The 72,089-nt window shown below is 36.1% G+C and overlaps 1 protein-coding gene across 1 annotated transcript; it reads right to left on the bottom strand.

Moving 5' to 3' along the window:
- Nucleotides 1-30,712: 30,712 nt before the first annotated feature.
- Nucleotides 30,713-58,044, bottom strand: GABRB2 (gamma-aminobutyric acid (GABA) A receptor, beta 2). The gene is made up of 6 exons (XM_009696363.1): nt 57,843-58,044; nt 54,419-54,556; nt 53,037-53,189; nt 51,691-51,935; nt 35,301-35,351; nt 30,713-31,682 (listed from the first exon to the last, which is right to left on the bottom strand). Exons 1-6 carry the CDS (start codon nt 58,042-58,044, stop codon nt 31,335-31,337), a joined length of 1,137 nt encoding a protein of 378 aa, XP_009694665.1. The 3' UTR covers nt 30,713-31,334.
- Between the last annotated feature and the right edge of the window lie 14,045 nt (nt 58,045-72,089).

The raw sequence follows: 72,089 nt of genomic DNA, 5'->3' as shown, positions 1-72,089 counted from the left end.
GAGTAATAGATGCAGTAATCCCAAGTGCTTGTTCTGGAGGATCCTGTATGTTCATTATTGTGAGAGACACTAAGTAACATAAGTATGAAATATAATGTACAGTTCAGAGTCAGCATAGAAGGTGAAATGTAGGCAAATGTTCTAGAAAATATATTAAAAGGAAACCTGTCGCAGCTCAACCCCAGCCAGCAACTAAGCACCATGCAGCCACTCACTCACTGCCCCCAACACCCGGTGGGATGGGAGAGAGAAGTGAAAAAAAAGTAAAACTCATGAATTGAGATAAAGACAGTTTAATAGGACAGAAAGGAAGAAAACAGTAATAATGATGATAATGATAATAAAGTTACAATAATAATAATAAAAGAATTAGAACATACAAAACAAGTGAAGCACAATGCAATTGCTCACCACTCACTGACAGATGCCCAGTTAGTTCCTGAGGAGTGATCTGCCCCTCCTGACCAGTTCCTCCCAGTTTATATACTGGACATGACATCCTATGATATGGAATATCCCTTTAGCCAGTTTGGGCCAGCTGTCCTGGCTGTGTCCCCTCCCAACTTCTTTTGCCCCTCCAGCCTTCTTGTTGGCTGGGCATGAGCAACTGAAAAATCCTTGACTTAGTATAAACACTACTTAGTAACAACTGAAAACATCAGTGTGTTATCAATGTTATTCTCATACTAAATCCAAAGCAAAACGCTATACCAGCTACTAGGAAGAAAATTAATTCTATCCCAGCCAAAACCAGAACAAAACAAAAGTTAACTAATGTGCCCATTGGTCCTTAGATACATTATGAACTAGATAGAAGATCACTTAGTAGAAAATTACCAGTAAAAATACTGATGGAAAATGCCAAATTGCTGTCTAAAGTTAAGCTTATAATTTAAACTTCATCAATAATCTTTCTGAGAAATTATGCACTAAAGCAGTTGCTGTTGCCAGAAGGTGTCTGTATTACTTCTTGGATCCTCAAGATAAAAGCTCCATTCATAAATTACCATTTGAACAATTCTTGAATGAATGTACTTTGAAGTGGATTAATTTGTCATGAAGAAAACACATGGAATTAACAAGTTAATACCATTTAAAGAACATGACTTAGCACTGCTTGAATACAGAGCCATCCCTCATGTACACAGAAGGACATTTTTACATTATAGATTACATTTTGTGTGTAACAGAATCAAAAGAAGATCAGGAAGTGAAAGAAGGAAAACAGCTGTGATTCTAACTGCTCCTTGGATTTAGAAATGACATTATTTTAATTTTAAGCTGTAACTTTCTATAAAAGAACACTTGAGCCAAAACACATAGTGGAACAAAGGTTTTTCTGGGAAAGTGTGTCAAAATCATCTTGAACAACCAAGCGGTTCTAGCTGTTAAAAGGAACTGGGGGTGTGGCAGAGGAACCTTTCTTTTCTTGGAGAAAAGAACAGAACACACACAAAAAAAAGGAAAATTGGTCCTGTACAATTTAGGTTAAACTTTTCAGATTCTCAAGCCATGAATTCTACAATGTCATTTGTCTTATGTAATTTTTTAACAGATTTAGTGTAATTTTTGCTATTATTTTGGTAAAACTACCTAAAATGCATTTTCATTATATAGTTGTGTCTCTTCAATGAGATAAGCTGGGAATTTATCCCCCCAAAAATTACTAAAAAAGGATGACTAAAGTTAGCAAACTTAAATAGTAATTTGAAAGGAATCTTGATTGTATTCACATTAATAAGTAATTTGGAACAATAGTAACAGACCAGTAGAACAAAACAATTGGTGCTGAAGCCTCAACTTTTACGCTACACATGGTCTGAGAGTTTTATTTTAGACAAGATTCAGGCCTTCAGGACCAGATGTCTCCACCAATATGTCGTTCAAAATGCTCTAAATCCACGTTATTGTTCTGAAATAAAAGTTGATTTAGACACATCTTGCAAGTGTTATCACCACCACTTACCCCACCCCCTCAAAAAAAGGTGTGTGGAGAATGATGAAATATTTGTGCTTGGAAACCAAACACATACCTGTGCAAATGTTTGTCTTGTGACCTCCACTATGGTCCTGTTAACTCAGGCACCAACATCATGGCAGAAAGCGTGTGGTAATGCCTGAAGAAACATTTGCAGAAAACTTTTCATGACCATAATTTGTTGCAGGTTAACCTTTGTTGTAGACACACAGTATGTGCAAAGTAAATGTGAACAGATACAACAGTAAAAAATGACAGGCTGTTCATAGGTAGTCCAAGAGCAGAAGGTTGTCACTAGTTGTTTATCATAGTTGGCTTTTAGAAACACTTTGACAATATCTTAGTGTGCCTAGGACAAAAGGAGCTAAAATTAGCAAAACAGTTTTTTTCAGAATTGTACTATTCTCCATGAGTATCAAGGATACTATGCACCCTGCAGATCTGAGTAAAGGATTTGTACAGACCTATGAAAGAGCAACACTCTTCAGTTTCCTGACTTTACATACAATAAGAGGAAAATAAGTAAACAAAAAGTATTTGCATGTTATCAAAATGCCATAATGATGTGCTTCCCAAAAGATTCTAGAGGCAAATTTTGGACAAGTCTTTACAGAAAACATGATGAGTTGTTAGGTGCCCAGAAATTCAGATTTGAAAGCTGGTAAGTCTGGTTACTATTATAAAATATATGCAGGAATAGTCATATTCCAAATTTTCTTCTGTTATTTGTTCCCACTTCTACAGTTTAAATGGACTGCTCATTAAGTGAAGATGAAGATGTCAATGGAAAATGGAGACATTTTCTCCCAGTATAGTTTTAAAACTATATTAGAAGAGCTATCCCCCCTACATCTTCACCTTATATAAATTGTGTTAGCCTACTGACTGCAGTGCAAATACAGTTTACAGGAGCTGTCTCTCTGTACCTCAAGAGGATTCAAACATACCAGCAAGATCAGAAATCATAGCTGTAAATGGTCAGATTTTTTTTTTTTTTTTTTTCATCTGAGATCATAAATTGAAGACTCTGGTAACTGACTGTACTGAAATCTTATTCGAGTAGAAACAACAACTTCGTATTTTCTCTAAGAAAACATAACATTTGTCATTGCATTAAAAAAAAAAAACAAAACCACCAAAACAAAACACAACACCTTCTTAGCATTTTTTCTTTCTGGTCTCAGTGACAAATTCTGTGTTTAAGTCCTGAAATCTCTGAATGTGTTCCTAAGACTTATGCAATTAAAGAATATAAATGTCATAGATTATGTATCTTTATTATTCCACCATAGCTTCAACAAGCAAGCTTTTTAACGTGTAAAGACATTATCAGTAGTCTCCTTTCAGTACCTATTAATTTCAAAGCAAAATAGACTTAATGGGCTGGATGAAAGGTAGTGTTTCTAACTAGGGAGGAGGAAGTCATTGAAAAGTGGGTTGGGGGAATTTAGGCTTTTCTGAAATAATGGCATTCAGCAAACAATGTTACTGTTTAAATCCAATATGAAACAAAAGAAGCAGATGGAAGTAATAATTCAGGTCAGCATGCTTATAGAATTTGTATGGCATTTTGGCAAATGTGCAGTTTGATACGGTGTCAACTATTCTGGCTGCCTGTACAGGCTGAGCAAATCATAAAACCAAGGCCCATCTCCAGTAATGAACCATATCCATGGTCACAAAAATCCTTATCAGTAGTCAACTACCTCTCTAACTATCAGGAAAAACATTGAAACACATCTAAGGCATTTGCTGAAAAGCAAAACTAGACTTATTACATTACTACAGAAGAAATACCATGGAATTTTAAAATACAAGAAAATGGTTAAGGTTATGAATATGCAGAAAACCCATTAAATTATTTCCTTCTGTCCTATCCCCCAAAGACAATCTTCTGGTTAATGCCTGTCACTGCAAAAGATTTCTGGAAATGTTGTAACCCAGAATTACAAGATTTCAACTTACTGCCACTTACGGGAGGAGGCTTTCTGAGAAGGGAATATCTAAATTTCAGATATCAACAGGTATCGATTTCAGCTGGTTAAAACATTTTCAGGATGTTTACAGAGCCCTCAGAACCCTATTACAAACCTTATGCAAAAAGACCTTCTGCCTCAATGTTGTTTTCGCTGACCAAAATCTTGATGAGGACACACAAGTATTTGTAAATAGCTACACTCTTCTAGAGGTCTCACTCATATTCAAAGTTGACCCCACAAAGGAGATGCTGAAATTCATCAACCTGAAAATTACTTCAATGTACAGGTTTTAACACTTCACCAGGACCGCTGTCTGCCTCTTCCCAACTTTAAATGTAATACCTCCTTTCAGAATGACTAGATAATAACCTCCTGAGCAAAACAGAAATTACTTATGTTTCTACAGTACTGATATGAAATCTCAGGATGTTTTTCCACAGCACTTAAGTCTGATCTAAATCAGTGCTCCCATAATTCTGTCTTGCTCTGGCTGCGCATTACTGCTGCTTCCTGGATGCTAGCAATCATGATTGATGAACTGTGAGGTGCAGAAATTCAGAGGCTAAATAGGGGTGGGATATTTCTCAGCAATTTTAACTCTCATCTGATACAATGCACAGACAACACAAAGAAAAGGACTACTTGCCCAGAGGCACGAATATATGGTGGAACTTTAGTACCACTAACTTACAGTCTTGCAGAACTGCACACTTAGTGTGCAGCTGTGCTCTTTATAAGCTGAAAACCACATGTACACAATCAGCTAGAGAATCAGGTACAAAACAGTGTGTGTAGCTGCTTACAACTGCTGGTCATAGAGGGAATCAAGCAATTTGGGACGACATAGGGTTTAGGGTGAATTTACAGATTTAGATTTCACAGGTCTCAGCAATCCTATGATGTACCAGCAACATATGTGATACTTCTAAAAATATCTAGCAAGGCTACTGGACATGGTGTCTGAAGTGTTCACCTGTCTCAGATTAAGTTCAAAAAGTAACATGACAGAATCATGAGGGAAAAAGTTGAGGATGTGATGGATCAGATTCATGGCCTAGAAAATGGTTTTGACTCTCTGTATTTAATTACAGACCTCTAAATCAGCCGACTGCAGCAAAGAGCCACATGTTCCAGTTTTTGGGTATCACTGCATTCTGGTATGATGTTTTGATTGTTACAACAAAACTTAGGGAACTGCCAAGCTCGGCAGAGCACAATATATCTCAACATCTAACACTGGCAGCAGATGGAGGGAGAAGAAAAACCTACATAACATGTTAAAACACCACACAGCAGGAGCTTGAGACAGCCAGAGCATCTTTAAGTGGGTCTGCCCCCCATTTCCTTGAAATAAATATGCCCCCTACCCTGAATTCCAGTCTCTGAAGGCAGGTTTTATTAGAACACAATAAACCAGAATAATTCTTCAAATAATGGTGCCTTGTGTTCAGCTGGGTGCAACTGGGTTTGGGAGAGCCAATCTGCTCTGTTCCCTGTGTCCTCATAGGGCAGCTCCTTTCCCCTACTATTTAGTGGCTTTGAGGACTGAATGAAACCCACAGGCTCCCTTTGCTAGTCCCTGGCAATGTCCTTCCCTCACCTTGGGGTCTTGGTTGTGTATTCACCCCTTTCCTGCTGGCAGAAAACCTGCAGTCACCTCGCTTGCAGCATCTTCTCCCAGTGCAGAAAGCAGAGCGTGTTCTGTTTCTCTAAAGTAGAATGCCACCTCCACCTTCCTCCTTACTAGAATAGATGATCCATAGTATGACAGCCAGGGTATCATGCACAACATCATCTTCTCTCCTCTCTCGTATCCAGCTGAGTCCTTTGTCCATGTGCTGCATCATACCTGCTCAAGAAATTATGCACAAGCTGATCGAACACTTATACTCCTCATCATAAACAAACGTATGCAAAAGGCCTATTATCGGTCAGTCAGTAGTGAGCCTTGAAAAAAATTACCAGAAATTTGGGGGTTTTTTTGTCACTGGAGTTTTTCTTCTTTTCTTTTTTTTTTTTTTTTTAATAAACAATCATCTGGAAGGAAATCAAACAGATTAAATCATGGGCTAATGATATAAATAAACTTCCATTAAATAACAAAAGCAAAAAAGAAAATGTAAATTACTTTAAAGCAAATCTGTCAGTCTTTCACTGCAGGGTGCCACTTGAATCTGTGACATTTTACCACCATATTTGATTCTGCATTTATGTTTACATCTGTCATTCCCAGGAGACAGCAGTTTCCCTATTCTAAGCAAAACAGTAACAAAATCAATATTCTTGTAACATATCAAATGCAAAAGGTGCTAATCTTTAAGGGGAAGGGAAGAATTTGAAAAAGAAGAGGGGTTAAAATGAATTCTGCCCTTCTGCTCGGGTTTTGTCCTCCAGCCAAGCATCCATTTTTTAATACCTAGTTAAAGACTTCCCACTGCTGCTTATGCCTGCACCACCTGTTCCCATAATGCACTCAAATCAGCAGGTTTTGGCACTGTATTAGATAGTTCATAAAAATACTGGTTTAACATCAGGCATTTAGGGTGAGCAGTCTCAAACATATGACCTGAATGCTGTTTCATTTCCATGAAAAAATAAATGGTTATAACTGGGAAGGAAAGTAGGAAAAACATGGAATAAATTTGTTTGTAGGTCAAGTTGGTGGAAAAGAAGAAGGGACCTGGAAGAAATGCCTAAAGTGAATTTCTAGCATGAGTGTTACAGGGAGGGAGGAAGGGACAGTAAGGAGGAAAGAATGTAAATCATAATTTGTGGCATTAAAGGAGAGTGAATGATGTTGAATAAAGAGAAGTAAGAGGCAACTTGTCTATTGACAGATAAGAATAGGAAGAGCAGATGATAAATCTTCTCGTACAGAGTCAAATGAGTGGTGTATAAAAGAACAGAGTCAAGGGGGAAGGAAAAGGTAAAGTGATAGATGCCTAGCAGATTGAATAGGCAGGTTAGTCAGATAAATAATTCTTGAGTGTCAGTTTTAAAAGCTCTCTGAATTATAAATTTTAAATCAACCTTCACATCTGGCCTCTGACAAAACTTTGTTATCCATAGGTATATATTCACATCTGGAAGAAAATATCCTCAAAGACAGTTACAAGCCTTCTATATTTAGCTTATAAGAAACTTTTCTAGCTGCAAAGTTAAGAGCTTTTTGGTCTGTTTTCTTTAACAACCTCTCATTGCTCCAGACATTAGACTCTGTCTAACGGCTCACATCTCAGGCAGTGAGATAATATCGTCATTCCAGGAGGTAAGGAGAAAGAGGAGCTCTTCCTCTTTCTGGAAGGAAAAGTTTTTCATTCACTCCAGTTAGAGCAGTAGGCTCAGACCTCTATCACTTGACTTTTTAACAGAGAAAATACTTTATTCCGGGTCTTGGCACTCTAGTGTTCTTTGATATTCAGTCCATAGGGGTATTGCCCCACACACAACACCATACTATGAGTGAATCCCAACCTTTTAAATAAACATTACTAGATTTCAAACATTTCATCCACTAAATCTGAAAAGATTTTTTATGTACTTTCAAGGCTTGAAACTGAAGGTACAGCCTTATCGGGTCTGTGTCCACTGCCTATTTCCTGGTAAAGCGAGAGGCTTGCTTGGACAGAGGTAGCTTTCTCTGAAAAGAACATGATACTTAGCTAAGAAGTATTTAATTCTGAAACATGAAGAGGGATTGAGAGTTGGGCTAAAAAGGCAGTTCTTTGTATGAAGTAGTTCAGGAAGGTAGAAACAAATGAATGATGGAAAAGAAAAAAGCTTTTTATGAGCCATCTTGTACCTGGTGGGGCTGGTACAGATCCAGAACCAATGAAGCTCAACTATCCCCTAGCCCATTCACTCCACTGTCTCTGCTTAGAGACTTACAGTTATGGGCAAAAGGTAGGTCCATTACAGCTGGGTATGCACAGAGCTGGCTCAGATCCGTGATGCTCAACAGTTTCATTATGTACTTAATGGTTTCTTCACACACTTTAAAAGCTTTTGTAGCTCAAATGTTTCATTATCCATGGTGACCTGCAATCCAGAAGACAAGTAAGAGTTAAAAAAAATAATCTTTTAAGACAGTTTAAAAACCCCATCTTTTTATCCTAGTCAAAGCAGAAATGCAAGCTTTCAGAAAAGATGTAAGGGAACTAACACAACATGAACTTAAGTATTACAGTGATATATCTCCTACTTCAAATATATACCTTCCTTCAGGATTCTGCTCTTGTAAATACCATCACATTTTCATTTTTAGATTTCACCATGCATGTAGAGTGGATGTGAAGAGACATTGCTGAATTTAAGACAAAATATTGAAAGAAATTTAGATTTTCTTAGTCCCTAAAACTTAAGAACAAATGCTCTGTTTCTTTGTTATGCAGGGTTGAGCCTTTCGTAACAGTGCCTTTGCAGTGTCTTGCCTCTTAACAAACATCAGTACATAGAAGCAGATAGAAATTATTCATATTTTCTGTTAAGAAAACATACTAAATAGTACTGCTTTTTAAGCTGTTGAACCTGTTCTTTTCTATTTCCTTCTAGAACAAGGATTAAGTAAGTTAGTCTTCAGAGAGCTACATTTATTGTGTCATTGTCATTTCTTGATGAAAACAGAACTCTAACACTGTCTTATTTGATAAGGCGCAGCTGACACATGGTCATTTTGTTTGCCCCACCATACAGGAGTTAGGACTCCTGCCCCTGTATTTCCCTTGGTTCAGATCCCTCCTCTAATACTGAACACGTGCATATTTCCTACATCTTTTGACATCATCAAGCTGGCAACTGTCTCATCCAATTTGCTGGAGCAAACCAAGGTGCTGGCATGGCTTTCTTGAATGGTAAATAGCATCACTGAGTGTGTAACAGCTGAGAATGTTGCCTCTAGCATCTGCCCACAAGCTGCAGGACTATCTGGCACATCCACAAGCTGTCTGCAAGCAAGAAAGTAAAAAAAAAAAAACCAACCCACAACACACACACACAAAACCAAGCATCAGTTCTAACTAAAGTTAACTCTTTCTTTGACAGAGATAGAAATATCACTACATCTGCTTCAAAAAGTAAGCTTAACAATGAGAAAATCACTTATGCTACCCACTCTGCCTCCTCCAAAGCTGCAAACATGATACAGTTACAGAGGAAGAAATTCTGTCAAATTTCATGTGGTTACTGTTGCTTGGGAAACCACTTCCTTGGTAACTACAATGCATTCTCAGCATGTCTCAATATCAATTTCTCTCTGGCTTTGAGACACACAAACCTGCAGTATGGTGTGAAGAGAGAAAAAGAAAAACAAAAAAACCATAACGACAAAACCAACCTGAAGAAAAAAGAAGAGAATGAGCAAAAGATTTGTTGTTGCTATAGTTTCAAATACATCTAAATGAAAAACAAAGTAATTGAAAATATATCTGGAAGCGGTTTTTAACATTGTTTGGAGGAGAAATTGTAGACATACGTCAATAAGTATGTCTTGAATCATAAGCATGAGTTTGGAGATAGGTGTTCATGTGGCTCTGGAGTACTGGCACCGAGCCTGGTACAGAAAGTTGGCGGTAACTGGTATTTTCTCTTCTCTGTTCCAGTTTGTCAGGGCATTTGTTGCTGAATTCACACTATGTTTTAGAATTCAGCTTCAGAAAACACCTGTTAAAAATAACTCATTAGTATTTTAAAAATAATTTCTAAAGAAAATTGTTATAAAAAGAAAAGATTGTAAACCATAGACAAGCATGCACAATATATTAATGTGTGTGCAAAGGACATTTCTTTTTACACAGCTAGAAATGGTAAGGATAGCAAGGAGGAGGCAGCAGGACCTCTCTCCTGCTCCCATGTGTATTAACTAGCTTAGGCTTCTTAGTGCCTCTATAGAAATCATTTAATTCACTTCTGTTCTCACTGTAATGAACTATTCTTTATATGTGTGTCTGTATAAATATAGGGATGTGTATCCCTACATAGACACACACACTCACTTTTACTGGCCTTTTCAAGGACAGTAGCAAGTCATTTTGTTACTTTTTTGCAGACAAAATAATTAACTGGCTGAAGTTATTTTGTTCTCATAAGAGGATCATCATCCAAAACCGTTAACAGTGTCATTTTAACACTTTTAGTTCAAGCATGCCTTCCACCCACACTCCAAATGGTGGAGGATATATGTAAACCACATGTCTTCCAGGAGTTCAGTAGTTTATTGAGGCAATGGAAACACTGGTGCTAAACTGCAATGATACACTCATCTCTTTCCTGGTGCTGTTTCCTGGATTAAATACAAGGACAAATTAAGAAATCTGGAAACGGAAGACTAGACTTTGAAGTTCGTTCTCTGGGAATACAGCAGTTTGTATGATATCTGCAGTATAATATGTGACTAGAGGGGAGAGGGCAGGAGGATTACTCCTATTCTGATTACTAGAAAAGAGATGACGGAGGGACACAATAGACCTGTGTAACAGTAATGGAAAGGATAGCATCTCTTTCTGTGATGACCACCTGGGTCTGCACTAGTTTCTCATGAAGTATAGTGTCTTAATTTAGAAAAATAAATAAGAATGTCCAGAGCATTTGAGCTGGTAGTATATTGTGCTGCTATTCTGAGGTAGTTGAAATACTTCTTCAGCATATGTTTATGGTACTTTGAGAATGAAAAATGACAGTGGGAAATGCCAAGTCTTCCACATTGCTGAGATAGCACTTAAAACGTTTTGGCAGTACTCCTTTCTCTCCCTGTGAAGTTTAATTACTCTATCCGAAAGCATCAAGTAGCCATTAGGATCAACATTATTCAAATACTGATGCCATGAAAGCTCTAATCTTGAATGTGAAGTTGTAGGTCTTCTGGTGTATAATTATTTTTACCAAATTAATCTTTGAGGAAAAGCAAGAACTTACACATCCGTAAGGAAAAAAACAAAACCAAAACCAAAACCACAAAAGAAATGCGGATAACTGAGGTTTTCTGCATTTATTTTTTTTTAAAATAAGTTTGCAATGGTAAAACTGAATGTTCCAGAAATGCACATGTAATAGAGTCTTCATTCCTATCCTGTCAGCAGTACTCTAGTTTGAATTTAAATACTGCAGTTAGACTCCTTCCTTGGGTCAAATGAAAGAAAAGTGCTTGAGTATGTTATTGAATATTTCACCACTGAAGTCATGATAAAAAAAAAAAAAAACAAAAAAAAACCAAAAAAAACTAAGGTCAATATTAAACACACATGAAAATAAGCATTCAGTGTCATAGGATGTTAGACTTGCACCTTGCATGTGGCTGTTTTTCAGTAAGCATCATGTAAAATCCAAAGAGACTTTGGATTTTATTGATAGTATTTCACATTATCAATTCCTAACTTACAGAATAAAGATTCGTGTGTTGTTACAAAATCAGAGTTCTAGGTTTTGTTGTGCTATTATCCTACAGGGTCATTGTGTGAAAGCCACTATTACAGCCTACATTGTGGGTTATGACATGAGGTGACAACAGGTTTATGTCCATGTAATAATTATGCCTTGTACTGACTGGGACTGAAGCAATTGCATATGTCGACTTGCAGTGGTTTAAAATCTATGTTTAGAGAAGTATTTCATCGTAACTTCTGTATGTAGTTCCTAATGTCTTTCATTCTGGTATTTAAATGAAAATGAAAAATTTATGTCCTCCAGACTGCAAGAATTCATAGAAGATGAACCAAATCAAGATTGTATCTATGAAGTCTCTATACATTGACATTTAACTTTCCCTGTCTCCAAATATCAGTTAAATGAGAAACTGCCAATTTCATTTGGACTACATTCTGATTTTCTCACAGCACACTGAGTAACATCTTACTTCAAGAGGAGCCCATCTAGTCAGGGTGGGATGACTTACTAGAAAAGCTTTAGGCAAAAAATATTGGAAAAAACAGAAGCTTGATTTAAAAAAAATCACTTGTGTTATCTCATAGGATCAGATTTTCTCTCTGTCACTCTGCCTTTAAATAGGTAAATATTACTGCTTCTTGCATATTGTTGGCTTGATTCAAGCAAATCTGTCTAGGTTTTTAAAAGTCAGTGTTTGTATATTTAATTTCTCAGAGGACTCAGTTATGTCTATAGTCCATGGAATTGAATTGAGATCATTATTCTTGCCTTCCAAACATTCATTTGCAGGCATATCAGGTTTTCTGTGACTTTTAAAAAAAATATATTTGCCATAAATCTTGGGGAGGAGTTCTTTCAACATGGAATGAATAATAAACTACCATTTATCTTTTAACATGCTGCAAATCAATGTATTAATTTATGTTACCTCAGTGTGTAAGAGACACTGCATTTCTTTGAGATGAAGTACAGTGTGATAAAACCTATTTCCAATACTGTTTCATCACAGAATTTTGTCTTTCTGTTGAAATGTTCAGTACGTGTCTGTAAAGCATTCCAAAGCATTCACAGAAAGCTATATTGCTTTTCAACATTAGAACAGAAAAATTTTCAAAAGAAATGTTTTTAATATACGAAGATCCTCTGAAGCATTTTTGCAGAGAGATGTATAATTAAGAAGGGTTATTCAGAGCAAAATTGCACTGAAATAGTGGGAGCATCTAGTCATAGCAAGGATTTACACAGAACAAATACCATCTTTCTTGTATCTTTGGTTGAAGTCCTAATGGCTGGGATATTGGTATTCTGTGCCACTTCCCATACTTCTTTAAATATTCATCAAACTAATGAAGGGTGATTTGGAACATTGCCCACGACGTTAACGAATCAGGAAGAACAACATCTCGAACCTCAGGCTCCCAGCAGCTATTCCATTGTTGCGCTCTCTGATGTTTTCCCAAACTTAATTTGCACAGTCTTAATTTGTTTCAGTGCAGAACAAAGAACAAATGTCAAACCCTTGCAATTTTAACAGAGCTTCCATTTTTCAGGCAGCCTTCCCTACCATTTCTAAAGACTTTTCCTATGGCCCAGAGGAGTCACATTCTCATAGACAAAACCCAAACGCAGTCCCATGGAGTACAGGTTTCCTCCAAACTAGGATAAACAAGCAAGCAATTTGTCTAAACACTAGTTAAACCTTTCCCTGTAGCTGCACAGAGTTTAAGCAAAATCAGCTCCAGGCAAGCAATGATTTGCAAAGGAACACACTGGACCATTTGGGTCAAACCAAGACCCTGTGTTTCCAAACATCCTTCTGAACCCCAGCCAAGGAGCCACAGGTGGCACCTTTAAGGCATTAACAAAGATAACAGGGGAAGTCCAGAGAACACCACTGGGCAGTGGGAGCAACTATTACAGTGGTAAAGCAGTGATCTTCCAAGGAAATGTCCACAAAGTTTTCATAGGACTTTTACTATCTTCAGCCCATGACCTCACCTCTTTTAGCACTTGCCACACCACAGCTTCTTCTCTCAAGTCTCTCGAATAAAACCAATTTTGGTGTTGTCCCTACTCTGTCGCCCCTTGATTTCCCCTTGGTTTTCTTCTCACTTAGGGTGCATGTTTTGTCTCCCTCATTGGTAAGTTTAAGGCGAGGAAAGTGTAGTTGCTATCATTCTACCCCTTTCCCTTGTGTTTTTCATCTGCTCCTCTATTCACTGTCAGAAGCCCCATGATTATTAGTAAGTAAAAGTAACTAGTTTTTCTGCTGTAAATAACTGAAGTGCAGCTGAACTGGTGGCACCTATAGGAGGAAGGTTTTAAAAAAATAGTCATAATAAATGAGCTGAAAGCATTCTAAACAAAATGGGTTCTCCCTTGCTTAGTAGAAATTGTCAGCCCAGTTGACCTAGCACACCCTGGACTTAGCCATCTAGCCATTTTTGTCTTCTCTTTCCTAATTACGAGTATAGTCACATGACCATAGTCTTGAAGAGCTCCTCAGTGCGTATTTGTATCAACACAATTTCACATGAAATATTTTATCATATTTTATCAAATAATTTTCTAAAGCAAATACTTTAAAGCTAACACAAATAAGGTTGCTGCTAAATATTATGTCTGCCATTAGGTTATTTGCTTTTTGTTTTCAGCTTCCTAAATAACAACCCTATTAGAGAGCACTCCTATAACTGAAAGTGTTTATGATACTTCTATTAACACTTCTAACACAACCAAATGCTGAATGTACAGCAGAGAGCCAGTGATCTTTCCTCTTATATTTGAAAACCTCAGTGGCATCGTTAGCCAGGTTAGGTAAAGAGAGAGACGAAAAGGAGATACAATAGAGATCTGTATCATTATGAGTGCTATGGAAAAGCTTAACAACAGCATTCATTGTTTGTTGTCATAAAATGACTAGTAGACAAATTTGAACCAAAAGGAGAAACATCTTCACACAAAATAAACTATGGAGATTATTGCTAATGCATAGCATAGATTCAGAAGTTTATATAGATTCAAAAAGTACATATACTAATTTATGGAAATAGAATCCACTATGTATATTAAACACAGATATCATCTCTGATTCAATGAGTGCTTAAGCCATAACTCACTAGAAACTAGCAAATACCACTGTACAATTGCCCTCTCATATTTTCCTCCGACACCGCTCATGGCACGTACCAGAGGTAGAACACTGCTTCAGATGGTCTTATGTAGGCCAGACCTATAGCACATTCAAAAATGGAAAGCTCCAGCTGGTAACTTGGACCAATAATTTAAGGCTCTGTGTGGATTTAAACACCATCAGGGTCTAATAGTATCCATAGTGAAAGGAGCCTTTCAAGTCCAGAGCTGAATGTTTGAGCAGGCTTTTCATAATGTAGGAGATCACAATATCACAAAGAACACAGGAACCCTCATTTACTCTTAGTCCTGGAGGTGGTTAAATACTTGTAAGTCCCTCTCTCAAGTTTCTCATAGTCCTATAGCTATATAGCTGATGCTTTGGCCACCGTGATTCTACCAAACTGAACTCACTTGCAAGCACCAAAACTGGACTGGTGTATCCAACAAGAAAGTACCCCTCCACTGAGACGGCTTTGGTTAACATCACACTTGCACAGGGCAGTGATGCTGTTGATGGCACAGCAGTGCCAGTTGCAGATAGCCTCCAAACACCTCTGGTGAAGCAGTTGAGAAATTTGATTCATCTACCTGCTTTACCTCCTTCTCCCTGTTTTTTACCACTTACACCCAAGCCTCATTATCTAACTTAGTAGCCAGGGTGATCAGATAGCACAATTCTATGCTGTTTCATGGGTAACATTATTTTTCAACACATTTATTGAACGTGCATAAAAGTCCTAAGCAAACCAGGTAAAACACAATTGAGACAACAGGTTGCTACGGTACAAATAAACCTTGTCGTTTCATCCTAAAATCACAGGGTTTAGAATGAAAATTGGGAGTACAGTCTTTCCTTTACTATCCTTAAAAAGTGACAACTGTGTGATATTATATTCATGGACAAGGGACCTGAGAGGTAGTTAAGACAGCAGTTATTAAGATGTGGAACAGCAGCTGCCTGACAAAACAAGTAAAATTGATTCTCGCATGCAGTTTCTGCCAAAACAACGGCAAATCACATGGCAATGTGTTGCTTGTATGAAAAGGGCTACCTTGAATTTTAAAACCTAAAAACCCCAGAAAATGTACAGTGCTTAAGGATCTGAATCACATTTTGGTAGATAAGTGGGCTCTAGTTTCATGTAATGGAACTAAATACTTGAACAGAATTTTTCCTTAAATGTGGCTTGTTGCTTCAAGTAATATGAGTTGTTCTAGATACTTAATTTTCTTAACGTTGAGATTACATTCATTTTAGATTTCCACAAAAATAAATAAAGACATAGTCTAGTCAAAATCAAAAGTTTTCCCTTTTCATTATTCCTCCAATTACAACACAGTAATGTGATACTATGAATATAGAACATACCCATAATTTTGGGAAGTACTTGTATGAACAATTAATTTAATGATGTTGCTTGTATTGCACCCAAAGTAATCTCAGTTGCACTGAATTTTCTATACTATTATCCATGAAATGAAAATGAGAAATGAGGCAAAATGAACAATTTGACTTTGGAGCAATAGTCTATGAAGAGATCACTTTTTTTTAAAGATGACTTTTTGACCAATGTATGTTATTTAAACATAGCCACCACACGTCAAAAAAAAAAAAAAGTCATCTTTAAAAAGAGGTGCCCTTTAGCTGCTGGCTATAGTCTTGCTAATACTGCCCACTATACAGCTGGCCTCATCGCTGCAAGGGCACACTACAGACCTGCAGTCACCTGGTTGTCCCCAAGGTCTTCCAGGCCCTCTTCTGCAAAGCTGACACTTTCTAATGGTAGAAAACTACTACTCACGGCAAAAGAATCCTGCTAAACCCATTTCGTATTCTTGTCCCCTTTTACAGTATGGATATTTATGAAGGCGGTAAAGAGTCCTTTTTAGCATTCTTCTGGATTATTTTAAGTATCTCCTATGTAATCATCAAATCTAGCTAAGAAATGCTTATGTTTCTTAGTCTGACAAACATCTTGATTAAATTGTTGAACTATTTTCCTGCCCAGGAGTAGTTCAAATAAGGAAGCAAAATGGTACTACATTTCCAGTTGTCTTCACAGATCAGTAATTACAGTCTACATTAACCTTTTTCCATTCAAAAACTAACCTATGAAAGCTCTGATTCTTCATTAAAATCAGCTTTAAAAAAACTCTTTTTTATTATTTATGAACCTTCAGGTTATGCATGAACTTTCCTGATGTCCAGCTGATCATGAGGAGTTTATTAGCTCCCAGACTTTACACAGCCTGCAAGGAATGGTTCAAATTTTAAATCCTCAAAACTTTTTGCCCCAGACTCTTGACATTTTCACTGACTTCATTTGAAATGGTGATGTTATACTCAAATGAGACTCAAAGAAATGTATAATATATCTTCTCAGTGCGACACTCTAAAGGCAAAAGAAAGTTGCAAATACCTGAACATAAACAGTTTTTTTATGTAAACACAGAAAGATATGTTTAGCAAATTGCTTAAGTAAGGAAAGTATTTGTTACAGAATGCAGTTTAGTATGTATTTTAGTACCCCTTCAAGTCTTCAGATGAACAAACCTTATTTAGATCTTACATTTTGAAAATGTGTTTTAAGTTCAATCGGAATGCAACTTCTGTGCATTGCGGGTAACAGATACACCTAACTTAAGTCTATTTGAAAAATAAGGGGCCAGACACACAATGTTGTATAAAGATCAGGATAACCATTCTGAGTTTGAAATTTTAAATGAATACACTAAGACATTCAAGATTCACCTCTCACTCTTTTGAATGGTGAAAGAAAAGGAGCATTCAGTGGCAGTGAGGAGTCCTTCCCTTGTGTTCCTTAAGTAACTCCCCAGTCCTTTTCTGTTCTAGAGAGAAAGAGGATTATTTTCTTAAGGGCCTCAAAGGAAGAAGAAGGGGTAGGACCTGGGACAACTTGATATTTACTATTGCAAAGACCATCACTGTAACGTAATTGCAGCCCAATATTCAGCTAAATATAACATGTGGTACCAGGACATCTGGAGGAAGAGGGCATACTTTCACCACCCATCTCTGCCTGTACAAGAGTGGAAACTGAGTTTATGGTCCAGAAGAGTCCATTGTCACTGTACGTCAGTTCCACAGTTTTCAGGACCAATGGACGCCATGCTGTTTTCTCAGGACAAAAATTAGAATAAAAGAGAAGAGAAGAGAAGAGAAGAGAAGAGAAGAGAAGAGAAGAGAAGAGAAGAGAAGAGAAGAGAAGAGAAGAGAAGAGAAGAGAAGAGAAGAGAAGATTTCAGTTGGAAGGGACCTACAACAATTATCTAGTCCAACTGCCTACATTGTGTGGAATTACTTAGACCAGAACCAAGGAGATGTTTCTTGCCTGAAAGGAGCATAACTGCTGGTGACCATTTTTGACCATCTTAAGATGATACAGAAAAAAATCAAAACAGAAATCTTTTCAATTTTTACTTGCCTCTCTTCTTCCCTATGTTCACTTCTGAATGTCTACTCAGTGGAATATATTATCAGTTATTTAACCATGTCAGGAAACCATATCAATTACTAGCATAATAGTCTTGCCATGTATTTTTGTTTTTATACACTAAAGCTTTATGGCAGAATTCCTGTGGATGTACATCTTGTAGATAATAATTTATAGTATATGGTATCTGGAAGGCATTTTAAACCTAAAGTCTGCTCTCTTTCTCCCCTCTAAGAAGGTGAAACTTTGACATGGAATCACATGTTAATCACAGAGTTATGCTTTGTTTTTAAAATTTGGTTAAAAACAGGCTGGAATTTAACAGATTCTTATTCTCAAAATAAAAAACAACCAACAAAAAACAAAGCCCAAAATCAGCTTTTAAAACCGCCTCATAGGGCACATTTTGAAACTATACAAGTAAACTGCCATTATCTATGTATTAGGGTAACTTGTGCTTCACAGTCTCTTCTCTCTACTTGCTGTGTAAACTGCTTAGGAGCAGAAGAAACCATAAGCTCCAGGAGCCAATCTGCCACTGTTGTCTGTTTATGTAGTCTGATAGAATTTACATGGGCTGGCAGACAAAATTGCCCTTTGCATGCTTTGTCTCTAGGGGAATTTGGAAGTATGTCCAAGTTTTATAAAATGATTATAATCACGCTATACACCAAGCACAAATAACAGATTTTCCAAGGGCCTTTTCTGAGCAAGTTAGAACTGTGGACAAACACAAAACAACAGATAATACTTAAAAGAAAAAGAAAAGCAACCCATTTATGCATCAAAGTTAAAGTGGGTCATTCTGCAATGTAAAGCACATTTTTGGTGAATATAAATTTAGCAGCTCTCTGCAGCATTATGCATGACAGCAGTCTTGTGATATTTCAAGTACAGAACAGGTCTCTGGAGACACCATGTAATTTATAATGGACTAACCGTAATAAACTGTAGCAGTCAGAAAAGGAGCTGATTCCAATGAAATAAAGTATGTTGGTCTATTTGTCTTGTAGGAATGTCCTGTTGAAGATCTAACTAACCTGAGATGAGACAGAAACAATGGGGAGGTTGGTAGGCAAAGGAAAGAAAAAAAGCCAAAAAGGAAACTCTCCTTCTTTGTCTTTCAGGGAGTAAGAAATTAAAAGAAAGAAAACAAACACAAAGATCGCAGTACAAGTCTTCAGTTGACTAATATCTATCAACCCTTTCCTCCCACTGCACAGCAAATGCCTTACTGTTTTTTGTGCTGGCAATTCTTTATCATAATTGGTGCAGTAACAAAATCCAGCGATACCTGCAGGGCCATAGGCACTGCTTTCCTCAGCTTTGTTGCAAATTAATTAGGCACCAGCTGTCTACAAAGGCAGTCTTTATTTTTGACATATTTGTTACTTCATTATTTCACACAGTCCTTGCAGGTAGACTGTGGGTGTCTGTCTGCTCTGTTCATAGCTACCGAGGACCAATACCTAACCACCTGCACAGAAATATGAGAAATGATTAGCAGAATTCACAATATGCAAAAGCTATGGTAATCTTAATCTAATTCCTCAAAGCCAAGTGACCTGAGTGCAACAAACATAATGCAAAGCAATTGATTGTTTCATAGACATGCATATTTATGGGCCCTACCTGTTGTAGCAAGCAGAGTTGAGAAGGTCAAGTCTGCAGAGACATCAGCATGCAGGAACCTACTATTCTTGCTTTATCAGGTCTCAGGGCTATGCCTTCAGCATATCTCGCATTCAAATTTAAAGCTTTTAAATGAAACATCAGCTAAATCAGTTATAAATTGTATATAATGAATCAGAAATTTAACAGTACGATCATCAACGCATGCAAACTTTGAAAGTCTAAAAATACGTCGAATCATTGCTAGAGTTTTCTTGTCCTGTCTTACTATCCTGATTTCTCATCATGCCAAATCTAATTATTTCAGAGGTAAGCTGACTGTTGAGTTGATGTGTTTAGATTTAAATTTTCCAGACATCTTGATGGAAAAAAAAAATTAAACCAATTTTTAACTCAACCCCCAACATTTGACATGAAAAATGAAAAATATTTTAGTTGAAAGGAAGAATGAAATGTCCCAGAAATGAAAACCATTTCCACTAGGATATTAGAACAGCATTTTAAAAAAAGTTAAATAATGTACTAACATGATAGCATCCCTTTTGCATTTTTGAAAATACAAATTTGGTTTTTGAAAAATTTCTTTAAATAAATAGCTTATACAAATTTAAATCCAAATATATTGCAAGAATTCACAATAGTGTAAAATACCACATAAAACAAATACCATGTTTTCATGAGTAAAAACCCACAATGAATATATTTTTTCCATATGTATTTTTCATAAAGCTAGACTCATCTAATAGTAAAAAGAACACTGTATTTTGTCCATGTAGTCACAGCTGAGCAGTGCAGCTATCTATGGGGATAAAAAGTACATAAAGGAAAACCATGTAGTGTCTTCAAAAGGCAAATAAGTATCTGGAAAGGTCAAATTTAGACATTTTGCTAATGAATCAAAATCAAAACTCATCTATTACTTTATGCATTATGAATTACTGACAAAGACATGCTTACCATGTGCTTCTAAGCTAGAAAAGTACTGCATACAATTCTCATCCACTTTCAGAGACGGATCTCAAACACAGAAACTGGCAGAGGCATTCTGCATCTCTTACCTGCTAAAGAAGAATGGTGCAGGGACATTACAATATGACTTTTTATATTTTTCCAATGCTCGTATCACTCTATTTCATTAGAATTAAACAATTCACTTTAATTCTGGCACAAAGGAGCAAAGCCGACTCTGTTTTCAGTACTGTACAGATTCTGCATACAGTATAGTTTCCAGTTTGGCAATATGCATGAGTGCTTGCAAAATCTAAGCAAAATGCTTGCATTTACAGCCCAACAGATTTGTCTTGTTATCTCCATTATTAAAGGAGAAAGATCTTCCCTCCTCTCTTCCATTGTTTTAACCACTGAAACATTTTTTCAGGGTGTGCACAGCAAATGGAAATGCTTGTTTTTCAACAAGGTGCTTAATATCTTGTGAAATCCTTTGAGCCCGAGCCTGCTCACCAGCGTAAAGGCAGCAGGATTTGGTATTTGTTTTCAAGCACTGTCAGATGTAAAATACACACCTAGGGAAGAAGTATAGACTTGTGCTGGACATCCTTTCCTTTCATCAACATCAGGAGATATTACCTCAGACGGCTTTCCTGTAAGCAATCTGAAATAGGAAAGCTAGGTGATGGATGTCTAGGCTGCAGTTAAAAGACAGACACACATGCTACGTCAGAAAAGTAGCTTGCATTTACTTTAAAATCTTATAGCATGAGTGAGAAAATATCCTTTACTTTCGTCTACCTGCCCTTTGCATTTTTTTGTTTCTTCCTTTTGTAAATTTTAGTTTAGGTCTCATATAAAGGCTTTTTTTTCCCTCTTTCTCTCATTCTTATTTAGTTTGAATGTCAAACCTATTCAACAATCACATCACTTTGGGTAGTAATGAAGGCAAATAAATAATGCTTAACCTTTCTTAGAGAGATCTGGAGACCCTTCCAAAACCAATTAAGGCTTGTATGACTCACTGGAATTAGCCAAGGTCTTCATGCTAAGTTTCCAAACTTGTGCAAGAAAGAAAATGTTAAGATTAAGGTGGAGAAGGGGAAGAAGAAATTTGTCCATCCTACAGTCTTAAACCCTTCTAATTTTAAAGTATGTTATGAGTAGGAGAAAAGTAAATTAGGTAATGCAAATTACACTTTGTTGCAGCTTGGGAGGGTGTTAGCTGGATTTCCCCATGCTGGGGTTCTTTTTCTTTTTTCTATTTTTTATTTTTTCCCCTTCTTCTTTCCAGTGAAATTTTTTTCTGTTTGGCACATAGTTCTACTTCAGGAATCTTTTGAACAGTGACAAACAAGAACAATAAAAAAGCCTCAATCTTTTATAACACGAAATACAGATGAACAGCAAAAATCAATCCAATTTGTCTGCAAATCTTGCAGGTAAATCTTGCTGTCCTGACGTGTAGGTTTCAGTCTGTTTATTATCCACATTCCTTCTCCTGTCAATGTCCTCTCACCTGAAGAAACAATTTCTTTGCATGACATGGAAAGGAAATATCATCCTCAATAACAGAACTGCACTGATCCTTCCATGACCAAATTAGCTTTTGTGCTGTGGGTTTATCACTGCACATCTTGCCCTTTTTGCTGCTGTCAAAGAGCGTATGACAGGACTCCTTTCCCTGTAACCTGTGTGACGTTGTTCTCCTGTGCCTGCCTGTGATCTCTCTTTGCAGTACCTTCATAAAAATCAATGCCATAAAATTTCAACAAAAAGTTGAATCATAGAATCATTATGGTTGGAAGAGACCTCAGAGATCATCAAGTCCAACTGTATACCTGATGCCACCATGCCCGCTAAACCCACTAAACCATGTCTTGAAGTGCCACATCTAAACATTTTTTGAACACCTCCAGCGACGGTGACTCCACCACCTCCCTGGGGAGCCCATTTCAATGCTTAACGACTTTGACAGTGAAGAAGTTCTTTCTAATGTCCAGCCTGACATTAAAGTCTGAAGATTAAAGACTCATATGATCAACCAGACCTTCAGAAACATTTAACAAGGAGATCTCAAAGACCACAGTCAGTTTCACATGGCTTAGAAAGCATCGGTCTTTAGACTTAGAAAGCATCAACCAAGCTTAGAAATGTACATGTGACTGTACATATCCATAGATATACACATATCCCTACTCAAGTACCATTTGAAAAATAAATAGCTCCAAAACTGAAAATATGCACAGTTGACATGATTTAGTTTTTAAAGTATTTGTAAGGCAACCGAAGTAAGCCAATCCAAGACCTAGAACTTCAGGAAGATTTTGTTTCCTTGGCTATATTCTTTCTAAAAAAGAGAAATTTTTTAAAAAGTGGTCTTAGCTGGAAGCATGCCCTTAGCCATTAGAGAGTGCCAAAATGAATGCAGCACGTCAGCTCTGACAATCTGTTAGAAAGAGAGAAAAAATACTTTTGTTCCAAGAATAAGATGTATTCAAGAGTTTTGCCCTGAAATTAAAACAAAACCCCAAAAATCACACACACACAAAAACCTGCCTCGGCCAGAGTCTCAGCCAAGGCACGCATATCTCCATTTACATAAGGAATTTACATCACCTGAATACCCAACCCCCATTTCTGTACATAACCATCATTTTTTAAAATTTATTGCTTGCCTAGACTCATACGAACATCATAATAAACCAGTCACTCCAAATATCCTTCAAGAATAACAAGCATTATAAATTAATAATGTCATGCTGGTCATTAATTTTGATAACCAAAGAATTTGCATTACTGAACATACTTGCTATGTAGTTGTTAATGTTACATTTATTTAATATTCAACAGTTACAATGTGTTAGAAGCTGGTTCCTATTATTTGATTCTTTCACAGCGGTTCAATATTTGACAGATGCGTAATTTTGTTCTTTAAAATACTGATTTTCCTTTTAGAAATTGAGAACTGTGATGTTAGATAATTTCTGACACGTTTTGTTAATTTTAGATTATCAAGATATATACTACAGTACAGTCTACCCATAAGAAGTAATGTTTCTAATTCACAGGCAAGTAAATTGAATGAAGGAGAAGCCATGTTACACAAGTCATGAAGTAAGTGTTAAAGCTCAGAGTAGAATAAAGGGAATAAATTATTCAAGTACTCTGCAGCACTAGTTTTATTTTTGTGCCAGCAGATTTCACATAACATCTATGAGCATGTGATAACATTAAATGCATTTATAGATACAGACAGGTGAAAAGGTAGATAGACAATTGCTCTATTTTGATTTGGAAATTTTACACCAATAACTATACATATTTTTAGACCCTAAAGTCACAAACTAGTCTTAAAGTTGAAATACTTTGCTTTCTAGCTTGTAATAATCTCTGAAAATAAGGGCCAACAGTACATCACATACTTGTAACAAAGCACCTGTGCTGACATTTCAGTCTTTTTTCAGACCTTGGATCTACTGTTCAGGAGCTTCAGAGGAAGATGTGATATATTTTAAACAGCAAAGAGATGAAATCACATTTGAGTTTTCCTTCACAGCCTGAAATATTTTACTTCTCATGTTCTATGTCTCCTGATACAGAGCCAGCGTCCTGCAACCAGCAGCTCCTCACCTCAGTACCAGCTGTGAGGCTCACGGGTCTTCCTTTCTTCAGTCTCTGCTCTTTCTCTGCAGAACTGGTGCTCTTTATCCGAAGAAAAGCGAGACATAACAGCTCAGTCATTAAAGTGGTGCTGTTGTGGGGCTAGGAACAGAAAGTAGCCAGGTGGGTACGTTCAAAAGAAATTACCAACTGCTGTCTGCACTTCCAGACAAAAACGAGGATTTGGCAGTTTTAGCCTTTGGCAGCCTTTTCCCTGACGGCCATTTGTTCTCTTTTCTGGTGCTCCATCTGCTCCCTCTGGTTGGATCAACCAAAGAATCAAGTTGTAGCAGAAACTGCGAGTATGTACAGCTAAGGCTACCAATAAATACCCTGCCATCTCCCCTATGTAGTTACACTTGGGGTTTGGAAACACAACTATGAATTCCCTTTCATTAGAGCTGAGCTGGCATAGGACAAGAAAAACTAATAGATGTGAACTGTTCCCTCAGCAAAGCAAACAAACAAGTCTAATTCTGAAGTCTATTTAATGCTCAAGGTCTACTAGGACAAAGAAACAGCAAGAACAGAACCGTATTAGTGGACATTTTTCATCTTGGGAGCACAAGAGTCCCAGCTTCTGGTCACTGCTACTGCCAATAAAGTTTTATTCAAAGCAGTCAGCAGATGCAGTACAGCAACAGATGCCTCTCATGACCATGCTTGACTGCCCTCTCCTCCTGACCTGCTACTCTTGAATTATTTTTTATGCAACAGAACTTCTCCAACAGGAAAACCTGCTAAATTCACCACCCTGAAAGGGTCAATAACTTGGCCATCCAGGACCTTTCCTGTTAAGTGTTAAGTAGGATGAGGAAGGAATGGAACTTGGGTCTTCCATATCTTAAATCCATGTAGACAGACTTAAGACTGTTCAGACCTTTTTCTGCAAAAGGAAATACCATCCCACCGCAAACAACTGCTACCATATTTCTATAAGGAGGACACTAGCAACTTAGCATCAGTAACAGATTCACAGGAGACAACTCTGAGAAGGCGTTACTGAACAACTGAGATTTTCAGCTGTTCCCCTCCTCTCAGCATTTTCTTGTTGACTAGCACTAAGCATCTCACTGTATATTGCTTGTATTCCCCAGACCCTCAACTCCCCCTGACTGCTGCAGCGGCAAATTAACACCATGGTATGGCAACCCCTTCGCATATCAAGCATACACTTCAGATACCTCAATGCCCCGCCTCCTGGTATCCCTTTCTGACCCAAATTCATAGATATTCATTTCAGATGAGAACTGTAATGTTCTGCAGCTTTGAGAAAAAAGCCTGCCCAACACAACACAACTACATATACATCTTTTAGGTTTTCTTTATTTATATTTTTTTAGTTCAAGAATTACACACTAGCCAACATTATTATATATTTACATGCTGAAACTGGCTGCAATAATTTTAAATTCAAGAAAATATCTCTTATGTGCTACTCATTTACAATCATCATTTTACGACCTCATATATCCCAGAGGTTAGCAGTCCTTTTGAGAAAGACATGAAGATCTGATGCAATGATATCCACTAGTATTTTGCATTTTCTAGCCATTGGAAAATGTGCATTATGTGCATATAAGAAAGGCTACAAGGTCATTAGTAAGGCTGATGATTACTACATTATGAAGTAAATAGTACTAAGTAAAAAAAGATAAATCAGAACTGTGCAAAGACAGTACTAACAGAACCATTTAAACACCCATGCAAATAAAAATGTGATAGAAGTCAAATCATAGTCAGCTTGTTAGAATTAATCATGTTTCAAATGTTCTTTTTGTCTTCAACTGAAAGCAACAGGACAGACCATGAACAATACAGCCTGGTGAGTATCTGTCAAATAACAGTAACAGTGAAAACATACAAAATGTTATCAAATTGGAATAGATGACCTCATGTCTGAAAAACATTAAAAAAATACAACCCTTAGTATGAAAGTAGAGGTGAGATTTTTCATCATTTAAGTTTCATTTTTTGTCAAAGCACTTACAAAGAAAATAATTTTATACTCATGAAATGCTAGTGTTGCATATTCTTGTAGAGATGATCTATTTCAATTTTATATTAATGGATATTTAAATTATTACTCTTTTTACAAAGTAGAATAGGGCAGTCTTTTGATCAACATTCCATTTGCTTCTTAAAAATTTAGACAAAGTTCCTAGTGCAGTTTGTTAAGCTTTACCTTTGGTGTTAAGCAGTGACTTACTAGATTTCCCTTTTAAACAATTTCTGTAGTGAAGACTCTTTGGCTTTGGGGGACTATGCTATCTAATGACAGTCAAACATCCTTTTTTTTCTTTTTAAAGAAAAATATAAGTCTACTATTAGATACCATAAGAGATACAGATTTCAGAAACAGACAGACGCAATATGCGGGCTTTCTGTAATGAAATCACCAACAGTTGAATTCTCACTTACCCTGGATTCCTTCACCTCTCCACTCACTGGAGCAACATAAAGGTGCCTTACTGTAAGTGAAAACCAGGCCCTATTTGCTTATGCTAATCTGAGTACCGAGTGCCAAGCCACTATTTTCTGTTGCCTGAATATTTTAACCATACAAAATAATCGATTGTGCTAGCAGTAACATTGTCGCAATGGCTATTTTACACCACAGTACTTTCTGTACTTTTTTTATATCTGGAATCCAAATCTGTTTATGCAAAAGGGTGTTTAAATTACTCTGCTAGAGCACTGCAATTATTGTACTTAGTAAAAAAAAGTCACTAAACAATTACTGTATCTATCAACTGCTCATTTACAGCTTATTTAATTATTTACATAATTTTAGGACACATTAACCTAAACCATAAGTAGAATTAGCTTTTTGCCTTACCATAAAGTACAAATTAGAAGTTAAAAATGTTTAAGAAATCTGATAATATTTACACACGTTCAGCTTAAGTTATGGTTGCTCACATTGTATGTTCTATGTACACATAGCAAAATGTTATGATCACTACTGATATAGTATTGTACCCTGGCCATCCCACCCTAGAATATTTTCTAGAAATAGTTAATATTTTTGCCTTTTTTTCTTGGTTCCCTAAAGAATTTGTTGATTTTGAAAACTTACTAGTGGACAATGCTGTTATAAAAAGAGAGAGAAGAAATAGGCAAGCAATGTGAGGACTAGTCTAATTTCAGATGCTAGGAGGTACAGTACTATCATCATGTCAAACGGTGCAATGCTCCATATGAATTATAAGCATTGAACTGCAGATATAGAAATGCCCAGTTACCCTGTATAGTAAGTTGTTTTTTTTTAAATACATTAATCTTTTTTTCTCAAAAATATATTCATACACTGGTTGATGGTAGAAACAAAACTATTATTAGCTTATTCCTTTAACACGCCAACATATGAATGTGTGTGCATATATATACCCAGTATGTGTATATATACACACATATGTCCATATAGACATTCAGATATATGTCCATATGCACATATAGTTGGATAATGTTTGACATCCATTGACTCATGATTAGTACTGTGTTACAGTATAGAATTGGAACACAGTCTAATAATTATAGTGAAAATTAATTGAGGTTTAATTTTAATGCATATTTGTCTGAAATAAATAGGATTTTTTTCCCCAAGTGTAAGACCATCATTCATTTTCTCTATGCATTGTGCTTTTGTACCTTACAGATTTTATGTCCTTTTTATTAAATTGTAGAAAGCCTCTGAAGAACTCTGTGACATGCTGTTATCTAACACTCTGTTCTCCTCCCCTGGGAATGAGAAAAGAAATGGTCACAATGTCATTGCTTGAGTCTTTCTTCCCAGTCATCAAACTGCGATAGGATAGAAACATAACATTCCTTATGCAAACACAGAAATATGTTGCATGAATTTTCAGTTCTGAAAATGTGTATCATACATACTAGCAGTCATGTACAGTATATATTTACAGATTGATCTCAAAGATTTCATTAAAACTGTGCCATGTTATAGTCATAATTTGCCCATGAATTTCACAAAGATGAAAAACACCTTAATTGCTGGCTATTATGTCCAATAGAACAATAAAATGTGCAACTATATCTTACAAGATTTTTCTAAATTATTAACTTTGCTATTTTGCCTATTGAAACTAACAACAATTAACACGGTTAAAAAGATCTAGAATATTTATTTTCGGTCAATTCTAAAGTAAAAGCAAATTTGTTCTAGCTTACCTGGAGGGTAGCACACATAGAAAACCCCATATCACATGTATGTTGGCATAATTTCTCACTTTCACTCAAAGTATCTCAGAAAAGGAGTAAGTGTTCACCTTGGGCTTGAGTTATACTTTCCCCTTGACAGTGCCTCGCCAGTCTTTTGCACCCCCATCTTTTTATATCACAGTGTTAAGCCTTAGTACAAAATGATAGAATCCTTCTCTTTCACTAATTTTATACATCACATTAATAGCCAGGACATAGTAAAAGTGAAAGTGCTCCTTCCCCCCAGATAATATATCTTTCCTAGTCACACCTGAGCAGAAACCAGACATTTTCTTTTACTCTCAGAATAGTGACATCAGAGAGTATTATGGCTTGTACTGTAACTTCAGATAAATTAATGTGCAGTTCTAGGATTCAGTCTCTGTGGTTTTCATAATAGCTGATGCAGTAAACCAATGCAGAGAGTCAACATATTCTCTGTAAGGTTTTATATTTGATGTGTATCAACCACAAACAGGCTGTGAGCTCCCTGTATTCACACTATACTTCTGTGAAACAAAAAAGGAGTTGGCAGCAATTTGTGAAATGAAACAAAAGCTTGTACAAAGAATACTATAAGGCTGCTTTTATTTATGATAATTGATACCATTTTTGAAGAACAGACTTGGAAGAGAAATACTGAATTTTGATGTGGCTCCTTTTCTTAGAATTGGGAAAAAATTCCATCATGATTCATACCTACCAGCTGAAATTCCAAATGCATCTACAAAGCTTATTGTGTTAGGCCTGAAATGCAGTCAGAAATTAAGTATGTGAACAAAAAGCAACCTTTTGACTTGGAAAGTTATGAAAAGCATGATGAAATCCTGTCTCTATGTTTTGCAGAGCCTGAACCTGGAGGCAGCATGTGAACATACACACAACTCCCTTGAAAGCAACAGGTGGTGTGTGTGCCTGGCAAATCCTAGTTCAGGCTCAAAACTATTCTCTCCCATTTGAAGAAGAAATAAGCAGATAATATGCTCAAAACAAAGTCAGAAAATTGGGCTGTTAGTTCCCAGAACTGTTTTCCTCTTATCGCTGTCATTCACTGTCAAATGGGGGAAAAAAAACACAAAAACTTGTAAGAAAATCACTCTTTTAAAGCAACAACAAAAAATTCAGAGAAAATATTTTACAAAAAATATTCTTAAGAACTATCTTAAAGTATTGCTAAAAGAATACTTAAATGGGGAAAAAACATCTGCCTGAAAAAATTCCTTTACTATTTGAAAGATACTTGAATTCCAGTTTATTTCAGAAATTTGTACAGAGATGAGAGGTAGCATAGATACAACAGATGTGGTTTTTGCTTCATGAAATATTTTGTGTCAAACGATATTGGGGATCTGATTTAGTAAAAGCCATCAGGAATTTATACTCCTTATACAGTTCTTGTGATTTTTTTTTTTCATTACAGAAAAAGGTTCCACAATGGACTTAAAGGTGAACTCTATTTTGCCTATAAAATTCTATTTTTTGTCTATTCTATTTTGACTACAAGAGTAAACCTCCATGGAATTAAAAAACCCTCCTTTTATTTCAAAAAGTTTCCTAAAGCAAAACTGAAATTTGCTAGTTTTTCAATGGAAATCACCCTAAAGCAGGAAACATTCAAGAGTGTAAATAAACTCTTAAAGTGATGGCTACCAATTTTTTTTTGCTTTAAAACAGTGCGTTAAGGAAAACAAAATAAAAAGTGAAATGGCATTGCCTAACCCAGGCTGAGAAAATACCCTGTCAGTATTTTTTGTACTGAAATACATATGCTCTGATCTTTACTGTTGGAAGAGGTATGATACCATTAATCAAACTGGATGTAAGTGTTAAGCATTACAACAGTAGCAAGCATAACACTGGAAAGATTGCAAACTTGGAAGAAATCACACAACTTCACATGAGTATTTCAGACTAAGGTATGTACTATAACTGACAACATTCATTTGCACAGTGTATATATATATGTGTCTATATATATATACACGCACACTTTTACATATATGTAGCCTTCCCTCTCCTTGGCCTTGTATTTTATAATTGCTTTCTAGCTATCCCTACCCTAGAAAGGCAGGGCACCATTGGTTTCCTTCAACCACTTAGATAATTACTATTTGGCCAACCAGTTTTGGCACTTTGGACAGATGATTTCCTTTCCCCAAGAGAAAACAGCAGCATATCTAGCCATTCAGAGTGGATGCATTTTTATACCATTGCTACATTACTCTACTGACCACAACTATAGTCATTGTGACTGCAAGCATATGTTCTCTCTCTAAAACCCAAACAAAACTAGTGCTTTTTGCTTCAGCTCCTGTGCAAACACCCAACCCTAATATTATCAGTCAAAGGTTTACTTCTTTCAATAAATAATAGGAAATACCTGAAAATGGTTGGGAAACCTCTGACCGTCATCATCCTGGAAAGATGATAGGCACTACTTGTTTTCAAGTTTACACATTTAAAAGATAGAGTGTGTATGTTTCATAAGCGTGTAACAACTTAGTGCACTCTCTTAAGTGTAGATGCATGTCTTGGATATGCAGTTTCCCTGGGAATGGTATGTACTGCTGTTGAAAGTAGAACTTGTTACTCAAATGCCCCTCTATGATTTGTATCATGAAACTCAAATGGTCATATAAAAAAAAAAAAAAAAAAAAAAAAGAGAATGAGGGACAATGAGACACAAGTGATTGTCAAAATCCAATTTGCCTTCACACTCAAAATGCACTTATATTTTGGTAAGGGGATATGTCCATACTGCAACTTAATATATGTATGATTTAGCAGATACAACCAAAACATTATAAAAATAGACCATAGAGTGGGCCAGCAACTAAGGTGTTTTAAAATAACTTTTTGTCCTGAATAGAATTTTTCTAAGTCCCACTTTTGGCTGTACAACTGATTTGAAGAGAAATCCAGTTCTTGCTCCCTGTGTGGCTTTGTTTCTTAGTTCACATAGTAAAGCCAATAAACAATATTGAAGAAGGAAAAAACAACAGGGAAGAAAATGCGTGACCATCGATCTATGGCATTTACATCAGTCAAGTCAGGAATGGTAATTTTCAGTTGAGATGCACGTCTCCGTAGCCTACTTTTCTTCTGTGCCACATGTCGCTCCAGGGCATTGCGACCAAAGCTGTGCCTGGGTAAGCCAGCTTTCCGGTACTGGATGCTTGAAGTGTCATACGCCAGCATAGTGCTTCTAGGGTCCCCAAGCCCCATCACAGCCTCGGAGGCAGCCATCTCATTTTTAATTTCAAGTGTGCTCAACAAAATATTTTCGTGTGGATCCATCTGTAAAAAATAAGAAAGCAGATTTAACAGGAGAGAAAGGAAGCCCAATCAGTTGCAAACTGAAGCCAAGCTGACAAGGGCTAGAACTAGCATTACTAATTCATTGGATGTCAGCCTGTCTACAAGACTTTAAGCATAGCCGTGACGATATTTATTGTCATTTATTTGTGAACTCAAGGAGCAATAAGGCCAGTGTAGTATAATGGAATAAATGGTATTTCCCTAGACCCCATGTTCAGTGAGCAGAAGCAATTCCTGGAAATGGAGTACATGCTCAGCTCCTGAAAGTGGAATTCTGCCACTGGGTAGGACATCAGGGGCAAATACTGAACTTTTTGGGGGTGTTGAAGGGAAATCAAATGGAAAAGGGTCTGCTTTATTTTGAGTTTTCTTCTTTCAAATGAAAGCTTCTGCTCTGACAAAAACTCCAGATATTCACAAGGTCTCTCTGCCTCTATAAAACAAGACCCAGAGCACTGCACAAGAGAATGCAGATTTTCAGACCCTGTATTCCAAACAGGACTCCTGGTTACTTGGGGAAAGGCACTGACACAGTCTAACTATGCCTTTCTGGAAACTCCATTTCCCTGTGCTAATGAATTTTATAAATACAGTTCATGCTGTGGAGACCTGAAAGTGGAATAGCAAAGATGTCCAATTTCAAGCAAGGGAAAACATACACAGAGTGTAATCACATCAAATGTACATTGAACAGTTGTTTCAACGGGTAGTTTTAGCTACTGTGTATTTTTTTAAAGGCAATTCAGTAAAAAAAATATTAATGAAATGTTGTAAAGAAACCCCTTAGACAATCAAGAGGATTTCAAAGATGAGGAACTAAACTCTTAGGCAATCTGGAGTAGATCTGAAGTACGGTAGGAGAACTTCAAAATAATGCATTTATAGACAATAAATATAAGATTATTTAGGAACTTCTAATTCTCCTCAGTCTCCCCTCTAAGCAGAAATTTTGAATTGTGTGATTACAAAGTATAATTAAAGAAAAATACTTTAAAAGCAATAATAGTTAATGAGCAGCTAATTAAGTACACTGACTTAGTTACGGTAGTGCAGATATACTCCAGGCCAAACAAGAGATGAAACTATCCCAGGGCTCCTTTAAGAATAACTGAGCCACATTATTCATTTATCATGTACATAATAGATACTATGATTATTATTGAAAGTGCACAAACTGTGAATTTTGTGGATTTCTAAACAATAATACGGCATTAGTCTATTCTGTAATATTTGGAAGCTAGCAGTCAGCAGCAGGTACCTTGCTGCACTACCCAATATAGCACTGGTTTTGCCATTAATAAAAAAGACCTATGTAATATTTTACATGGCACGGTGGGAGAACTGGGTTGAAAATAGTTGTTTTTTAGTAACATTCACTGCACAGTATTATGAACTGTGAAGTTGGATACTCACAAAAGTACTTTGGACCTACTGAAACACTGCCATTTGAGTGATTACATCTGTTCAAGTGATGCATAAAAACTGGCATCGCTGAGATGCCAGATTTCCCTTTTTTTTTCCTTCAATCTATGTGAGTTTGCACCCCTCTAGTTTCATTATATTTTAGTTTAAGATTAAATGTAATGACTCAATGTGAAGCAGCCAAAATAATCTCTTTTTTGCTTGCTTTTCATCAAAACCATATCAAATCTTTGAATTTTCTAGTGTGTTAGGAAAATTAATCTTTTTTGAGAAGCACTGGAAAAATGGGAAAGTTGCGCTGGAATCCAAGAAAAATTCCTTTCATAACTGTAGCTTGATACTGAGCATGGTGAGGAAACACTGTGTTCTAGCCAGGAAGGCCATCAAATCAGTTCTCATCAGTTTTCATCTGCATTAGACAAAACTAAGGCAAAAGGAGTATTCTGCTATTGTAATACAAACAAAAGCAAACACATGAAAAAGCTTTCAAATAGATCTATGAAACTTCTCAAGAGAGTTTTCAAACATTTTCTTATAATGAGTGCAGTTATTTAGAAAATTCTTATGTGATTTTTGGAGTAAGACAAAATTGGCTGTAATTTGTATTATAAGATCTCAGATAAATAATAAGATTTTCAGTATCCTGAAAATAAAAGCAATTATAGGCACTTGGCATTCACTGATCCCAAGAATGTCTAAAAACACATAGGGGAAGTATCTTACAAGAGGGGTGCAAAGCCATTTGGAAACTACATTTTCGATAGTTTCATATAACCTTAAGAAAAGAATAGAAATTTTAGTTCCAATGACATCAGGGGAAGTTTGACATAACATCCACTAATGCTATGGTTTTCCCCTTAACCCAGAGCCTGGGTTATTTTCACCTCAACGTTGTACATTCTAAGATGTTATCTTTGGAGAGATTTTTGGGCCAACAAATTTATTCACATCTTAAATCTTCTTAGGGTGAATCTACTTTAAGCATTTTATCTTTCAATCTGCAATGATATTACAAATCTGAGTGCTCTTTACACACTCACATAATTTCTATGCAACACAAATGCAAGAAAAGTTATTTTAGTCTTCTAGAGTTAGATACAGACGTGTTTTAGTGATATGATATCACTCCTTCAGTTAACTTTTTGCTTTGATTATTTTGTCACTTCTGTTCTCATTTCAGTAAATTTCTTAACGCAGCAAACTGCTGCAGATATCTGACAATCTTGGCAGTAGTTAGTAAGATTAGTGATGCCGGGCAGAAAAAACATTTAGCAATATTTTAAACTATCTTCTAGGGCAAAGTGTTTTCTTCTGCACATATCACACTGATATCAGAGTTGGAGTACAGCATTTTTCAATATTCCAAGAATTTTTCAGAAGAAATAACGCAAAATACAGTAAAAATTAGTGATGGGCGAACCTTCAAGTGTTAGAATAGCCAGGTAAGCACCACAAAGTTCAGGTGCTTCTCGAGTCCTAATTTGACCCTCCTGCACCTGGAACAGTGGATTAACCATAACAAGAACTGCATTTTTCATGGTATTTTGAATTCCCAATCTGAAGAACTCCCAAAGTTCCAATCCAAAAGTACAAATGAATGTGAAAATAAAAGAAAGAAAGAAAGAAACAACAACTCAGAAAGAAATTAACCTAACTTTTCAGCCTTTGACAAAAGGTTTCTTGTCAGATTAGAGAGAGCTGGGAGTGTTATTTCCACCAAGTAGGTTCGCCCAACTCTAAATAAAACATGCTTTTGTAACTAAGTGAAGCCTCAGATAGAATGATAATGAATTACGTTTATTGTACACAGCACCGCCGATTCAAAAGGATCCCAAAGCGCTTTACAAGCATTAGAAAGAAGAACCACTTCACTTCCCAGTGAAGCGCAATCACCTCTGAGGCGAAATGTGGTGACTGACAGTGCAGAACAATCCACTACATTTTAGTCAAGGAAATGGAGAATGCTGTAGCCAATTGAAACTATGGGGTGGGTGAGTGGTGGTGGGGAATGTTAAGTAAGCAGAACAGTTACATAAATTGATATTTGGCCAGATGCTTGGGGTTGAGATGACCACGCTATAAAAAAGTGCCATGGGATCTTTAATGACCGTAAGTGGTCAGGACCTGAATTTTAAGTCTCTGAGGATAAAAAGGTTAGAAAACAATGAAAGATACCTTTGTTGAATACATTTCTGGACAATGATATGTGCCAATTATTCTTCTGTCCTGTAAGTTAATAAAATCAAGACCAGTTTCCTTAGAGATAAGGCAGCTATTATCTTTCATTTAAAATTAAAGCACTCTAGGGTAATAATAGGACAACTAATTAAAAGATATAGGGACCTCTAAGCCAACAATTAGCAGAAGTATATTCTGGCTTCAGAGGTGCCATTACTGCCTTGCTCTGCTCCTGAAGGTAACATAACATTGTGATGTAAATGTTTTTTTTTCCAACTGGTCACTTGACCAAGGAAGGTATGATGACATGAAAACAACTCTTAAAATTATTCTGGGGGAAAAGTAAGTGTAAAAGTGGTTTCAAAAGGAGGTGGAAGAAGGTTAAAAAGATCTCTTGGTGCTGAAGGATTGTTCAACCATAGAACTGGACTCTTTATGGTGAACAGGAGAGTTCAAACTTAATGGAGAAATTCCCAGAGACAAGAAAGGAAGGGAGGATGAAGATGAAGAAAAAGCAGCAGAAAGTACCATGGAAATAAAAGATCAAAGCAGAAGTGGTGAAGAAATGACCAGAGCTCAGCAAACATGCAAGACGGTAGGTTTTTTATAAATCAATCTTAAAGGTGGATGACAAAATATGTGATGCAAATGATATTCACTTGTAGGTCCAGGTCAACTGGAAGCAAAGCTGACTCTGGAGCCTTGAAAGAGGCCATGACCTTTTTGATGGCCTCAAACAAAGGAAATACAGAGGAAAGTGTAGAAATGTTACCATTATATATTCTCCCTGCTCCTAGAAACTCCAAAATGATGGCTTTTTGAGGAATTCCTCTTACACTAATACATTAGCAACTGTAAAATACAAGGAAATTACAACTCCCACACGCATACATGCACAGATATGTACATTAGGACTCCTCCAAAGATGATCAGATCTCTGAAACTACTAACATCGAGTTAACCAGCATGTTGGTGATTATGCTCTACTGTTACGCCAAACACAGCTTTATAGTAGGAAGGAAATTTATATTGATGAATTGAAAAGATATAATATTGACACTTGTCCTTCCTCATATACTGTTCATTTTCACCTATAACCTTCCATTACAGGCAGGTACTGATGGCTCATTTTATGGCAGAATGACTCAGAAGCCACGGATAAAATAGACAGTAGGGTTGGAATTTCTGATGGAAAAACCTTGTGAAACAAAACCAGTTGTAAATTCAAAAGAAATATCCTTTTGTTAAGTAGGGCTGCCATTAGCCAAAAGCAAAATATGGTGAGCTAAATCACAAAGGGAGAACAGAATTACCCAGTCTATTACAAAGAGTAACACCTGAGATTAGGTCTCAGCATTTATAGATCCTGTGAACTGACATTCTTAAGAACTGAAGACAGAAATAAAGATGCCTTTTGCTATGAAGACCGACATGACAGGCCTGGACATTTAATTTAATTTGTTACAGATAAAGACCTTAGTACTATCTATAGCATAGTTTCCCACCTCTTGACAGCTGAGCTTTGCTTGGAAAACCAGTAACACTCCATTCCTGACTAGTTACAGTAGCTCTGGCAAGATAGTACGAAGTGCACTTTATATGTAATAGGGATCTTCCACCTCATCAGCAATGTTTGATTTATTGATTAGAAACCACTGATCTCTGGGGATTGCACTGACTACACAAAGTAATGTGTGGAAGGTAGATAGTTCTGTATAAGCTGCTGCTAGGTTCACTCTGGAAGAAAAAAGAATTAATGATTTTCAAATGGCACCTGCCTAAAGCTATATAGACATTTTTGACATGATAAACAAGTCTGCTGAGATAAAGTTATATGAACTCACAAAGCACAAATGTCTAATATTTCAAAACATCCATATGTGAAACATTGTCCTTAAGAATGTAACAAACACTGCATTTCCATTGTCTGCACAAAACTGACTTTATTGCCAGCATTGCAGTAACTGTTTATGAAACCACATTAGCATGCATTGGTTCGGATTGCGTTATACACCTAAGATCTGGGTCAGGTTGTAAAGCATGTAGTTAAAGGACATTAAAATTAGGTTGACTTATAATTTCAGGTTACTGTGTTTAGTTTCAGGTCAGAAAATCCAGAGAAACTCTGTAAATTAAATCAGAATTTTCTTTAGGTTCTTCAGCTTTTTAAAGCCTAAAAATCTATGCAAAAAACCAAGAGACCTGTAAGAATTAAAAAAAACATAAAGGGTGAGAAAATGTAAGATCTGGACACGGAGCTTTAACACTGCTCTAATTACTTGTAATTTGATTTCTAACCATCCAGTTTTACCCTCTGATGTATGTGATTTCTTGATCATTATCACTAGTAACACATCAATAACTTAGTTTTAAGTATTGTAGGATTCTGGAGAAACAGTTGAAAACATATGCTTTCTTTCAGCAACCATTACTTACACACAAGATTCTACACTTAAGACATTGCAGAGTAAGTGCCCACAAAACATGAAAGAGGCTAAAGTATCTTTGGCTTGATGACATTTGAATAAAAATCATGAAATACAAACTTGTTTAAACTGCTGCACAGAATTCAATGTTCTAAACCACAAGCCAACAAGTGAAATAGGCAAAATCAAGACTGCTATTTGAATTACGGCACAGAATAGGAAAAAATGGGGAAATAAACTACTGGTGTCCTGTCTTCAGCTTGAATCTTACACCAACTTCTTCTAAAATAGTGCAAAAACATCCCTGGGGTTTTTGGAGTAAAGGAGGATAAATCACCTTAGCCAACCAAGAAAGAAAAACAGAGAATACATTGTGATTCTATAGAAAAATATCTTCCTCCATTTCACCTTTGGCCGTGATAATTCAGTCCAATGCAACCTCTAGCAAAGTAGAAAGAACGAGTTATGTAAGTAACGCCTTGATGTTGTACATGTAATTTCCATTCTAGCACAGCAAATACAGTTGACCATAAACAGTAAACAGATATCTGATTCAGGACATGAGCTTGTAACTTTACTTAAGCAGATAACATTAATTTAATGGGTCTTAAATAAATATTAACTTTAGTCATGTTTTCAAGTGATTTCCTGTGAATGAGACTTTCACTTTCAATCCAAACTCATGAATAATGCATATACACATAAGCAGGAAACAATTATTTTTTTTTTAACCTGCAAGAACATATCACAATAGTGGAGCTAAATATTATTTAAGGGGAATTCTAATTGAGAAGTCTTCAAATATGAGTAAGTCTCATATTAATGATATTTAAAGTTAATTGCCCTCCCTTCTAGAAATTTCAGGTACAGATTTCTTTTCCTCCAGAAGATTGCTAAATCATCACTTAGCTCAAAACAATTCTTTGTAAGTGATTCTATCTTACAAATGAAACCCTTCCACGAAAGCAAAAACTTCTACGTTCAAGTGTCAAAAACTTCTCTAGGAGAAACATTGAAAAATTAAAAAAATAATCTATTTGAACTTCCTGAAAGCATTTATTTTTACAAGGTAAATTTTGTAAGTAGTAAAAGGGAAAAAAAAAATCAATCTTTGACTGAAAATAAACATAAAGCAAGCAATGTAAGCAGAACTGGAACTTTTGAAATTTCAGTTACAATTTTCAGTGACTTTTTTTTACTACTGAGACATTTAAGAGGAAGCAAAGGCAGGTGATTTGGAATAGAAGTCTTCTGGGGTACCAATTAACAACAGCTCTAAATCCTACTATTTTGCCAAGAAACAAAGTAATAGGCAGCCCAGATTCTTACTATTACTGTTCTGATGAAGTATTATTCATTTGTTAAAATACCATCCCATTTACGCATATACAACTAATTCTTTTGGAGATAACATAAATGAATAACATATCAGCAAGAACCTACATCCTAAAAGGTACTCTCTTCCCTCCGTGATAAATAACACCAAAATTTCATCAAACTTCCATTATGCCCATAAGCTAAGTCTTCTATTACATTGTCTTACAAAATACACTAACAGATATATCTAGCACCAAAAATCTACTATGTAAACACAGCAAAGGTGCTTACATAAGAAAGCCTCATGAAAGATGAAAAATGCATGGAACGTTTGATTATCATTGCAACTGGCAAAATTTCTAAGGTATGATTTGGATATAGTTATGGTTTTGATATATGAACTAGACAGTAAAAATAAGGCTGATAAAGTTGCTCCTCTAGAACGCACCTCTGTAAAATACATAGATGTTATTTTTCTTGCTTGAAGTCAAACACAACGTGCAAAGAATTGTACGGCGTACACTCATCACGAGAGTGGGTGGACTGTATGGCAGTCTGCCAGTGTTTCATCCGTCTGACCATGACACACTCACTTGTCAACAGGTTTAGGCTTGTGATTTTGGGGAAGATTAACAACATAATTCTTGAGCCCAACCCAAAGATTAACATGGCCAGAAGCAACACGAGGTCCCAGGAAAAATTTTGGGAGCAGTGACAAAGGCCAGATAAAACACCGGAGAGAAACTGCAATTAATTCAACAAAAAATTAAAAGAAAATTCCGGAGATTTTTCTATGGAAAATCACTGACAAGTTTTCATTATAAAGACAACAAAGATGAATTTCAAACTTTTGACAATGAATTTCCAAATTAAGAAAGATCTAGAAATGTACTTCTTATGATCATGTTCAGTGCTGATACAGAAGCCTGAAATACTTCCAGTTCCACGGCTATAGATGCTGTAAGGCTCAGAGGACTAGTCCTGACAATATTAAAATGAAAAGTATTCTGCTTTAAAATAATAAAAAAATCCAAATTTGTTGACTGAATTAGAATATTCCTGTATGATTTACTGATAGTCTGCTGTTTTGGGGAGAGTCTAACATTTTGTCATTTATTTTTAAATGAGTGGCAAGAATGAAGAAACTTTGTTGCCAAGACACAGTTAGTCATTTCAGATTTGTTTCTAAGTAAATTTCTGTGTATGCAAAATATATACCAATATTATGAATCATTGCAAATTTTGAGTTATACTTAAATTGTTTTTGTGTATGCATTAATTCTAGAGAAAATAAAAACTGGATTATAGTTCCTGGCATTTTAGTGGCCTTTTCTGTTTGTAAATTTAAATCAAACTTCAATTTGATTAGCTAAACATATTTCTATAGCAACATATATATACACATGTATATAATATAAATATATAGATAGTAGGAGAATTTCAGAGTAGATTTAAAATTAAAGAAAAAAGACTGAGTTTTTTTGGCAATAGTGTGCAGTTTGTTCTTGACACACATAATTTTATGGAAACAAGAGAAAAAAATATTTACTAACAAGGTAGATATCCATGTAAAACATTATTGTGTTCAATGTTATAAAAGTTTCATAAGATGCATTTCAGGAAGGGTGATCTACTCACAACTGAGAAAGCTACTAATGAGTTAATGAGACCAAATATAGGCTTATTTTTAAATTGCAAATTATTATATATTGTATATGCCTCATGATACAAAAAAGAAGAAGAAATAAAAGCTGAAGAATCATCCTCCACAACAGCTAGTCCTCTTCAAACAATACTTACATGGAATTGGCTTTTGGATCTTCTCCTCCAGCTATATTATCGTATACTTTAATAAACAAAAGACCTTCCACTCAACAATTGAAACTTACGTAAAGACACTTTTCATACCCAAAACTGCTGGAGTTTGAAAGTATAAAACCACAGAATTCCATCTAGCAAAATGTAAGCTAAAATCTTCCATTTCTGAAGACCTTAATTTCCAGTTACCTGCAGGAACCTTTGAACACTCAAAGAATACACGGATAGAAAGTGGCCCAAACAAAACATTACATGAAAATAATCATGCTCATTTAGGCTGTGTGACCTTTACTGTTGCACCCTTCAGGCCAGCCCAAAAGCATTAAGTTTCTGCCAACTTTATTACCAGGAAGTTGAGTTCATTTTAAGGACATGGGCAAGGACAAATATGCAGGGCTTGGTGTAAATTGCTTTAAGATGCATTAAGTTTAGGGAGAAGGCTCAACAGGTTTTTCGGGTAGGGAAGAAAACTAAATTCAAGTCTCTCACACTTCTAAAAAGAGGAATGGAGACATAATAATAAATAAGATTTAGACTTCTGTGTTTTAATATAACCTTATGTCATTACAGAGGGATTCTTAAAACTAGTGTCTAAGGAGTAAAAAAGATCTATTCATACATATAGACACATATGTCTGTTTATATACACACATACATATTTAAATTTAGGCATAATCCTACCGACCTCCTAATGTTTTTCCTAGGTTATGTGAGAAACTAACTCCTGGTGTCTATTCATATGCAGAATTCTGGGAAAGCAGCTAGTAACCAAAAGAATGAGTAATTAAGTGAATTTACTGACAAACGTAGGTCTTCATAGCTCAGCATGACTATTTCATTAAATTTAACATACAAGTATGCAATAGAAACCCTAACACCCTTTTTTTTTTAAAAAAAAAAAAAGAATATATGTAAGAAAGTATTCCATTTGTACATGTCTAAATGGATAACAGTTCATATGCTACATTAGTAATGTTCTGTTATAGATACTGATAGATATGGTATTCCTAGGTTGTTTGGGCTATTCTGCTCATTAACCTTGGTCTGTCTTTGTCTTCATGCAAGACAAGCAGTCTCCATGGCATGCTGCGGAGTGACTGCACCATGTCTCTCCTGGGACTTAGATTATTTCCACTGTTAGGGGGGTATGGTGTGTGAATATTTTTTAAATATTGGGAAAAAGTCTTTAGAATGTGTTCTAACACAGCAATTTTGCTTTTTTTTAATAGTTTTGAAAGTATTAACTTGCCTCAGTCTAGGTGACCTTACACCTTAAAGAGCAAACAACAACAAAGGTAAAGCATCATAATTAATAGTTACTGATACACTAAAGATGGGCAAAACCTATAAAACAGGGATTTGAAATATGTATCCTCCTCCTTACCAGTTTGAGATACTATCATTCTGACTATGTAAACACTTTTGATATGAATTTTGGATCACCTGAAATCGGTTTTCCCTAAATTAGATATAACAATGCATTGCTATCTGCAAAAAGAAACCAAACATGATCATTTTAGACACTATAAATAAAACAAAGCAGTTGACAGTCATCTTCTACATTATAACATTTTTACCACTTAGTGCCACCCTAGTGTATGCAATCCAGAGATCTCAAGATTCATGAGCACAACTAGGTTACATCCCCTAGCACGTAGCATTTAGAGTTACAGCTTACATTTTGGATGGAAATTGGCTGATTCATGGCCATTCAATTAAACCTTGGCAAACTCTTTAGAGCTGATCTGCTTTGGGAAATCAATGCATCAAATTCACTAGCCAGCCACACCTTCTGGACCGCAGCTACATACATTTCTTCTACTTCACTGTATATAATTTGCCTTTTTTGTGCCTTATTTCCCCACAATTTGAAATAATGATATAAAATGCATTAATGGATTCCTTTTGCAACTAAAAATGTATTTAATTCAGGGTTATAGGTGGATGGCAGGTTTGTAGATGCACAACAAAAGCAAAAGGGATAATGTGCTTTAAACCAGTAGAGTGTACAAGCACTGGTCTTACATTAATTAAACATGGCATTCGAAGGAACGTGGCTGCAGGAATAAAAGCTCACGCAGTTGACTTGACCTTTATTCAGATGTCATGTGGAATACCACTAAAGACCGTGGAAATAAGTTACCTTCTGACCGCATCTGCAAAGTGCTGTGGGCTAAAACTGGAACTTCCTCAAATTTCACTCCTATCAAACCTCTGGTTTCAACCAAACACGAAGAGGTTGGCTGAGCACTCTATGCATTGCCGATTGTTTCATATGTGAGTTGTTCCTTGACGATGCATGAATGTAAATTTAGAAGAAATGTTGAGCTTTTAGAACTCATGCCTATTTTTATTACATGTCCTTGAGTAAACTTCTGTGTAAAGAATACCTTCTGACTCTGGATCAAGAATCAATCCTCGTGCAGTTTTATCTGTACTGCAAACAAAAGGAAAACTCTCCTTGGAGGGGAAAGGAAGAGGATGAATGCCTTCAACTGAAATATGGACAGTGGCAACATTAGCTCCAGCAATACAGAGCAGTGAGGATTTGAGATTTTAGACTGAAATTTTAACAGCTTCATATTGTCTTAGTGTTTTAATAACTTGTTCAGTTTATTAACTGAGTCTGTGCATATAGCCACTTTAAAATTCCTCTTTTTTCCAAAAACTTTTACATCTTGTTGTAAACATTTCACATGCTTGTGTTTTATACTAGAAGTATCTCTACTGCATAGGGTATAGGGTGCAGTTCTATGTAATAAATACTGACTGGTTTTAGGTACCTTTGCAATAATTCCTCCTCACTAGAGGTGCATTATATGATTTCTTCAGACAGAAATGAACAAATATTGCTGTGAACTGAAAAGGACGGAGGCAAGCCAGCAGTAAATCAGAGGGGAAATAAAGGCATTAGCCAAGCCTAAGCTAATGATCATTACTTTGGAGCAAGGTATATTATCTCGAGTCTGCAGCCCCGTTAATGCATCTTTACACCTTAGTGTGAAAATTGAGGAGAGCGATCTTGTCTGTTGCAGTGCACCGGCAGCTATCACCAGTTGGTCTGCAAAGGACCACATGTGTATATCAATGAATTTCACATTGGCTGAGGTTAACATGCTCTTCCATCTAATTCCACCCCTCTTTTTCAAAAAAAATATCTATGGATATGACAGTGAAAAAAATGCACAGGCTCTTCCACTTATTCACTGGTAAAATGGTGAAAAGAAGTTTGGAAGCTGTCATGGGAAATGACAGGTAGCAAAGCAATACCTGAACTGACTCTGTGTCATTTCCAAGGGTGCTAGTGTAATGGATGGCATTGTTGGCACAATGAAACAGGAAGTATTCAGTCTTTGAGTTCGAACAGCACACATACGTGAGCCAGTGATTCTGAAAATGGGCACCTGAAGGAGGAGGATGCTGTGGGAGCCCCGTTTCCTTGCTAGACTATACCATGGCCAGAAACTGTCCATCCTCAGCCTGTCCAGCTGCATAGATGAAATAATTAGGTGCAATCACTTGTGAAACAGGCAATTGCATGATCTTGTTTGTCTTAAAATTCTGATAATGCAGTGGAGTCCTCTGAAAATGAAAGATTTGAGGAGAACTATTCAACTTTTCTGGTTAAACTTGGTCAGACTCTTTTCCTTGGTCAAAAAGTTGTAGGGGAAAAACTCAGCAGCTGAGACAAATTGAAGGGGAAGAAAGTTACTACGTTAAGTGCAGCTAAGGGCAGGTTAAGCTTCTATTTGTTTTTTCCTTGCCATCTCATCTCCTGTAGCTACTCTGTGCTAATATGCATATAACAACAGTGGGTCAGGAGGGCAATGAATTGCAAAGGTACCTATATTTGTTTAAACCTTCTTAGCTCGCGAAGCCCTACCTTCATTCAAGAGAGCATTTCTATTGTGATTAAAATCTATTAATATGTTGTTTAATCTCATTATCATATTAAAGTTCTACGTTCTCTACTTGGTACACAAATTTCTAATAGAAAAAATGTCATTAGTCTGACAATTTCACTCGTTTGTGACTTGGCAATGTGTAACACCAATGCACTGCAACTTTCAGGCATGCTGACTAAATACCTTATGTAATACAAAGACTACTGAGTAAAGAATTACTCATTGTTTTAAAAATACACTCAGTATATTTAAAAAATGTCTTTGTGTTCAGAAAAACACCCTTATCTAAACATGCAGCGGTTCGCAGTGTCAGTTCACATTTATTTAAAAAAAAAAAAAAGACTGAATAAATATGTATAAACAGTTTTATGAAGTGTTGCATAATATGCTGACATTTTCCCCCTCTTTTCCAGAGGGAAATTGCTTTATTAATGCTCACAGTAACAGCAGCATGATTGCAAAATTAGAGGTACTTTTATTTATGTGACTTATGTTATCATGTAATTCAGGTATATAGCCTGTACACTTACAGTGTCTCTGGGCTTTAAGCTAGGTTGGAAATATCTAGGCTTCAATTATTACTGCAACTGTATATATCCTAAAACCACATTCAGTGATTTACATTATGCAAAACATAATGCCACTTCTATGAATTGCCAAAACGAATTACTTTGAAAGAATATAACAAACAAATTTTATATAAAAAATGTTAATTTGCAGTAATTAACTGTTCTAAACCTAGATGATTTAACTATAAAGAACAAAATTAAAATAATTTAGAAATAATTTAAATACCACCTGAATAACATGTATGTAAGAATTAGAAAGATAGGACTAGAAATGGAAGGCAGGATGCACCAAATCATTATATGGTAATATCCCTATAAGGTTTGATATCTGGGTTGAAAAAATGCAAGTATCACATCCTGTTTCTAGTTAATATCCTGGTAAGGAATCCATAGTGATGTCTAAGAAAAGGCCGACAAGGTGCTCTATCAAGAGATGGATCTGTAGCCCTTCTTTTAACAAGAGCCTTGATGTAGGAACTGATGTCAATACTCATAGCGAGTATCTTTGCTGCCTGACACACTTCCAGTCTCTGTTGCTTTGGAAGAGGATGGCATACAGCTCTTTTCCATTATAATCACCCCTTGTCAAATGTACAGATGGCAAGATGCAAGAAGCACTTCTTTACAGAGGAAAAAGAATCAGCTTTTCATTCAGCCCAGTACATTTACTGTAGGCTCTAGAATCACAGTTCTGGTTTCCATTAAATTGCCACATTAAGTGTAATGGGGGTTTTCTGATCTATCCAGAATAACAAAAGCACAGATATAATTGATATTGAAAAGCATTTTCACCTTCCTTACACCTCCAGAGAAGTCAATTAATGTATGTAGTAGTCTGGATCAAAAGAGTTAGACTAGCAACTGTGGAAAAACCAGCAATAGAATCCAAAAGATGTAACAGCAGCACAAGGAGCAGGTTGACTGGGAATTTAGTAACACAGGAAAATATATTGAAAATATAAGGCTTGGGAGGTGATCAGACTGCAAATCCTGAACAGCACAAAGACTAGAAGATGCATCAGACACGTCACAGTGATCAGCATCAGAAGCCCATCCAAGGCACAGTTCCAAGATGGAAACATCCAAGGTAAAATTATTGGATCCAAATAATGTAAAAGAAAATTTAAAAATTAATCAAAAATACCTTGGCTACTGGATTCTGGAAGAAACTTACAGGGAATAAATCAGTACTGAGAGTACCAAGAAGCTCATTATTTGAACTACGATAACAGAAATTAAGTATAATAAAATGGCTGAGGGTCTACATCAGAAATTATTCACAGTTGTACCAGGCTCTACACTAAGATCCTGGTTAGGCTAATAATCTTCTTGAAGACAAAGCTAGGGTTCATAAAGGAGAAAACTTGAAGGGTTATATCACAGGAGCTTGTTTCCCTTCCCCCATCTCCTCCTATCCCAAAAGGAAACAGAAACCAAAACTACAATTAGAAGAAAAAAAAACTCATAGAGGTTCCTAGGTCAAATTCTTCCAGACCATTTTTATGTAATTACAGAATTAACAGACGAAAGTTATGGATTTCAGTAAAGCCTTTGACACAATATTTTAAAAATGAAGAGATAATATGTCCCAGACATATGTACAATTACCCATAGGAAGACAGTCAGCTGAATGATACTGTGAAGCCAGAGGTTAGAATTTGACCCTATTTTTTAACATATCTGTTAACCACCTGGAAGAAGCACAGACAATGTATTAGATTAGTGCCCTGAGCCTAAAGAAATGATAGCATGAAATGTGCCTACAAAGGATCAAAAGGATGCCGATGGCCATCAACGCTCCTATTTAAAATAGAAAAGTCCACAGAATAAAATTGCATAACAATGAGTTAGAGTATATATACCATAATTTATGACACGTTAGGTCTTCAAGCAGAAATACAACACTCCCAGTTTACCTATCCTTATATATACACTTGCAGTACTGTGCCATTCAGAACAGATTCAAGTACTTGAGACTATGAAGATAAAAAAGGCACTTGAAGAAGTAATGTAAGATAAGACAATAGGCTTAAACAGAGAGGTGAGGAAACGATGTGAATGCTATCTCCAATAAATGAAGGATGTCTAGAGTAAGAAGAAAGCCAGTGATTTACCTGTAAGCAACAATACAACTATTTACAGAGAGAATAATTAGCCTTGACAAAGGCAAAAGACGACTAAAGGAATTAACTGCTGGATGCGGCTTGAGAAACTTCAAGAGTGGAATGATCATACATACAGCTATTTTAACCTGAAGTCACTGCAAAAAAAATTACGCACGTCCAATAAGAATTAACAAGTCTGTGATAACGCATCTGCTGGTAATTGAGTCTGAATTTTCCTTGAGTTTTATGTCCTTTAAATTTCTCCAAGATCTTATTACCTAAGTTTCAGAATTCAAGAAGCAAATCAAGATACAGGCACAATTCTTTCTCTCCCTTACCCCAAACAGAGCCAACAATCTTTGAAAATGAGGGAGTATATGAAGTTATAATCTCTGTCATGATTAAGACTAGACATAAGGAAGAAATCTTTTTGATTGTCATGTTTTAATCCCAACTGGCAACTAAGCCCCACACAGCACACTCCCCCACAGTGAGATGGGGAAGAGAATCGGAAGTGTAAAGGTGAGAAAATGTGTGGGTTGAGACAAGGACAGTTTAATAGGTAAAGCAAAAGCCACACACACAAGCAAAGCAAAACAAGGAATTCATTCCTCACTTCCCATGGGCAGGCAGGTGTTCAGCCATCTCTGGGAAAGCAGGGTTTCATCACATGTAGTGGTTACTTGGTAACACAAACACTGTGAAGTTCCAATATTCCCCCCTTCCTTCTTCTTCCTCCAACTTTATATGCTGAGCATGACACCTCGTGGTATGGGGTATCCCTTGGGTCAGTTGGGGTCAGCTGTCCCAGCCCTGTCCCCTCTCCACTCCTTGTGCCCCCCCAGCCTCCTCGCCTAGTGAGGTGGGGTGAGGAGCAGAAAAGGCCTTGACTCTGTGTAAGCCCTGCTCAGCAGTAACTAAAAGATCCCTGTGTTATCAACACTGTTTTCAGCACAAATCCAGAACATAGCCCCATACTAGGTACTATGAAGAAAATTAACTGTATCCCAGCCAAAACCAGCATAACAATGAGAGTGGTGAAACACCAGAACATGTTGCCCAGTGAGGTGGTGGATGCCCCATCCCTGGAAACATTCAAGGTCACATTGGACAGGGCTCTGAGCATCCTGATTGAGTTGAACATGTCCCTGCTCATTGCAGGATGGTTGGGTTAGATGACCTTTAAAAGCCCTTCCAATCCAAACTATTCTATGATTCTAAAAAAACCAAACCAAAACCTCCATATTGGGCATAGGACATGAATACAATATGAAATTTAAAGAAAGATTTTCCCAGTTTCATCTGGAATAGCCCAGTGGAAGCTCTGCAGCCAATCCGATGGTATTCACTCAAAAGGAAAAAAACAGGACATTGTCCTCCTGAGTCACCAAATCTCCAAGGAACTACATTGGATTCAGCAGATACCACAGTCACGGAAGAACAGCTTCTGTTGTGCTTCCATACTGTTCTGAAGGCTCTCTAGTATGTTCTGAATAACACCGAGCAAAAATAGAGAGACTAGCAATGTCTGTGCCTGCCCTGGAATCTCTCCGTACCAGGGAACTCAACAGCATAAAGGGAGTATGTATTAACTTCTACTTTGATTTTGCAGGTAGTTGTGGATGGAAGGACTAATCAGCACCTCTCCTCTGACCACCTTTTGTTGTTTGAAAACTTGTAAGAGACTGTTACAAAAAAATGGTGTTGGAATCTGAAGAAATCTATTACAGATTTGCTGGTCTATAATGTATAAACAAAGATGCTGCACTACAAGCAGCAATTCCGATAACTATTTATCCACCTTTTTTACAAAGTTTATGCTGAATAAAATAAGAGTTGTATAGAAGTTTTCCTCCTCCTGTTTTGAGGTTTATTACTCATGGCATTAATCTTTTCTCACATAGTATCTGATTCTGATAAATTCATAATATTCCATGTAGTGATGCAAGAGGAGTTTAGTAATATCACAAAAGAACACTCATGCTTCATAAAATTAGTCCTTCAATGTTGGATCCTAATTAGAGATGGAGTGATCATTTGGTCCCATTGCTAAAATACTTGGGTTTTTACAGAAACCTGCATCTGAACCAAATTTGGCAGTTCAGGTCCATTTCTGATTCTTGTACATGAAAACAATTATATAATATCTGGTCCCCTTTCATAGATAAAATATTCAGGTCCATTAAATATAAATCTGTTTTCTCGCTGCTGGTCAAAGAGCAAGAACAGCTGTCAGCTCCTTTCCTCCTCCCCAGAGCAGTGTGCAGTAGGACAGGGTTCTCTCATCAGTACTCTCTTCTGATCCTCTCCTGTTTGATTCTCTATCTATTGCTTAAGGGATTGCTAACCTGATTATCAGATCAGAGTGTATCAGGATACCAGCGCAGAACTGCCATAGACTATGAACCATGCTGGCCTGGTATATTAAGCAAAAGGCTGAGTACAAAAAAAAAAATCTAAATAATGTAAAGTTGTTCCCAATATACTTTGTGTTAATCTTGTAGGCTGGTGAATTTCTGCAATAGTTATAGGAATTAATTTACTCTGCTTACTGGATTGGATTAGTACACTAGTTCGTGCCTTCAAATTCTAGGTCATGATTAGCAATTTAACACTAGAGTTTGGTTATTCTGTTACATGGCTGAAAGATCTATTGTATGAATAAGTATACAGAAAATATCGCAAGTGAAATAGCATACAAATATACCTCAGCTAGTGGTGACATTCTGATGCCTATGGACCTTAAATTTCCACTGCTGTTAGAAGAAAAACTTCAGGTAAACGCAGATCTAGTCTCATAAAATTACCTACAGGGTTTCTTATTTAATAGCTTTGATGGTTTAAAGGGAAACTGATTTTTAAAAAATAAACTTGACAGATTAAATAAAAGCTCGTAGCTTTTTTTACATTGCTAAAAAATCACCAATAGAAAGAAAAAGACTTTACAGTGTCTTCATGAACTTTACAATGGTAAAAGATGATCTATGGTACCATAAAATCAAAATTAATCTCATCATTATGCATTTGTCTTCATTCATTAAAATATGTTTCTCTCAAATTAAAAAGAAAAAAATAAATTAATGAATGGGTGAGATCTGAGTCATGACAATATAATACTCCATTTTAAACGACTATACGGTATAGCCCGTAAAACTAACTGTTTTATGCTATCAACACGTGATGGATCTTTGTTGTTTCAGCAAACATGGAACAAAATGTTCTATCTGCAGGCACACTATGGTGGTGTAGAAGTTCTGAAGAAACATGAAAAATTCAGTCACTAGAGCTGTATGAAACTTATGTTTTCACTTCACAAATAAACACTCGTTTTGTTTCCAATTTAGATTTTTTCTTTTAAATTCTGATTATTTTTTTTTTCCCTTGGAGTATCATGCTGGATTCAAAAATCTTCCCAGTCCAAAAAAAAAGAAGAAAAAAAACCAAAATGTAATTTAACTTTATTTAGCTTTCCAATTGTGCATGTATGTGAAAATTCATACATTTCATACTGAGTATATTTTACCATTTAGTCCAGATTTGCCACTGTGTGAGACTCATCCGAAATGGTCAAAGTGAAAAATGACAAGTGCTTTGTGGTAAGTGCTTCATTTTCATCAAGCATAATAGATGATTTTTCCAAAAGTGTGTATCTTGGCAAATGTATTTTCTGCCTCAATTCTCCATTCCCAGGGGACCATTTTTAGATTCAAAATTAAGGACACAGCAAGTTGATGTTTTATTGCTGAGCAGTTTCTCATTTAGTCAACAGTATCTTAGACCATTGTATGTTGAAAATATGCAAACCTTTTCAGTTCGAACCACTTTTGTAGCAAGTATTTCTTATACAGGTCATCTGAAAGATTTATGAAAGTAGGTTAAACTTAGGTTTTATTTCCAATGTTTCATACAGCTCTTGCTAGAATATCAGCTATAGCCATCATTTTGGATTTTTTCCTTTGGAAACAGACTAGACATCTTTAATTCTACATCCTGAATGAGAAAACATCTCAAAGTAAAGCTTAACTGAGTGCATGCTTTAGAAAAAAGTTATTCAGTTTTTCCAGGCTAGAAGGCAGCATTCTTTACTGAGGTGGCTAAGTACACCATTCTGCAGAGCTAAGACAAGATCATAATAATCCCACTCCACTCATTTTCTACAAGATATTACATTTTAAAGCTCTATCTGGCAGAAGTGAAAGACTGCCTTCCTGGGGTAATGCTAAAAATATACTCCTGTTTCAATTTACCTTATTGACATCCATTCGCAACTTCTCATTGTTGGCACTGGCAGCTTTTTCTGCCGCTTTCTTTTGACGCTGAGGTCCCCTGCCAAAGAAGATGTAGTTGACCAATGCGTACTCCAGCAGAGCCATGAAAACGAAGACAAAACATCCCATAAGGTACATATCAATGGCTTTCACATATGGAATTTTGGGAAGAGTCTCTCGAAGATGGGTGTTAATTGTTGTCATTGTGAGTACAGTTGTGATTCCTGGAAAAAAGAGTTGACAAATCTATTGACTGAACTCATTTTAATTTTCTAGCGTAATAGCTCATAATATTAAAGCTGAAAAAATCTAGATTTTTTTCCTGGTGTAAAAAACTCACCCCCAACCTCTGTCTATATTCCTTATTTTTGTCTTCAATTTTTTGTACAGCAAAGAAAATTACACATGTAAATAACTGTGTTCAAACAAACAGTAGTTGGATTCTATGAGTATGGTTTTAACCAGCTAAACTGTAACCTTCTCTAGTAAGTCTCAGTTATAAATTACCAGCCTAGAGTCACTGTTATCTTGCTTTCCTCCAGCACTTTCAGGATGTCTGCAATCTTGAATTCTTATTGGAAAATGCTACATAGAAAGGCCTGGTAAAACTCAGACACTACTCTATTAAGTTAAAATGTCAAATTCTCAATTGTATCTTTTATGGTGATTTACTTATTTTATCTATATGACAGCTGTACTGACAGGAATCGGTCTGATTTATACAAAATTTGGCAATAGATACTCATATTTATTTTTGTAACATGCTTGGATCCTCTGATGAGGGGCACAGTATAAACAAACACACATGGGATTAGTGCTGATATAAGAGTAATCTAGAGATTAATTAGGGAAATGGTTTTGCTTTTAGAATGTAAGGTAACAGTAAGGAAAAAAGGCCTCAACTTAAGCAAAAGTTAGCTATACAACCCTAGTAAAACTTAATTTAATTCCTACCTGAAAAGTATTTTATAATTCATAACACAATGCTGAATGTGTATTCTGGACTGCCATGGGCAAAAACAAACTAAAAGCATTCTCTTTGAAGAAAAAACAAGTAGTAAAACAAACAACAGAAAACGTTGAGACAATTAGGCTAATTCTGGTTACAACGATTATACAGTTATCTAATTCAGACATGAAATCACTTTGATTTTTATTTAAATTGTGATGATTTAAGTGTTGATTCAAATAATACAAAGCTTAACAAGCCAGACATAAAAAGATCTAACAGGTTTATTTTTCAAATCATGCATTATCCACTAAGCCAGAAGCAAGAAAAAGCATTCAGCTAATGCACACTGCATGAGATGTGTAAAAATGCCTACCTAAAGCAACTCTTGCAGCTGAAGCATCATAATTAATCCAGAAGGAAACCCAGGACAGGATAGTGATCAGAATAGAAGGCATGTAGGTCTGCAGAATGAAGTAACCAATGTTTCTCTTAAGTTTAAAGCTGAGAGACAGTCTTGGATAGGCACCTAAAAGAGAATATTTGGTATGGCCATAATTTACTTGCATAAAGCCTGAAAACATTGTTCTGTCATTTTGGTTTTATTGTTTCATACAACACAGAGTACACACAGAGTTGAAAGATCCAGGATAATCAGCTGCAGAATTTCTAGCAAGAATTGAGATTAAATAATCTTTTATTCTAAGGGTACAAGGATGCTCTAGGTGCATATCTGCTCATAATCATAACATTCAACAATCAACTGCCAAAATACATTTCAGAGCATCAAAGCATAGAAATGCTTCGTCCCTGACAAGCGGCAGTATGCCTACTTCAGTGTAACCCTAATTCTAACCTTCTCTTCAAGCAGTGCAACACTTGCCCTTTGTCACTGGCCACCAGAAATTTTATGGTGTATGAAACACTTGTTGAAATGGGTGCCCAGATATCACAATTCAAGTCCCATTTCTGCTTGGTTTTGAAGAATTTGGGATGCACAATCCTTCTATACTCCCTCCAAAGGGAGTATACCCATATTCTACCCATATTCTACCCATATCTAGAAAGTGAGTTTTGAAGATTTTTTTTTTCTTAACCACATCTAGCAGCTTTCTCAAGTAGGTAGATAATATCACATAGTAATAGCCCAATCCTTGTCTCTCTTGAATGATTTAATATGTCATTTAAATATTCTAGTTGTTTCTTGTTTAGTTTTTTATTTTATGAAATCCATTCTTATTTTCTGCTCCTCCTCACAAAGCATCTTTTAGCCTTCACAAAGTCACATGCTTGCTAGCATAGGCTGAACTACAAATCCTGTGGAACAAGGGTTTTAAAGGTTTTACAGTGAAGACAAAATAATTAGTCTAATACATCCACAGCTTGGCACAAGGAATATCTAGAAATAGTGAGAGAAAGGTTTCTGAATCTCCTACAGGCTGGGTTACTTCTTGTTGGGTTTAGGCTGCTGAGGTGTATAAGTGGTTTAATCAGTTTTCATAGGAAAACAGAAAATACAGCTTATTTGACTGAGCCTTAACATGACAGACAACTGTATCCTCTTCATTTACTAATGAGTGATGTCTGATATACTATGAAAACTCTAGTAAAAACTCCTCCTTTCAAAATTCACAGTTGCTGCTCTAATTTATTCCCGTTTCTAATATTTTTGCTCAGATCCTGAACAGCATGTTGATAATTAACCCATTTCTAAAAGTTTTTCCAGTGAATTCCCCTTTTAGCTTCCCCTCCACAAACCTGTAGAGAAAACAACATTCTTGGTGATAAGCTTGTAGTCTACAATGGAGAACTGTGGCAGTTCGATCTTTGTCACTCCTGTGACTGCATTATCACCCCCACGCCAGTAAAATTCAATGTCATCTGTTGTATAGCCATCTATAAAAACAGGAGTAAAGAGTTAAGATACACATCTCTTCTGACATCATGAAGAACAGTTCAGAGAATTGAATCAGAAAATAACTTCAAATATATTATAACATGAAAGATATAAACATACAGACAGACACAGGTAATTCTAAATATAATTTCAAATGGCAATCTTAGGTGTATTTTAATCTTTGTTTTTTTAAAGGTATATTATATCAATGTATTAATAAAGCAAACCTTTAAAAACAAACTAAGACTACACACATCCCATAGTTAGATGGTAACTGTACATTTGGTTTAAGGTAACTTCTGATCCCAAGGCTGGATAAAACAGTGTGGGTTTGCTGCAATTTCACCCCCTGAGCTGAAACATCAGCACTAGTAACAGAAACATGACCAGGTCACCAAGAGATGCCTGGAAGAGAAGCTTTTCTGTCTTGTGCACCACAAGCAACATAGGAAAAAGGACAGTGAGAGTAGTATAGGTAAGCCAGAAGTTCAGTGTACAGTTATCTCATGGTATTTGCTCTGTATGCTGTGTAGTTTATAATCTGACTATGGATGAAAAGGACAAACTCTAGTTCAAACTCATTTAGATTTTAATTGTAAAAACAGCATCGTTCCTTTTCTGAAAATGGCTTGAATGCAATAAAAACCAGCCACATTCAGTGAGGCCCTTGTAAGGAGCAACTGTAGCACATGCAACAGTCATCATTCTGGATGGTAAAAAACCACCCAAAAACCCCAAGCAAACAAAAAAATCCTACTGCCCACAAAAAAAACCCCCAAAACAGAAGACAGCACATGTTCACACAGTCATAAAACAGATGCATGAAATATGAATCTGGGTTCGCCAAATGGCAGTTGTGCTAACTTGCATACTCCAGAGTAGGTATGCAGAACTGGTAAGTAGACACCAATCTAGTACAAACCCAGGAAATCAGATATTCATGAAGATTTGTAGCCTTTTAAAGGTTTTTGCTGTTGAAAATTGTATTTAAAAAGAACAACTCAGAGATAGAATAATGACTATGACTTTTTGGGAAACCAACATAATAAAATTATATATATATGACCTTGATTTTAAGTTCTCACCCACAGACAAAGGACAATTATTTACTAAACACCTTTTTAGAGTGCTCAAATAGCACTTAATTTCAAGAAATAATGCAGATTATGCATTTTGTGATAACCTAGAAACTATAAAACTCTTCCCACACCATCATTAATTTGATAATCCAAGTATAATCCAGATGTACAGCAGTATCAGAAGGCAAGGGAGTTTGAAGATATGAATGCAATAATCTATCAAAACACTGAAACAACCATAAACATCTATCCAACATAAAGCAAGTTTTAAAGTATTTGGGTAGTTACATTCCTATAGCATATTGATAGTAATTCCAGTTTTTTGTATATGTGACTCTTTCATTCTGTTTTTCATGGGGCTAGCAGCAAATCTAAAGTAGTCTGAGGGCAGAAAATGGAAAACTAATTTCAGGAATCAGAGCCATCTCATTCATACAGGACAGATTTTTGAACAACTAGTCAACATCAAGAATTCAAGATGGAACCTGCTCTGCTTTCAAAGTTGCCGACATTGACAGTAAAACTCACGAGAGAACAGATTTTTTAAATTTTTGTGAAATAAGTTCTTCCTTAATCTTTCCAGTTACCCAGAACTTCACTAGCTCTAGCTGATGACATCAACCAGAAAGAGGCTTATATCTTCTAAACAAGCTTCGACAGTTAAGGGAGAAAAAGTTCTACAATTTGGAACATGATATGCTTTTGACATATCCAGAACTTCTTAAGAAACACAGTTTAAATTCACATCAACAAATAGATTACTTTAATGGTCACTGATTTGTTTCCCCTCATACTTTCTCTCTTGTTTCACCAAGAGGAGAATCGTCAAAGGAATAGCTGTGGACTGAAAACTTCCCATAATATTTAGCTTCCCTCCTCTGTTTGGACAATGCCATCAAAAGAATGTCATAGATACCATAAACTTTGCCTTTATTGTATGTTACTTGTTCAGAGTCTAAAACATGAGAGGTCTGAAAAGGAGACAGGATTACTGCTCTCTGTCAGTAGGCCTGTCCTCTGTAATCAAACAAGCATCAACCATGACTCCACAATCATACTGATGCTTCTTACACACTTTGTCATACAACAAAGTATGTTTAAATCTGCATTTCAATCATCAAAACTCATCAGCTTTGAAGTTGTCTTATGAAGATCAACTTACAATTGAATTTTGACTTTTTGTTTACTGCATCTTTGCACAGGAAAACCTTTAGCACCGCACATAGAATTGTCTCAGATGAAATTTACAGCACAAAATTGTTGCATGTTGACGAAGAGATGCTGTTTTTAGAAATAAGAATAGCTTTAGCACAGTGATTTCCAATAGCTAAGCAAGCCATCCTTAGTTCCGCCAAGACTGTTGTTAGAACTGATTTTGAATTGTTCTATAGTATCAGTTAAATTATTCCAAGAGTCAAATTACAGACTTACCCAGGAGATCGGAATTATTTTGTTCTCATGAGGAAATAATGTATTTTGCTGATTAATTATGAATTATATGACAGCTTCCCTCCTTATCTCTCATTTCTTCAATTAAACTTGTTCTATTTCCTCCACAGTATAAAGACAGCAAAAGGTACACAATGGAAGAGCACAATACTTTAAAAGTTTCTTTCCTTCCAAAATGACTTGAAATACCGAGGCACTTCTAAGTATTGTACATTTTAAGAAATGAGGAATATTTGTACTTAGCCATAAACTGAGATAATCATAGTTTCTGAACTAATAGACTTGAGCTGTGAAACACAACCTGAAAACCTTTGACAATATACTGTAATCTTTAATTTAGCTTTTTTATGTTCATTACTTCTTGTGGTAAAAGTTTACCCCAAGTTCTAGGTCTGACACTGTTAATGTAACAGCTTGGTGACTCCTCTTCCCGGGGTTGTGGATGTGAAAGGCTTATCCTGCCTGGCCCCATCCTCTGGTTCTCCAGTAGACACCTGCAAAAGCTGTATTCCAGCAAAAGGACTTTATTTTTGCAAATTGTTACTTACCACCTAAATCCGCTAATAAAAGCTGTTGTCATGTTCCCAAATACTGCATGGAAAGAACATGCTCTGCCCTTTCTGTGGTGTACAGAGGATCGTTACACCTATTGGTATGCCTTCTCCCAATGCGCAAGCAGTTGTTTGACAGGAAAGGAAATTACTGTTAGCATTGTGGCAGTCGCTGTTGACAAGTTGCTACTGCTCTTAAGTAGTACCCTTAAGTACCGCTAGATCTGCTTCATTTGCCTTAAAAGGTACTTTTCCAGGAAGATCAATGGTACGTGGATGGAGGTCATTAATGACTGTGCTTGTGGCAAGACAGGCCCACTTCAGTAAGACATCCGAAGGGAACACATTTGTTTCAGTATTTGTGCAAAGCACAAATCCTTCAATCAGTGCAGTAAATTCTTTGGTCATTTTTCCAAGTGTTAAATGGTATGAGGAATATGTGCAGATTCTGCAGACCTGAAATTCATCAGGTTGTCATGATATCTTTTATTTTTCTGGTCACTAACCTGTCTTCAGAAAAAAGGCAGACAACTTACTTAAGTTCCCTTGTCTATCACCACTTTATATTTGTCACGTCTCAGTCTAGGCTGTCAGAGAGAAAAATAAAACAAAATCTGAAAAAAAAACAGATAAATGAATAAATTGGCTGATCTTCAGATGTAAAAGTAAGTCTAAGTTATAAAAAATATAAAAGAACATCCTTAGAGAGTTTAGAAAGACTAATATTACATAATTTGTTGTGAGGGTGCACTCTTACTTTGTAATATTGCTGTTTTGCTGATATTCTTTCTCAAATCTACCCTGCCCTCCAACAGCAAGTTCCAGATTCTAATACCATCTACTGAAGTCAGTGAAAATCTGCAAGGTAATTTATTTAATTTTGAGGTAATTTAACTGTTAAACTTCATAACTAAGAAATCAGTCTTTCATTTTTCTTTGTGACAGAATAAACACTAAAATAAGTTACAGCAAGAAAAAAAAAATAATTTATGTAAGAGAAAATATGTTTCTAAATAGCCCAAATGGCTTTTTATTTTATTTTAATTTTTAGAACATGTGTTATTAGAATTTTTCTGCCCAACTGCCTGCATATGGTTTGGCCTCGAACCGTCTAATCATACCAGGGTTCATGCAGGAGAACTCCAGGATTTGTGTTCCAGAAGACTGCCAAATGCTGCAGCGTTCCCCCCCTACCATGACGATGTGGTTAAGCTTCTCCCTGTATTCTCACAGTCTTAATACTAAGCAAATATCAACAACTACTTCTTGAGGGGAGCTGAATTCATTTAAAAATCTCACCCAAAAGTTCAAATCGAAGATTCCAAATTACACAGCTCTGGGTTGCTTTGGGGAGACTCTGCAGAACTCCCTGCTGCTTAAGGTACTTATGCTGGGGAAATGCTAAGCTGAGACTTTGACACTGAGCGACAAGACCTGTTAGTAGGTAACAATAAGAAGAATTTCAGGAAGTCTCTTCAAGCTTTAATTAAAACACTTCTCTCTCTTTCCAAGAAGGATAAATTACCCCATTTATTTCATAGCATGGAGAAGGAGAGAAAAATAATATTATAGTCATCTGCACATGAATGCTATTGTGTACTGCTGAAGTACGCAAAGATAATTGGATATAAGTCTAATATCTGCAAAACATCTGCCAGAAGGGAGAATGGGCCTTTTCACGTCTCTAGTGGATGTTTTACGGATATTAAAGTGCAATTACCTGTGGCTATGAGAAACTCCATCTGCAGGTATTTGGGATTCAAAACAATGCTACTTACAAGTTAAAATTATTTAAAGGTCAACCAATTTAAAATAGTAATAAGCAGTCTAGAAAGAATAATCTGTGGCTCTTGACAAGAAAAAGACAGAATTAATGAATGTCAGCTCAGTATTTCTAAATTATCAGATCAAATGTAAAGCATATTAAAACTAAAAAACCTGCAAGTCATTTTTGCAAGAATCTGAGTTTAGGACACAACACTATTAGATTTAGATTGTAAAAGATCTGTTGTTCCACTATATATTGAATTGTATGTAGCACTGCTACCAGTAGAGAATCTGATTGATTGCTTTTTCCTAAATCATTTATATATCAGCAGCAGCACGATTTACTTCACATTCAGAAAGTTCAATTTCTCATTTCTGTCATGCTTCACGCATCGGCAGTCAACCAAATCAATACATTGTCCTAGTAATATGGCACCAATCCTGAGAGAAGCAAAGCATTCTCAACTCCCATTAACATGGACAGGGAGTTTATCATTGCCAATACTTCAAGGAATGACAAAAAATGAAGCATTGTAGAAGAAAACCAAACAACTAGCAGAACATAAAATAAAAACCTCTTCATACAGAAACTACAAAAGGCCTATTTTTTCCAGTCTAATTGAGGTCAAAATTTGGAAATTCTTTAACTACAAACAATCTAAAATGAAAACTGTAGCATTACTGGCTGAGCATGAGAGTATTTAGCACAAGTCAGTTATCAGAAACACCACACAATGGAAAACAACAAAGCCAACTTTTATAAAAAACTCAGGATTTATCAATAGGATTCACTGCCTCACAATGTTTTTGCTTGTACACAACAGCTGGGCTATATTTTAGATTGATATATAGATACATATGCACGTCTACACTGTGCACACTATGTAGGAATTCAAGTGGTCCATATTACTAATGCTATGGTAGTACCTGGAGACTAAAGATATTTGTTGATTTGTGGAAAAAAAATAATGACATAAACATGCAAAGCAGTGAAAATGTGGCTAAAACACAGAGAGGATTCTGACGCCATGCATTAACCTCACTCTGCTCTGAACAATCAGCAAATTGTCAGAGCATGGCTGGAACAGTATTGAGCAATACATGCGTACATCCAGCATCACGTCCGAGAACTACTTCAGCATTAACAATGAGACAAAAGGATCCTTTTGGGAACTGTCTTCATCCTAACCCCATTTGCTCACACTTCCCCAAAAAAGTGTCCCTCTAGTTACATCTTCTATCAGCGATTCCAGACATTGCCAGCATTGAAAGTACGATGAAGCACATTTTGGCCACTTCAACAACATTTTTGCTCAGCAGGTCTGGAAGGTCAGTGAAAGCTGGCATTACACAGTCTTTCTGATCACCTGAGGCATTTGTCTTTTGCTCACCAATACAAAACACATAAGAACTCAGCTTATAGCGGGTTCTGGAATTAAATACTAGTATAAAGCAACCATTTACAAGAAGAATAGCATGTACATTGTGGAGAATAACATAGTTGCATTATACACGTGGTATTTTTTTAAAAAATCACAAAATTACTTTACAACATAGAAAAATATATGGACTCATAGGCAAAGAATGAGTACCAAGCTAGTTAATGTCTCATATCTGTGCTGCTGTCCATTGGATTTTCTTTGCCTAGCCGCTCACAATATAGTAGCTTCCCAAAATAAAATGGAGAGAACTGATGGATGTTATCTATACCAGACTGAATGTTTTAATTAAGAATATACAAAATATTCTTAGCTGACAGTCTTAAGAAATACTAATTTATTTAAATGCAGGCCATAGACTATCAGACTAATTGAGAAACTTGACACCTACAGGCCCTGTACCATGAGATTAATCCTACACAGTAATATTAAATAAATGGTTAACCCTGTCTATACAACAGATCATGGAACACCTTTAGTAGCAATATCTATGCATTTTATTTATTTTTAAACACAGAACCACCACTTTCTCCTTTTTCAAGAATTTCTTCAGCAGTTTTGCATTTGCACAGAGCAAACAGTAAAATTACTTATAAAATCATTAGTAACATGCAAAGTATATTTCGAAATTCCAAAACCCTTCTGAACACTCAATCTTGGTTCCTTGCATCACTTCATTCTTCACCATCCACTTATTCATTCAAAAACAGACAGAAAGAGTAAGTTAGAAGTGTTTGAATTTGCAGAGATCTTCAAAGCTGAGGAGAATACAAGTCACCATACACTGAAATCAATGGAGTGATACAAAGGGAAGAGGGAAATTCAGTTTGTGTACGGCTGAACATATTTGTCATCAGAGAAACTGGAAAAAGCACATTGTACTTGTTTCTCTCTACTCTTTCTCACCCTCTCAAATTCTGCATAAAACATTAAAATTCTTTTTACGTTTCACTTCAAAGACTTTTTCCCCTAATCCTTTGAGGATTTGGATAAAAAAGAGGACATACAATTTTCTGACCACAGTGGAACTCAACTGAGTTTTAGATGAAATTGGTAACATTCTCAAAAAACAATCATTTTCAAGTTGTACAAATTGTTCCTTACTGGATAGAGTGGGGTGAGGAGAAGAAAGAAGGGAAGAAGCAAATGTGACTCCATAATTACCGTAGGACTGTATACAGCTATTAAAAAAAGGTGTTTTGATGGACAAATGAAATTCCAAAATTGATTTCAGGGCTCAGAGTAGGCTTTTCATGGTGTTAGCAAAACCAAGTTTAATTTTCATGTAGGCAGTTCACGCTGATTCTTGCTTATGGTAAGCCTGGTAATCTTTAGAATAGGTGTCCTGGCGCAACCCATTGAACATCATTGCTGGGTTTTTTCCTAATGATTTCAATGAAAATCTTTTGTACTTTAGGGCATTTGCTGCAAAATGCTTTCAGAAGTAAATTTCCACTGTTACAGTACTTCTAGGAAAAGAAAGAGAGATTAGAAACAGATAGGGAGAACTATATCAATGCAATAATATTAAAAAACCTTCCAGCTCCTAGAAGTTGGCATTTTCTTGCAATCTTTCTGCTTCCATAAGCTCAGTTACTCCCATCAGTATGAATGATCTAAAAAGTTATTGGATTCAACACCGTGGAGATCCAGCAAGTCTAAGTGCTCCTCACATAACAGAGAGATGAGTATATGCAGCACAGTGGTGCCCAGTGATATGAAGCTAATGATGCCTAATTAGCCCAAAGCAGGTGCCACATTGTTGGAACTATATTCCTCTGAGACTCCAGCAACAACTGGGCACCACATCACCCAGTGCTAGTCTCTGCAGTGCTATACACTGGCACTTTCTGTGTAGCTTGGAGTACAGATCTTTCCCAGATCTGTGGGAATTCACAAATCACATGCAAGAATGCTCTTTTTCTTCTGATCTCCATCATGCATTTGTGCTTGGTGTTTCCTGCAGATGAACTGTTCTGTTTATTTATTAAGCATATCCCAGAACACAATAATGTATAATACATCTTGCCCAGTTTTATTTATGTAAATGTCTAAAGTTCGGGAATTTCCATCTCTATTGAAATTACATGTCTGATTTCTGTAGGCAAATAGATAATTTTAGATAACCATGCACATTTTATAGAAACATCCTATCCCATAGTTCTGCCACAGTTTATATTATTAACCCACTTACTTCATTTAGCAGAGGACCTCTTCTGAGGATAAAGTTGACAATGATACGTCAGTTTTGTGCATTCATTAAGTCTGGATCATTTTGAAGCGGATTTTAGTGTAGCATGGCTGACATTAAGAAAATGTTATGTGAAGAAAACATGGGTGGCTACTGTTGCCAATATAAAGATAGCACTAAACATACTTATTTCTCACTTCTACTAATAGTAAAATTATAAAGAAAAAAATCCTTCAATCTGTAAATTTCAAAAAGCAGATTAGTATACACCACAATTCTGCAGTAAAGTTTATTAATTCCTTATTAAACATATCACATATAAAAAAGGAGTTTCTGAACATGTAAGTAACTATATTAAACATGACCAACCTGTCTTATATTTAAGAGACTTTTTAATAAGAGGGAAAAAAAAAAGTCTTAGTTTAAGCTGTAATTAAAAGTAGACTATATTAGAATACTGGGAAGCTGAATACTAAGAAACCCAGGATAATGGTCTATTTTCTTGAAGCTCAATTTGATTATCAGCTACACAGAAGAACCAAGAAATTTACTTTCACTTCTCATAAGAGTAGATCTTCAAAGACACAGTAGGAAATTGCAATGTGTAACTATGAGGATGGTATCATTGCTGAGGAAAGCAACATTTAGGCATAAATAACAATTGCTATTTAAATGCTAACTGCAGCTGATGTAAATATGATAAAAATGAATACATCAATTCTTAAGTGATCTATTTCAATGCCATTAAATCACAAAGTGAACAGAACTCAAGTGAAAATAACAATTTTGAAATGACAAATGCAATCACGTATAAGCAGGCAATGGGCTTTTTTTCAGAGTAATCTACAAATTGAAAATATAAAGTATTTGCTATGTTTCAATACTTAAGAAAATGTTACTGCATCATTCATAACTATTTTCTTCCACACTTAAGTCAATGAAATCAAGTCAAAGTTAAATAAAAAGAACAAATATCTTCAATCCCATGCTTTGGCATCGAAAATTGCTTACAAAACCCCACTTGCTTCACCCAGCTCACGTGATTTTTAACCTCAAAAAGAAACTAAGTACATCTCCCAGGAAGCTGAACTGTGGTATACACATTGAAGGACTAACTCAGAAGGCCAAGAGACTACTCAAGGCCTAATTGAATCTTCTACCATACTCAAAAACCTCCAGTGTAAAAAGGATAATAATTAAGTTCACTTAGTTAATATACAGGAGTAAAAACTTTCACCTAAATAAAATTCAGTAAATGAATCATGCATCTCTTAAGTATTAATTGGATCATTATATAAAATCCATAAATAAGCAGGTGGACAAGAGTTCTATTTGACTGTGATACCTCCAATGGATTTGTGCAGTGTTCCCTTAACTTATTTCCTAAGGGACCGAATAATTAAACTTGTAAATTATATTTAAAAAAAAATCAACTTTATAGATCTTTTAAAAGATCTACGGTACAGTTTTTTTGCTTAAACAGTCGATAACAATTGGAGAACCTGATTGAGCATAGTGAGGGCAAAATCACTCAAAAGAAGTCAGTCAGAGCTGTTTTGAATGAGTGGAGGGAAGTCACAAATATCTGAGGCAGTAAAAACATCATTCTGGTCCTACTCTATTATCCTGGCCTTCTTGTTCTGCTGACAGTACATTCCCTCAACCAAAGCAATTCTGAAGACTTCCCTGTATCTTGAACCTAATCAGTCTCAGCCTCTGCTTAGTCTTCACTTGGCAAGTTTCTTGTGCCATGCTTGTGTGTATCTGAGCAAATTAATATGGTGGCATCTAACTTGCAAATTTGAGGAAATACATGTATGAATAAGGACATACCTGCAAAATAGCTAAAAACGGAGTAGAGTTTGCATGGGTAGTCTCATCAATCAAAGAATCAAATGTGAAATCTCTTACGTGTTTTTAAATTAAGCGTATGTATAAGTAATGATTCAATTTGAAAGTACTGTTTTCTTTTTGCATAACATTAAAGATCCGACTTGGGTGCAGAGTGAACAATTTTTTGTACTTTGATGCAAATATATACTGAATTTCTCAACTGTATTCCAAAAAGATAGTTTTGAAGATCAATGGAAATGCCCCAAAACTCTAATTTTTTGCATAAAACTGAAGACTGTTTCTGATGTTTGAAAACAATAATTAACAACTGCCTTCTACTTGAGTAGGCCATGTTTCCAGGAACAGAACTTTTATAGTAAAACATATATCCACACTGAGTGAGTGTAAATGACATATTATTTTCTCCTCCCACCCTTTATTAAGGACAAAGATCACGTGGGGAAAACAAATACTTACGTTTGCACCCTGCTATAGATTTCATCATTGAAACCTGTAATCATCCTCATGTTTTGAGCTGATCACTACACTTTTATCTCATTTGACTACTTTAACGTGAAATTTATGCACAGGAAAATTGGTGTCCAAAACAATTATATATGCTTTGGAAACGACGAAGGGGCTCAGACACTGAATATTATTTTCTAACAAGCAAAGCTCCCAATTTTCTTACTTAAGAGAAGACTTCAGTGAAAGACTATGTATGTTGCACTTTTGGTCTTTTATCTGATTTAAGAGTTGGTCTTTTGAAAACTGGAAATAGAAGTGAGTGGTATATGCAGACAAATGAATCAGTAAAGTATCATCTACATAAACTCAATTTTTAATACCTTACAACATTTGGTCTTACATATCTAAGTTCCCCACAACCCACTATCAGCCTACATTTTGAATGCTGATGTACATTAAAAAAGAGAGAGGAAAAATGAACAACATCTGGCAACCTTAACATTATTTATAAAACTGCATTAATACTCCACTCTGCTTAATTATTCCATAGCTGTATTAAAAATCCAAGGCCACAAGGAGAAAAATGTAATTTGTACAAGAAAGCCCTGCTGTCTGGTCCCTGTGCCATTTGTTCAATTTGGAAAAATATCTATTCATCAAGATGTGTTAGCTTGCAGCGCAGTGTGAGGCAACGCTCTGGAATATTATTCTGTCTATACCTGCAGTATTCAGGACATCATAGTATCTAAAACACTTCTACTTTTAAGTAAAGATCTGGCTATGAAAGAATAGGAACACTGCTCTCATCGACTGTCCAACAACAATATGCTAAAACTGTTATTGATAAGAGCTAGACATCACTAGAACATTAAAAACCCACATATTTTTACATGTGTAGAATTAAGGTCAGTTTTGGACACTTAACTGAGCCTGCAAAAAATAATTTTCTTTTAGTAATGAGTAAGTTATCATGAATACTCTTTCTGAAGTCATCTATATATATAGATTTGGGAACTTTTTCTTAATATAGTTTCCTATCTGGGCAAGTCCTCTGTCTTCTAAAAGTTTTTTCAAGGATAACCACATGTACCTTTGCTGTGGAGAACTATTTATACAATACCATGTGAATAAAGTTTATAGGAATGTAAATTGTAGACCCTGGTATTGTTAGAACTACATCAGTATTTCCAAAAAAATTGCAATAGACTTGTAACATTCCTAGATGTCCTTCACACAGCCTGGTTGGTATCAGAAACCACATTGCTGCCTTCTCAAAATATTCTAGTGGGAGCTGTGTGCCTCAAGGCTCAGAGGACTTTTCTGTAGGAAACTCCGTTATGACACCTATATCAGAAAAGACAGCACAGGTTTGTTGGCAGTAACCCAGCTACTTTCCTAGGATGCTGAAAGAGGCGAGAATAAATTCTTTTGACACCCAACCCTCCAGGTTGTAGAAACGGCATACAAAGAAAAGTTATTTGGCGGGTAACAAGATGCTAATGGTTGTGGATAGGTACGCACATGCTAGCAGGAAATGGAAGTGTTTTAACAGGAGATGGGACAAGGGCAAAGAAGCAGAAAGAAATCTACTTCAGCTATTTAATTGCCACAGAAAACTGTAACCCCAAAGGGCCCCAAACATGCTGTTAAGTAGATACCTTCTGTGAAATCCATGGCAGAAGCAACCTCCTTTCACATTTTCCTCACGGGAAGAGTTCACTTACTCTAGTCCAGTTTGAAGTTCTGTTTTTTATGTACCCCAATGCCATGTTAAATCCTGCTCTATAGGTAATACCTTGTTTTACTTGGTATCCTGTATACGCCTCTGGTTTGCATTAATGCTCCCAGGTACCATACCAAGAAGACTTCATCACTGCATTTCGCATTTCATAAGTTTTTAGGTTAACAAAATTGTCTATAACTTTTCTAACATTCACTTTTCTTCTTAGTAGCAACTCCAGACATTGCTCCAGGCTATGCCTATTTCTTGAAGTAGATGTGACTGAGACAAGATAATGCCAACCCTTAAAGGAACTTTTCCCTGCAAGTAGATTTTAACACATACTGTTGACTTTTATTCTGTTTTCCTCTAGCTCTAGTATCCTAACTGTGTCAATATGCAAATATGTATTACATAAGGTTGTCTCTTGGGCTGGAAAAGCAGGATATCTGCATGTAAATGTTCATTAAAAAAAAAATCCAGTACAATATTTTAACATACATAAAAGGGAATCAGCCTCAAATACAGAAGTTGAAGCACTACGTCTTTATGCTGAGAGCCCCATGTGGACTGCACCTCTCTCTTGCCTTTGAAATAGATACCCTTCTTCAAAAAAACCAAGAGAAAAACACATGAATAATACAATAATGTATAATACCCAATGCAGCAATGGAAAACGCTATTATTAGTACTTCATAATCACTATACTTTTCTGACACTTACAACTGCCCAGCTTCATTCTTGAAGGAATTGTCTTCCAAACAACAAAAAAAAATATCAAGGAATTTGACAATAATTTCACATAAGCCTACAGTATTCCATACCTGTGCTTGTGTGTTCGCTATTTAAACTGCCTTCTACTTTGTACAGTGACATTCCTAGTATATCCGTACACCCCAAGGCTTATTTGCATCACACGTGTCAATATCTACATTTATATTTCTATTTTCTATCTTTGTCCTTCCTTTGGAAACTGTTATCCTATATGTGTCTGTGGAATTCATAAATCATAAAACTATTATTTGCAGGGAACATATTGCTTCTGTGTAGAAGCAAGTTGGAAGTACAGTGAGATCTGTTACCATAAACATGAAAACTGAATTCCTCCCCTGCTGTGTAGCATCCTGGTCTCCTGAAGGCTGTCATGGCTCAGGAGGACATCAGTGCCGTAGGCATCTAACAGCCACCTTGTCAACATGTTTATTAAGTCATTGTCCTATCTGTGATGCTCTCAACTTGAATTATTTGCGTTACTGCTGCAGTCTGTTTATGTTACAAGTACATATATGCTGTAGTATTTATTAGGAAATATTTTCTTACTACTATTGTATAAAGTAACTATTTGTCCAAAGCTTAGAACAAATGGCCTCTTATGCAGCAAAGAATAAATGGGAATATGCAACTTGTATCTTTGGAAGGCACTGAGTTGAAGATACTGATTCTCTCTCATTAGAGTTTTATTGTATCATTTTGTCACAATTTAGAAGTAGGAACACTGAAGAGCTGAACTGTCCCAAGTGGCTTTTAACAGCCACTTTGACTTGGAACATCTCATGAGCTGTTAGATGAGTAGAAAGGCTGCAAACCCAATGTTTTCCTGGGCACAAGGTCTGTAATTACATCCAACTTGTGTGTACAGTGGTGAAACAGCTAAGAAATACTTCATTACCTTCCCTGTGTCAAGCACTCATATAGAAACACAGACTGAGTCTGAGTCTTGCTTTGTAAAATACTAGTTATTGAAACAAAAAATGTTGCCAAATCAAATGGGAAGAAACAGAACGGTTTTTCTTCAAGGAAACCAAAAACCATCCAGGTCTGCAAACTCATAGCAGTGCAGCACTGTTTAAAAAGTGTCAGTAAAGATACATACAAAAACAAAACTAAAAGGGCTGAAGTGAAACAGCCCTTACTGGAGGACCACACAGGCTAGACTTCATTTTGATGGAACTGTCTGGGCATTAACAACAGTAAACAATATACTAATAAGTACCATAAACATAAATGCATGCAAACATAAAGGAGAGGGTGATCCTCAACCCCAGAAAAAAACAAAGCACCTATATTCCTGTGGTCACAAGCATAGTAAATACCAGAAGCCCAGGAGCAGGATGGAGAGGAGTAGCTCTCTGAGAGGATGCACCACTGAGCTTTAAGATAGATGCTCAACCTCTGCAGCTCCTCGGGCACACCCCAAATTCTTCCTGCAGCCTTACTGTACATATAGCTGGAGATCACTGATCAAAAAACTTCCAATATCAGAACCACAGTTATAAAATAGATCAACATCTATAGAACACTTATTAGGACAAAAGTGGGGAAAGGGTCTAATAATATTAAATGCTAAGTGGATGGTAATTTAACTATAATTATCCTTCCAGGTTTTTTGTTTGTTTGTTCTTTTTTGGTTTGGATTAAATTGTATACATAACAGGCAGCCCACCAGCTTAATTAGAAGAAATAAAATAAAAATCTATAGTGCACTGATCAAACCATTGTCCTTTTCACTCACCCAAATGTATTCATGACCCTGTTCATTATAACTATTTGATGCATCATTCAATAAGGAAAATAGCAGTATATTGTTAACATTTTCTATAGGATCATCAGCGCACTTGGAATAAGGTCAATAGTTGAAGATACGGAATTAACATAATACCAACATTTAAAGAGCCTACTGGCAAACTAGCAAGCAATCCATTAAAAACAGTAGAATACAGGAAAAAAAGAAATTGAGATTTTTTTCTGAAAACATATGTAAAAATATGCTATATTTCTTTTTCAATATCCAGGTTTTTAAATCTTCAACCACTCCAAACAGTAGAGTATGAATACATGGTCTAATGCATGAAACTATGCATATAAACACACACCTAGCTACATACAGTGTTATAAAGTGCTAACTTGTGAATGGTTTAAAGCACAGAGAAAAATAATTTTTGGTAGCACACTTCCAAAATATGTCTGTCTCATGAAAACAATGTTTCAGCTTAGTTCACTTTACAATCTGTCTTTATACTATACTCTCTTTTTAAATCAGTTCTCAGCATGGATGAAGTTGGGTGGGTTTTGTGGTTTGGTTTGTTTTTTTTTTTTTGAAGGAAACACTTTACAGTTTTACCTGTACATTCCCTGGAGACAATTCTCTAACACAGTTTTTAGTCAAATAAAATCTCTTGAGAAGACTGGGGGAAACCAAGAATGAGTATTGTCTGATGAAGATTTCATGGACTGTAGCTATCAGCATCAACAACTTTTAAAACACCTCACAAATAATAAGACACTGTATTAGGGGATAAAGGATATGTCACCTACCAATTAAATGCAGCTGTTTAATAGCACAAAGCAGCCTCACACAACAATTTATGGCATTCAGTGAGGAATACAAAATCCAATTAAAATTTCAGGGGGAATTTAGCAGGGCAGAATTTAATTAGCAAAGATACAATTTTGCCAGGAGACTGTGGCTAACACCTGTCCTGAAGTCTAAAGTGACAAGGAGTATGTAGTAACAAACATTTAGGTCATAACTCATGTTACATTTGCAGGACAGCTCCTCTAGTTGCCTTTAGATCCTTGTTTCCCTTACACTGAGAGAAGCACTGCTTTCTCAGTCACCAGCTCTGATTACAGAAATCTCCAACTCATTCCAAAATCCTAATCCAACCCAAGCAATACTGTTGGAACACTGAAATATGCTTATTTTCATATTTCTGCACACAGTTTAAATCCCATTTGTTAGCATCTTTTACCTACTCTCTGTGAATAGCTACAATGCTTCCTATAAGCTGTTGTGAGTGGCCACAGGGATACAATGGTTGTACCTACACCACACAGCAAGAGGGTGAGGAGGCAGTGTGAACCATCCTGAGGTCTTGTTCCCTTTGGCAGAAAACAAGGTCAAACAGGCAGGGAGGATGATCAGTGAATGAAACTGGCTTTCTCATTGGGATACAACTGGAATGCCCTATCTGAGAGGATGGTCAAGACCACTTTCTCAGCATCATACACAGAACCAAGAAGACTCAGTTCCATTGTATTTTTAAAGTTGACTTGATTCAAGATTTTCTTAAATCCCACTATTTATCTTTTGCATGCTCTAAATAGCAATGAGAACATTGATTTACTTAAAGGTATTAGAACACCTCCTGAAATACAGACCGCTAACTTTTTTCAGTGTTCCCAACAGTGAAATCTTAACAATGAACTGAAACAAATCTGGAACTGAGTCATCACCATTTTCTGTTGTAGTCTTGGTATTTTTTACTTGCTTAGGAGAAAGTTGGTGTTTGCTTTGGTACATATGCAAAACATCCATGGAAATACACCCTTCATTCACAATTCTAGAAACAATATCTTGCAAAGTCTAATAAATGCATTTTCTACAGTTACCAATGTTGTGAATTAAAATCCAAATTCATTTCTACGGTCTTAAATGATTGCAGTTAATGCTTTTTCTCTAGATTCACAAGCAACTTCATTAGCATTAACAGTAAGTCACTGGACTACCTCATTGATGTAAAGATGGAGTCACTGATTAAGCCATTCATTATATCCATCAGCATTATACTTATGAGTTAAAATCCTATCCTATTAATGATGAAAGGAAAGGAATAGATATGAGGAACCCAGAATTAACGAACCCTACTGTTAGTAAATCCACATGTAGCTACAGTGCAGAACAAATAAAGCATCAAGATTAAAGCTTTGAGCTTTGATAATTACATAAGTAATGAGAGAGGAAATAATTTTTAAAACTTTTCTTAGAAATTCTGGAATGTCTTTCTAAGTGGAAATGCAAAGAGTGTTTCAAAAATATTGCCTCGAGGCTGTCCTTTGAACAACAGAAATATGGAACACCATTACTTTAATTCTCATTTAGCATTTTTAATTCAATATTGAAAATATACCTTTTCATCATAAAATTAAGGTGTATGCTCTGTATTTCTTACAATTACTTTTATTGAAAGGAAAATTTCTGCATTTACAGCCCAGAAAGCCAACCATATTCTGGGTTGCATCAAAAACAGCGTGA

The sequence above is a fragment of the Cariama cristata genome, unplaced genomic scaffold (assembly GCF_000690535.1).
Source record: "Cariama cristata isolate BGI_N322 unplaced genomic scaffold, ASM69053v1 scaffold143, whole genome shotgun sequence".
NCBI lineage: Eukaryota > Metazoa > Chordata > Aves > Cariamiformes > Cariamidae > Cariama > Cariama cristata.
The sequence above is the reverse complement of the archived record's forward strand: the minus strand, read 5'-3'. Positions and strand labels throughout refer to the sequence as shown.

Bases quoted from the DNA above. Each gene is read 5' to 3' on its own strand.
- GABRB2 (XM_009696363.1), bottom strand. From the start codon at position 58,044: ATGACCAAAGAATTTACTGCACTGATTGAAGGATTTGTGCTTTGCACA. The intron at 54,557-57,842 runs GTACTACTTAAG...CTGTTTTTATAG, and splicing joins AGATCTAGCGGTACTTAAGG to ATGGCTATACAACAGATGAC. The intron at 31,683-35,300 runs GTATCTTTCATT...TATTTTTTACAG, and splicing joins CAGAAATGTATTCAACAAAG to ATGGATCCACACGAAAATAT.